The sequence below is a fragment of the Coffea arabica genome, chromosome 6e (assembly GCF_036785885.1).
Source record: "Coffea arabica cultivar ET-39 chromosome 6e, Coffea Arabica ET-39 HiFi, whole genome shotgun sequence".
Taxonomy (NCBI): domain Eukaryota; kingdom Viridiplantae; phylum Streptophyta; class Magnoliopsida; order Gentianales; family Rubiaceae; genus Coffea; species Coffea arabica.
The window spans coordinates 39,012,670-39,084,758 of NC_092321.1; the positions used below are offsets into that span (position 1 = coordinate 39,012,670).

The 72,089-nt window shown below is 39.1% G+C and overlaps 3 protein-coding genes across 3 annotated transcripts; all 3 read left to right on the forward strand.

Annotated features, from left to right (window-relative positions):
- The first annotated feature begins 39,012 nt into the window (after nt 1-39,012).
- Nucleotides 39,013-45,630, forward strand: LOC113696748 (uncharacterized). The gene is made up of 3 exons (XM_027216132.2): nt 39,013-41,327; nt 44,189-44,801; nt 45,577-45,630. Exons 1-3 carry the CDS (start codon nt 39,013-39,015, stop codon nt 45,628-45,630), a joined length of 2,982 nt encoding a protein of 993 aa, XP_027071933.2.
- Nucleotides 45,631-46,778: 1,148 nt separating this feature from the next.
- On the forward strand, nt 46,779-49,043 carry LOC113696747 (uncharacterized). Its single transcript, XM_027216131.2, has one exon. The coding sequence runs from the start codon at nt 46,779-46,781 to the stop codon at nt 49,041-49,043; it is 2,265 nt and encodes a 754-aa protein (XP_027071932.2).
- A 461-nt stretch (nt 49,044-49,504) lies between these two features.
- Nucleotides 49,505-52,579, forward strand: LOC113695505 (uncharacterized). The gene is made up of 10 exons (XM_027214631.2): nt 49,505-50,033; nt 50,173-50,399; nt 50,504-50,710; nt 50,815-50,904; nt 51,006-51,101; nt 51,179-51,484; nt 51,568-51,651; nt 51,757-51,855; nt 52,010-52,064; nt 52,329-52,579. Exons 1-9 carry the CDS (start codon nt 49,505-49,507, stop codon nt 52,061-52,063), a joined length of 1,692 nt encoding a protein of 563 aa, XP_027070432.2. The 3' UTR covers nt 52,064; nt 52,329-52,579.
- Nucleotides 52,580-72,089: the final 19,510 nt, after the last annotated feature.

The window sequence follows — 72,089 nt, forward strand, 5'->3', positions numbered from 1 at the left end:
TGAAAGTTGTAGTGCTCTGAAGTAGCTTTAAAATGCTTCTAAGAACACCTGATTCGGACTTGTGTACACTGAGTTAGGTCCGTTACAGCATAATGCGTTTAAACTGCCGGTGAATTGGTTTCTGGTTTGGTAATCGGAGATTTTGACTAAGTTACATTAGGAAATGGACTAAGTGACCTTCATGAATGTTGTAGTTTTGTGTCTTAGCTTCGAAAGGGCACAGGTTTCGTCTTAATCCGATAAGCGTAGCCTCGGATGTGTTATTACCGCATTTGTACGTCAAATCTGTCTTGTGCCACATTGAATTTCTGCACTTGTACTTGAGGCGATTCTTGTTGTTATAATATTGTGAGCCTATGGAACGGCTCTTGACATAAATTGCTTATTTGTATGATGTTGGGTTGTTGTTGAAGAAAAATAATGAAGCCTAAATGGCTGGAAGTTAGGTAAACACAAAGGGCATGCTGCCCGAATTTTTACTCGAGGTCTAGAAAACTATCTTTGCAACTTGAGTATGAGTTAAGAGTGATTACTGCTTGAACCATCTAGAGTACTTAAGTCTTCTTGTCCCAAGATATATAAATAAGGACTTGGCCGAACTTGTACCCCTTGAGAAATGAAATAATGATTGTTCAAAGTACGATTTCCTTGTACTTTCGACTCGCATGACCATTTCAAGTATAAATGTTACAAAGTTTTATCATTTAAAAAGTGAGCGAGTATTTCACGAGTATTCTCCAAGTGAATTTTCATTTCTTGATTCTTATTGAACGAAACGTCTAAGTTTCGAACTCTAATCATGTTTCAAAGTTCTCAAATTGAGTTTTATCGCAGATTTGGACTCCGAACTCGGAGTATAACCTGAAAGTGACCAGTAGCACTATATCTTTTGGGTGAGTGCTTTCAAATACCGAATTGAACTTGATACTTGAACTTGATACGTGACCAATCTGATTACATGTTATATACGTGAATTGTAAGGGCAAGAGTGTACTTTATCGCACTTGCCCTTACGTGATATACTTGTTTATTGTTGCAATTGACTTGATATACTTGATTATGATGTGCGCACTTCCTGGAATTCCAGAAACCCTGTGGCGAGTTACTCTAGTCGAGCCGGCAAGGGCTTGGTCGATTGGGTAACGAACCCTGGGTCTCTTGTATTGTCGAGTGGAGTGATATCTCCTCGACTAATCGGTATACTCGAGTATTACCACCCATGTTCTTGAGGATTTTGGGCCCAGCTGGGGGTTGAACGGTGGACGGAGAGTCGTTTAAGTGGTGTTCTACTGGATTGGTTACTTACTTGAAAGTTGACGGAGTGTCAACTACTACGGGATCAAGCTTCTGGTAATGTAATGGGAATTTGGCTCCTGAGAGTCATCCGTATCCTTATACTTTGGAGTAATTATTGTTTATTGGATTATTGTTTCTTTTGAAAAATTTTCTACATTCGTTCATTTTAAGATTGCTACTTGACGTGTTATTGCTCACCTTTATGAACTCTTCATGCTTGTTACTTTGCTATACCGAAAACTTGTACTTCTAAATAATGGTCAATTTGCTATTTGGAACCTCACTGGGCTTTTAGCTCATTCCACTCCATTTGTTTTCCTTTCAGGGGTACGAGTGACGCGTGAGACTTGTAAAAGACTAGCGTAGCCTTTTGTTTTGACTTTTGACTTTTTGGTCTTGTACTCGCGCTATTCCTCGAATGGAACATGTTGTACTTGGATTGTATACGTATTGAACTAGTTGGGTGTGTTGAGACTTTGTACCTCGATTTCTATTAATGTAAATTATAAGCTTGAATTGGGAATGTTATTTATGGTTCATGGATGTGTGTACGTGACTCGATTAAGATAGTGAGTGAGTCCTGGCGAGAGCTGGGCAGGCGGTCCGCCGAACCCTTTGGTACGCCTTAGGGGGAGGTGGGGTCGTCACAGATGGTATCAGAGCTCCTATTGAGCTCGTGCCGGGAGAGGGTTCTCGGACTGTGGGGATTGGCTTGTTAAGTGTGGAACAATTGTCTATTGTTGGAGACCTTAGTTAGTTATGCCAGGTAGGAATCTCTAATATGGATGATTTACTCTTGGGACCGGCCGGCTCGAGTTGTGAATTGTCTTATTGTGGATTCTTGTACTTGGGTATCATATAGTAAAGTGCGTTAGAATAAGGGTCTGTATCTTGATTGCACTTGAGGTGAGTTTTGATGGAAAGGTTAAAGCGTGGATGATTCTAACATGTAACCTTGTTATTGGACTGATCAAAGGGGTTTGCAATACTTGAACTGTCTGAGACAGACTAAAATGAGCTCATTTAGGACTTGAACTTGTTTTGGCGAGTGTGCTCTTATGTACATGTAATAGACCTGATTTGATTTTTACACATGAGTAATATGACCTATATGTGGATTTGAATTCGGCGACTGTTTGAGAATGTGAATTGCTGGGTATAGGCTAGTCGAGTGAGTTCTTATTTGTACCCGTGCTTCTTGAACTTGAAATAATTGAATCTACTTTTGAACTTATATGTTTGAACCCTGCTTTGACCTTGCTTTTGAACTTATTCGTATTTGTGTGGCTTTGCCTGTTGTGTTTCCAAGCACCCGGCAGGGGTAAAAATTTTCGACTTGAGGCTAAGCCATGTTTTAAAATTTTCAAATATCTGAGACTTTTCTTTCAACTTAGGGCTAGTTATGCGAATTGAGCCCTTTTTGCATGTTCTATTTGGTTATCTCTTAGTTTTTTTACTAAATGATAAGGTCATATATAAGGGATTGGAGTGATTTCTAGTACCTGACTGACTTTAAAGGACTCTTAGTACCCGTTGGAATTTCGAGGGCGAAATTCTTTTAAGGAGGGGAGATTGTAACATCCCGAATATTAGGAGGTTGTTTGTGAACAAAATATTAAAGTATATTTCTTCGGGTTTGATTTAAAACCTTATTTTGTTTTAAAAGACTAGAAACCCTAATGTTTTAATCAAAGACCCTAGTTTACTTGTGACTAAACGGTTTCTTAAATCTCTCATATTTTACTAGAGATCCTAATGTTAATTATTGAACTTGTAAATTCCTCACGTTTCCTTACAAAATTCCTTTTATTTGAAAATTATTATTTATTAAGGCCCTACTACCCAATTGTTCAACAATAAGTGCAGATGAACCTGGAAATAGGGTTTTACACTTCAGTTTCAAGATTTGAGCAAAATTAGGGTTTTTCGATTTTTCCGCCGGATGAATTTTCGGTACTGGCCAAGGATCAATTTGATGATTAAAAGTGACTTTTAAGTGAGAAATAATATGTGAGTAGTAGCCATGAGACAAGGTTAGTGAATGGAAAGAAAAAAAAAAAAACCTAGTACGTGAGTTTTTAAGAACGGCGCGAACCGGCGGGTCCCGCGCACTACCGTTTGAACGCACCACTGGACTACCACTTTCTTGCACCACAAGCTCATTGATATTTGAGCCAAAATATCTTCTTATATTCAGCTAAGAAGGACCGAAATTTGTGGCTAAGAAGCAAGGGGAAGAAAGAGAAAAATTAGTGGACAAGATTAGTCCAAGTGTTAGTAGAAATTTGTGGTCATAATTAACTCTAACCTTCTTACTTCTTATAAGACCAACACTTAGCTTCATTCCTCTTCATTTTGCTGCTGAAGAACCGTGAGTGAGAGAGAGGAAAAACAAGAGAGCAAACCTTCCATTTCATCTTCAAATCCAACAACTTAGTGAGAAAATAAACAAAGTAAACCGATTAAACTTGTTCTTGAGTGACTAAGTGTTGATTTGTGGTAAGTTTTTGAAGGAAGGAAGCTTGGACTACTCTTAGTGACCTCTACTCAAGGTAAGAGGATGATATCTCTCTAACTTTTTCTTTCAATCATAGTTAAAGTAAGCTTAGTAGCTTGATTGGTGGTAGATTCATGGATGCTAGCATGTGTAGTAGTTTTTCCCCAATTTAGTTGATGAACTAGGGTTTCTGATTTTCTGCTCAAGTTGATGTATGATGCATGAATGTTGTAATTAAAGTTATATAAGGTTGTTTAGTGGTGATTAGAACCAGAAATTTGAGGAAATTACACTTAGAGCTACAAATTCCAGATTTCTGGAAAATTTCCCAAGCATTCTGTCCGAAATTGTATCTACATGTTAGAGGCCGAATTGGCCTTTGGTCAAAGAAGGAAAGTTGTAGAGAATGGTATTTTATAGGTGCCTATAAAATTTCAGCTCAATCGGAGCGACGCAGAACGTGAAAAGTCCAAAATACCCTTACTGTTCTAAGTATTTCCCAGCAGTACGTTTCAGCAGTTGAGTCCAGTTTATCACGATTTTTGACCAGGATCCATTCTGATTTAGCTCTGGACCAAAACATGAAAGTTGTAGTGCTCTGAAGTAGCTTTAAAATGCTTCTAAGAACACCTGATTCGGACTTGTGTACACTGAGTTAGGTCCGTTACAGCATAATGCGTTTAAACTGCCGGTGAATTGGTTTCTGGTTTGGTAATCGGAGATTTTGACTAAGTTACATTAGGAAATGGACTAAGTGACCTTCATGAATGTTGTAGTTTTGTGTCTTAGCTTCGAAAGGGCACAGGTTTCGTCTTAATCCGATAAGCGTAGCCTCGGATGTGTTATTACCGCATTTGTACGTCAAATCTGTCTTGTGCCACATTGAATTTCTGCACTTGTACTTGAGGCGATTCTTGTTGTTATAATATTGTGAGCCTATGGAACGGCTCTTGACATAAATTGCTTATTTGTATGATGTTGGGTTGTTGTTGAAGAAAAATAATGAAGCCTAAATGGCTGGAAGTTAGGTAAACACAAAGGGCATGCTGCCCGAATTTTTACTCGAGGTCTAGAAAACTATCTTTGCAACTTGAGTATGAGTTAAGAGTGATTACTGCTTGAACCATCTAGAGTACTTAAGTCTTCTTGTCCCAAGATATATAAATAAGGACTTGGCCGAACTTGTACCCCTTGAGAAATGAAATAATGATTGTTCAAAGTACGATTTCCTTGTACTTTCGACTCGCATGACCATTTCAAGTATAAATGTTACAAAGTTTTATCATTTAAAAAGTGAGCGAGTATTTCACGAGTATTCTCCAAGTGAATTTTCATTTCTTGATTCTTATTGAACGAAACGTCTAAGTTTCGAACTCTAATCATGTTTCAAAGTTCTCAAATTGAGTTTTATCGCAGATTTGGACTCCGAACTCGGAGTATAACCTGAAAGTGACCAGTAGCACTATATCTTTTGGGTGAGTGCTTTCAAATACCGAATTGAACTTGATACTTGAACTTGATACGTGACCAATCTGATTACATGTTATATACGTGAATTGTAAGGGCAAGAGTGTACTTTATCGCACTTGCCCTTACGTGATATACTTGTTTATTGTTGCAATTGACTTGATATACTTGATTATGATGTGCGCACTTCCTGGAATTCCAGAAACCCTGTGGCGAGTTACTCTAGTCGAGCCGGCAAGGGCTTGGTCGATTGGGTAACGAACCCTGGGTCTCTTGTATTGTCGAGTGGAGTGATATCTCCTCGACTAATCGGTATACTCGAGTATTACCACCCATGTTCTTGAGGATTTTGGGCCCAGCTGGGGGTTGAACGGTGGACGGAGAGTCGTTTAAGTGGTGTTCTACTGGATTGGTTACTTACTTGAAAGTTGACGGAGTGTCAACTACTACGGGATCAAGCTTCTGGTAATGTAATGGGAATTTGGCTCCTGAGAGTCATCCGTATCCTTATACTTTGGAGTAATTATTGTTTATTGGATTATTGTTTCTTTTGAAAAATTTTCTACATTCGTTCATTTTAAGATTGCTACTTGACGTGTTATTGCTCACCTTTATGAACTCTTCATGCTTGTTACTTTGCTATACCGAAAACTTGTACTTCTAAATAATGGTCAATTTGCTATTTGGAACCTCACTGGGCTTTTAGCTCATTCCACTCCATTTGTTTTCCTTTCAGGGGTACGAGTGACGCGTGAGACTTGTAAAAGACTAGCGTAGCCTTTTGTTTTGACTTTTGACTTTTTGGTCTTGTACTCGCGCTATTCCTCGAATGGAACATGTTGTACTTGGATTGTATACGTATTGAACTAGTTGGGTGTGTTGAGACTTTGTACCTCGATTTCTATTAATGTAAATTATAAGCTTGAATTGGGAATGTTATTTATGGTTCATGGATGTGTGTACGTGACTCGATTAAGATAGTGAGTGAGTCCTGGCGAGAGCTGGGCAGGCGGTCCGCCGAACCCTTTGGTACGCCTTAGGGGGAGGTGGGGTCGTCACATAGTCACTAGCCGTGGGTCAGTCCCACTAGTGAGCATTTCATTTTGCATCGCCACTAGCCGTTGGGTCAGTCCCACTAGTGAGCATTTTGTTTTCATTGCCGCTAAACATGGGTCAGTCCCACTAGCTTGCATTTCATTTTCATTGCCACTAAACATGGGTCAGTCCCACTAGTGTACATACCGATTTAATTTCATGTTGGGGTCAGTCCCCTCGGGTCAGTCCCGATTTTAATTTCATGTTGGGGTCAGTCCCCTCGGGTTGGGGTCAGTCCCGATTTTAATTTCATGTTGGGGTCAGTCCCCTCGGGTTGGGGTCAGTCCCGATTTTAATTTCATGTTGGGGTCAGTCCCCTCGGGTCAGTCCCGCTTTTAAATTTCATGTCGGGGTCCCGATTTCAAATTCATGTTGGGGTCAGTCCCATCGGGTCAGTCCCGATTTTAAATTTTATGTTGGGGTCAGTCCCCTCGGGTCAGTCCCGATTTTAAATTTTATGTTGGGGTCAGTCTCCACGGGTCAGTCCCGATTTTAAATTTTATGTTGGGGTCAGTCCCGATTTTAAATTTTATGTTGGGGTCAGTCCCCTCGGGTCAGTCCCGATTTTAAATTCCTGTCTCGGGTCAGTCCCAATTTTAAATTTTGTCTCGGGTCAGTCCTCATTTCAAAAACGGCAGTCGTTCGGCCAATTTGCAGGTAAGTATTTGGTGTCTACTTCTTTGTCTCAAGTTTTTTTCAAAACTCAGACAAAGAGGGCAAACTGTAGACACCAAATTTTTAGGGTATTTTTGTTTACTATTATTTTTATTTTTTATTAATTTTATTTACTTTTAGTCTTTTACTTTTATTTTTAAGTCATTTTTATCATAGAATTTATTGAAAAAAAAGAAGAAAAATCATTCACAAAAAACATGCTTTATTTTCTTTTAGTTTGCTGTTATTTACTCAAAAGGAAAAAAAAGAAAAAAAAGAGAAAGGAAAAGAAGAAGAATGCGGAAATAGCAACATGCAAGAAACAAAAATGCAGTTTTGTCCAGTGGGTTTTCCGGTCATTTTTGCCCGACATTTTGCTCAATTAGATTGGCATAGTACAAGGCCATCCGACCCTTTATCCGGCAACTAAAAATTTTAGGAAGCAAAAGCCATCCAAGGGCTCCCGGATGATCACAGAAAAATGCAGAAAAGAGGGGACCGTAGATGCTAGGTTTGAGGGGTGGCTGATGTCTATATAAAGCCACGAAGCTGAAGGGGAGAACGGAGACGGTGGGGGGCCACTGAGTGACGGCTGAAAAGAAACCAGAGAGGTTAAGGAGGGCTGAGGGAGAGTGTGGGGTAGAATCTGGTGGGCGGCTGGTTGAGTTAGAAAAAATAGGGAGAGAGCTAGAAGGGGTTTTGGAGAGGATAGAAAGGAGCAGCTTTTGAGAAGAAAAAAAGCTCACGGGGGAAAATCTGGGCAAAAGGGAGAGAACCGAGAGATGGGCTTTGAGGGAGAAAGTATGAAGATAAGAATGTGAGCAAGAGGGAGCTTCGTGAGACTAGGTAGGGAAGAAAAGCCAGAAGAAACAAGAAACGACAGAAAGAGAGGAGGAGCAAGGGGCCAAGGCTGAGCGGAGGAATCTCACCACCACCCGCGGCTGTTCTTTGAAGAGAAATCACCGCTGAAATCCATCAGAAAATAACACTTGAAGAAGAACCTGCACACTTGCACTGAAAACTTAGGAATTGGCAGAAAAGCTTCATGCAGTTCTTATGTTTTCCTCCTCGCAACAGTCCACAAGAAACTGGTTTTAATCATTTTTTCTGCTAGCTAAATCTTGTGCCTAAATGATTTAACGACGAGGTTGCATGTTTTGATCCGAGGCTAAATGTTTTGGTGTGAACTTGATGTGAGTCGTGGCTCCAAAAAGTTGCAGCAGAAATGGTAAGAAGCCAAGTGTTTCAATTGGCCGAAAGTTTGGTTTGCTTAAAGTGCTTGATTCAGCTTGCTACTTAACTGGGATGGCATAACTTTGCCGCAAGTCTTGTTTTTTTGTGTTTGAATGAGTGGAAATGTGTTGAGTCACTTGCATGAATGTCATCTCAGTCGAGTGAGTAAAAATTGCAGAACCTTCTGTCGGTTGCAAAAGCCTATTCTTTGCATGAAACTTGCTTGAGATTCGACTAAGATTTGCCTTGTTAAGAAGTGTGTGTACCTGCTTTAATTAGAGTTAGTGCAAAGTTTCTGAATGGTCGAAGGTTATATGTATGAAGTTTGCGGCTGGAAATTGTAACTTTTGTTGCAGAGAGTTTCCATCAGAAATGCTTTGTTACCGAATGTTTCTCACGCCACTTTGCATGAATTTGCATGAACATGTGTCCAAAAATTGCACTTTGACCCTTTGGCTTCTAACTCATGCTGCTATGACCCAATCAATTGAATAATCTCCTCAATTTGGACCTTGGTAGTTTTAATTTTACAACTTCATTGCTTGTTTGCTTCAATTAATTACTATGCTTTGTTTCAATTGCACTTAAGTCATGACTTTAGGGGCTTTATGATCGAGTGACCTTTGTTTTCCACATTTCTTTTAATTTTTCTTAATTAAAGTGGTACCTTGACCTTTTTATTGTTTTGAAGCCATTTTTCCTTCATTTGATTACCATTGCGAGGGAGGTACACTCTATCCTCTATTTTTGACTTTATTTGACCCTACGTGTGTATATGTGTCTTATGTGTGCAATTGCATGACCTTAAATGTTTATTTCATTTTCACCTTATTCATTTCTTTAGTTGCTTAGTTTTTGCTTTAATTTTAGTTTAATTTTATCATTTGGGAGGCACTCGAATGCCAAAATTGTAATAGTTAGGGATTTAATTGTTTTATTCCTTCTTATTCCCCCTTTTAGATTGTAGTAGGCCTTCTCCCCTAAAAATGTAATAGTTAGGGCCTTAATTGCCTTGTGTGTTTTGCATGCTTAGGTGCTATGTGTTTAATCGCTTTCTTAGGTTTTGGCATCTAGATGCGCATGATTATGTGTTATGTGAATTACGTGCTCACATGTCTACTTGCTTTAATTATGCACATTACTTATATATGTGTGTATGATGGATGCAAATGCATGTAACCGTGGCTAGTCCAATGCTAGTCATGGTTGTCCCCTCGAGCTCTTGCAAGTCCAATGCTTGTGAGAGAGCGTAGATGTGGGCTAGTCCAACGCTAGCCCTTAGGAGCCCTTCGCGCGTTAGATCATGATTGTGTGATCACTTCATCTCATGCATATCTTTACTTTTAGGGCCTTTTTCACCATGTTGCATGACTTTTTCCTTATATATGTATACCCCGTCCCCCATATTTTCCCTTATATGTATATTACTCGCCCCCTTTGTATGATACATAACATTAGACTTGCATTTCATTTTAGATTTAGGATTAGGGTAGTGCATTTGCTTGATTAGATTAGAGAACCCTTTGGATATGGGATATGGACGAGTTTGGCTTTTCTAGCCTTAGCACGCTCGTATTCCCTCTATTAAAAGGGAAAATTGAGTCACGAACATTAGTCCCCCATACCCGACATGATGCATTCCTCTAAGACATGTATATTTCTATAATTATTTTATCCTTTTCCCTTTTTTAGAGCCTCATATTTTTGCATTATTCGTGACCTCTCCAAAGAGTCATTATTGGGCATCACAATTAATGTGATTGGCACCACTCAAGCTTTGAAGAGAAATTTTGCCCCCCGATGTCCCCCTAGATCTAGGTTTTGCATTCATATAGTGCATCCAAATGTGATAAATGCTTTGGTTAAAAATAAGAAAATCTTTGACTAAATCACGCAACTAGCCTTGGCTAGGTCGAAGGGGTGCCTTGGATTTTTATCCTTGCCTTCCCCTTCGTCAAACGTGACTCCCGAACCTTTTTCATTGGTTTACGTAGACTAGGAGTCGTTTAAAAGGGGTTTCTTTTCTATCGTTTGCCTTTAAAAAATTCATTTTTAGGTGACTTGGTACACCTTAACTCTATACCAAGTGGCGACTCCGATTTTTATTTCAAAACCCTTTTTAAACTGTATTTTGGGTCAAATCGTCGCGTTTTCAAGTCCCATTTAGACCCATATTTTTCTTCATTCTTTTTTTAATCAACAATTCATTTTCCATTCAAAAATTCACTCTTCAAACCATTTATTACTTTATTTTTCTTGTTAAAAAATGGGGCGCGACACTTGCGAGTCATTTATTGTCTTTGAGTTGCTTTATGTGACACCCCGAATATTGGGAGGTTGTTTGTAAAGAAGATACTGAAGTGTATTTCTTTGGATTTGATTTAAAACCTTATTTTGTTTTAAAAGACTAGAAACCCTAATTTTAATCACTGAAATTGTAAAACCCTCATGTTTTTCTTAAAAATTTCCTTTTATTTGGAAATTCATTATTTATTAAAGCCCTACTACCCAATCGTTTCACAATAAGTGCAAATAAACCTAAAAAGTAGGGTTTCACTTTTGGTTTCAAGATTGGAGCAAAATTAGGGTTTTCGCGATTTTTCGCCGGATGAATTTTCGGTACTGAGCAAGGATCAAATTTGGTGATTAAAAGTGACTTTTAAGTGAGAAATAATATGTGATTAGGAGCAATGATATAGAGTTGGTGAATAGGAAGTAAAAACCCTAGTACATGTGTTTTTAAGAAAAACGGTGCGAACCGATGGGTACCGTGCACTACCGATTGAACGCACCACTTGACCATCATTTTTTTATATACTTAATCTCTTTAATATTAGAGTCAAACATCAGCTATAAAGCTGAGCAAGCTGGCCGAATTTTGTGACCAAAAACAACAAGGAAAAGGAAAAAAATTAAGAACCAATCTTGAAGCAACAAGTGGTAGTCTTTCCTTGGTTGGTTGACTAATGAATTTACATCATATTTATCCCTAAAATCAACTCCAAAACTCTTCATTTCTGCACCATCACAGCCGAGAGAGAGAGAGAGAAAAGGGAGAGCAAGAAAAACAAGAAAAACAACCATTTCATCTTGAGTTTGATCAACCAAGTGAGAAAGAAAGGAAACTAGACCGATTACAGTGTTAGTTGGTGAGTGGGGAAGCTAGAGGAACTAAGAAATTTCAAAGGAAGTGGAGTATCACTCTTCCAAGCCTTGTCTTTGAGGTATAAAAATCTGATCATGATCCTTGTTCCTTTAAATTTTGGTTTAAGATGTTATTTAGATCATGTTTTAGCTTGATTACAAGATAAGCAAGTTGTTGTGATGATTCTTGGATGAGATATGCAAGCTAGGGTTTGATTAATTTCTGCATAACCTTGTTTTATATTTAGTATATGTTGTATATAAGAGTAGATAAGGGGCTTTGGTAGAATTGGAAGCAAGAAAATGGAAGGATTGACTTGAGAATTCAAAAATTCCAGATTTCTGGAATTTCAGGATTACATTCTGTCCGATTTTAATACTCATAGTTAGAGGCAAAATTAGGCTTGACCTAAAACATGAAAGTTGTATAGAATGGTATTTTATAGGTACCTACAAAATTTCAGCTCAATCGGAGCAACGTATCTCGTGAAAAGACCAAAATACCCTCACTGTTTTAAGGTTTTTCCCAGTAGTTCGTTTGGTCAGTTTATCCAGTTTATCACGTTTATTCACTAGGATCCGAACTGATTTAGCTTTTTTCCAAAAGATGAAAGTTTTAGTATTCTAACTTAGCTTTTAAACGCCTCCAAGAACACCTTAATCGGACCTTGGTAACCTGAGATATGACCATTCCAGTACAGAGCGGTTAAATAGCCGACTAGTTAGATTTTGGTTCTGTAAATTGAGGATTTGACTAGGTTTCATTGGAAACTGGACTAAGTGATCTTCATGAACATTGTAGCCCTGTGTCTTAGCTTTGAAATGGTATAATTTTCGCCTCAATCCGATAAGCGTAGCCTCAGATGTGTTATTTCCGTAACCACACGTCAAATCTGTCTTTTGCTAGATTGTATTTCCGCACTTGTTATTACTTTGATTCTTATTCTTATGATGTTATAAGCCTATGGAACGGCTATTGACTTGAATTTATGATATATATGACTTTGGGATTGGCTGAGGAAAAATAATGAAGCCTAAATGGCTGGAAAATTAGGTAAACACAAAGGGCATGCTGCCCAAATTTACGCTCGAGGACTATAAAAATACACTTGCGACTTGGGTCGAGTTGATATGAATAGTACTTGAACCATCTAGGGTACTTGAGTCTTCTTGTTTCGAGGTATATAAGTAAGGACTTGGCCGAACTTGTACCCTTGAGAAATGCAATCATGATTGCTCGAAGTATGTTTTCCTTGTACTTTCAACTCGCATGACAATTTCAAGTATAAATATTACAAAGTTTTACTGTTTAAAAAGGCGAGCAAGTGTTTCACGACTACTCTCCAAGTGAATTCCAATTTCTTGATTTTTATTGAATGAAACGTCTAAGTTTCGAATCTTAGTCATGTTTCAAAGTTCTCAAACTGAGTTTTATCGCAGATTTGGACTCCGAACCCGGAGTATAACCTGAAAGTGACCAGTAAAGGCACTATATCTTGTGGTGAGTGCTTTCAAATATCGAATTGCACTAGATACTTGAACTTGATACGTGACCAATATGAGTACATGTTATATACGTGAATTGATAGGGCAAGAGTGTACTTTATCGCACTTGCCCTTACGTGATATACTTGTTTATTGATTGCAATTGACTTGATATACTTGTTTATGAGGTGCGCACTTCCTGGAATTCCAGAAACCCTGTGGCGAGTTACTCTAGTCGAGCCGGCAAGGGCTTGGTCGATTGGGTAACGAACCCTGGGTCTCTTGTTTTGTCGAGCGGAGTGATATCTCCTCGACTAATCGGTATACTCGAGTATTACCACCCGTGTTTATTGAGGATTTTGGGCCCAGTAGGGGGTGTGAATGGTGGACGGAGAGTAGTGTAAGTGGTGCTCTACTGGATTGGTTCCTTTACTTGAAAGTTGACGGAGTGTCAACTATTACGTGATCAAGCTCCTGATGATGAAATAGGAAGTTGGCTCCTGAGAGCCATCCGTATCCTTATGCTTTGGAATGAATATTGTTTATTGGATTATTGTTTCTTCTGAAAACTTTTACACTCGCTCATTTTGAGATTGCTAATTGAAGTGGTATTGCTCACTTTTATGAACTCTTCATGCTCGTTACTTTGCTATATCGAAAACTTGTACTTATAAATAATGGTCAATTTGCTATTTCGAACCTCACTGGGCTTTTAGCTCATACCACGCTGTTTGTTTTCTTTACAGGGGGTACGAGCGAGGCGTGAGAGGTGTAAAGACTAGCGTAGTCTAGTTGTTTTTGACTTTTGACTTTTGACTTGTACTCGCGCTATTCCTTGAATAGAATGTTTTATATATTGAGGCTTTGTACCTTGATTTTCATCAATGTAAATTCTAAGCTTGAATTGCGATGTTATTTATGGTCCATGAATGAATGCACGTGATACGAGTGAGTGAGTCCTGGCGAGAGTTGGGCAGGCGGTCCGCCAAACCCTTTGGTACGCCTCAGGGGGAGGTGGGGTCGTCACACTTTACCATTGTGTTAGTGGTTGTGATACATGTTTGTTTAGTAGTTCTAGTAAGTTTTGGGGTTGTAATAAAGACATGCAAATGCAGCATGGAGTTCATTCATTTCCTACTTGTTATCAATTAGGTAAATGTAGTACTTATAAATCTTTCACTCATACTTATACCTCGTTCTTTGTCTTTGATCCAGGCATTGATTCGAGGCCAAATCATGTTCATAGGGGAGGGAATAATAGAGATATCAAAGCTATTCTTTAGCGAAGGGAGCATGTGCAATGGTTCGTATTCATGATCAAGTTGATTTGACAACATGCTTCTTGGATTGCATTTATCAAGACATTCCCCGAGTTACTCCTTTGTAAACAAGCACTCGATTTAAGGACAAATCATCTTTCAAGAGGAGGGGAATGATGAGAACATGAAGATCCGGATACCCTTCAAGCCCAAGGATATTCGTTTTACATGTCTTCACATTCTTATGATGGTTGATGGTGCAATCGGGCTCAAGAATTATTGAAGATCCGAACTCGTGTCATGTTTATTTCTTGTTTTTGTTTCTAGCAATAATTGTTAGTTAATTAGAGTTAGTCTTAAGTTATTTTTGAGTCATTAATAAGGGAATAAAGGCTAAGGTCATGTTGACCATATTTAAGTCAATTTGAGTTAATTTTCTATTCTAGTCGAGTTAGAGTTTTAGGAAAGTAGTTAACTGCTTCCAAATTTATTTAGGAAGTTGTGTCAAGTTTAGAAGCCGAGTCAAATAAAGAAACTTGTATTGTTTCCAACTTAGATTAGGTTTTTGAGTCTTGTAAGGCTATAAATAGCTAACCTTATGCAATGTTTTGGAGGTTAGACAATCATGAGATGAATAAAAATTAAGAGTTTTTCTCTTTCTTGTTCCTTTGAGAGCGTCCCTTGATACAAAGTGAGTTGTGTCTTCTTTGTTCAAGTTTGGCTTATCAATTCAAGACCACGTTGAATTGTGGCGTCACCAAACACATCTTTGTTCGCTATCTTGTTGAGTTGTGGGTCGCGATTAGATTCAAGGCTCACAATTTCATGGGTTAGAGGGGTCGAGATTGTTCCATCTTTGTATCCACAACCTGGTCGAGATAGATCTTTCCGAGGCCGATGCAATTCATTTCTTTGAGAGTGGGAGTTTGGAGAATTAAGTTCGCATCAACTTCTATAGCTGATTTACCGAATCGGGTTTTCATTATCTATCGCCTTTTTGGAGTTTTTGGAGTTCTTACTGGTATCCTTTTATTGGGTAGAATTGGCCACTTATTTTCCCAAAATTTCAAATGTAGTGGGTCATTTAACAGATGCTTGGTTTGGTTCTCCATCATCAATAAAAATTAAGTCTTAATCATTCAGCTACAAGGAAAATGTTATGAGACAATTCATGAACATGAAATTATAAGTAAACTTCAAATGTCAAATTAAAAAAGGCAAAAAAAGGTTTTTACAATATTGGCACGGCTTATACCAGACATAGATATGTCTGGAATATTTTTAAAGAATTCTTTAGGATCTAAAGCAATATCATCGAAAGGAGCAATCATTACGTTGGATTTCTTGCACTTCTAGTATTGGTTCGTGCTAGTAGACTGCTCATCTTCCTCATCAAAAGCGTCATTTCTCTTTTTTTTCATTCGAATTGCAAGACTCATGGTTAGTGGCCTTTACAATTATTGAAGGAAGATGAAATGAAGTACCCTTCAGAGATTCTTCATTACAAATTAGGATTTTAGCAGTATCAACCTTGTTGCTTGAGTTTTTTAAAACTTTCTCCTGACGTCTCACAGCCTTGGTGATTTTCTGGTTTGTTTTAAGATTATTGTCAACCTTGGAAGGATTATTCAGGTTTGCAAGTTCCTTTCCCTTGGATTTCTTCTACTCCAAATTTGATTGAACACTCTTAATCAAAGTGTCACGTCCTTTGAAGAGATAGCCATCATGCACTGTGGACCACCATGTTTGAAAATCTAGAGATGTATGCTTGTTAGCATTCAATGGACAGTTAGGAAAAAAGAACCTTTGACTCTGTCTTATTGCCAATAGCACAACACCAAAATATTCGACTTAAGTCATAATTTGTAGAATGGACATCTGCTCCAAGTTCTTGTGGGGTGTTTTGATAAAACCCGAATTATCGTGCAAACCTATATGGACTACATGGCTCAACAAGGAAATCCCCTTCAGCATGCAAGCCTAAGTAATTTGAGCAGGCGCTTACCAAATAACTCAATTCTGGGTTCGCTAACTTGTCGTCATCAACAAAAAATTCATTTTGATTCTTCACAAGAGAAGTTGATCCCCAAGTTAATCTGTCTCCTTGATGAATGAGGTTGCGAGCATTGTTTTCATCGAAATATCGTGCACCACCCTCTCTAGAATAATTGGTCATTGTTGATCCAAACATGGTATATAGAGTTGAATAATGGGTAGAGAAATAGCCCGCTAGCTAAGCACACACGCAGTGCACTGAAAAAGATGCACGAGCATATCTTGGGAAAGATAAATTTGAGATTTTATTGAGTCCACGGTAGCTACTCAACAAGACAAGGACCACAAGGCAAGTCTTACGTCTAGCGGCCATCATGCTAACCATTTTGAAAGTAGATGGCCTAATATAATGTAGGTCCTCATCTAGTAAACAAAGACACAGAGCCAATAAGATATAAATACTACAAGATAAGTCTCTTCTCGCAAGTGAGATTTGACTCCGATGGTATCAAATACGCCATTGTCTTAACTTGAAAATTTGCGTGGTTGTCCAATCTCTTCATCCGGGTTTTGGGTCGCTTGAGCACGAGATGCTCTCTTTATCCTTCTCTGCTTTATTTTTGAATACCTTGTTTTGCCTTTAAATTAGAAGTTAATCCTCTAGGCAGCTAAAATTCCATATTTGTTGGTTTCTCCATGTTAAAGATGGTGGATGACCGTGAACAAATACTCACAGTTTTGTGAAATATGCCTTAATTTCTTATCATTAACTCCAGTTGGCTCTTCTGGACATGGGATCACCTCTTCATAAATGCCTATAATAATTGGGAGTCCTCCTAATTTGCACAGATCCCAAAGTGAAAGAGACAATTCTCTAACGGACATATGCAAGGTATTAGTGTTTGTGTGGCAACCCCACTTCTCCTTAGGGCGAACCTTAGGGTCTCAGCGGGGCACCTGCCTAGCTCTCGCCAGGGCTCGATACAAGTCTAATTTGAATTTAAAGGTAAACAACCAGTAATAAAAGTCAATATAAAGAAAAGTCGCATTCTCATATAATCAACCAATTTCGTACATCACAAAGTTTCCAAAAGGTACATCAAATTTCCCCAAAATACAACCATCCAAAGTTGAATAAACCATTTACATCCAAATTCTAATCAAAAGGTAATCAAGTCAACTTCTCCAAAGTTGAATAAACCATTTACATCCAAATTCTAATCAAAAGGTAATCAAGTCAACTTCTCCAAAATCTTTCCATTTCGAGCTCCTGTTAAGGAAAACAAACTACGGGGCTGAGCTAACGCTCAGTAAGGCCAAGAAAAGCATGCAAACAAATAAGTTCAAGTAACAATAACACTTGTACAAGAAATATAGCTAGAAAGTTCATGTAATTCACAAATAACAGTAAAGCACAATTAATAAGGATACGGGAGCTCTCAGGAGCTAAATTCTCATCGCTTTGCCAAGGCTTGTTCCAATACCTCCACGTGGTAACACTCCGTCAACCGAGTAGGTAGCAAGTCCGTAGAAACCCTGCTTACTTCCTCCATCCCTCATTTCACCCTCTCAGATCCGTAACCAAACACTCACTGAAAGGACAATACTACTTGAGTATGCCAAGCAAGACCTAAAAAGATCAATTTTATAATTTTCTCATGGTTCACCAGGCTTCTCGACCAAGCCCATGCCGGCTCGAGTTGTGACGCCCCCACTTCTTCTTAAGGTGAACCAAAGGGTATCCGCGGGACGCCTGCCCAGTTATCGCCAGAACTCAGTACAATTCCAGTTTAAGCTTATTACCAATAATAACTAATAAGACAAGATGAAGTAAGAAAGAGAAGTCGCTTCCATACATAAATATTCAATCTTACATCACAAGTTCAAAATACATCCACTTTCCAAAATATACAACTTCCTAAAAGATGTCTAGACAAAACATTTCAAAATTCTAGCCGAAAGAGCCATCAAGTAGGCTTTTCCATAATCCCCTTCCAGTTCAGCTCCTGTTAAGGAAAATAAATCTAACGGGGTGACCGGATGCTCGTGAGGCCAAGAAAATATGTAAAACACATAGTTCAAGTAGCAACGCCATTTAAACAAGAATTAAAGCTATAACATACAAGCAATTCACAAATTTTCAATTAAACACATTCAATGAGGATACAGGATCTCTCAGGAGCTAAGTTCCACTTGCTTCGCCAAGCCACAATTGAATACCTTCCCGCGATGACACTCCGTCAACCGGGTCGGCATTTAAGTCCATAGAATTCCACTTAACATCAATTCCGTCCACCATACACCGCACCGGGCCCGAACATCAATAATAGGCACTACTATGCGAGTAGGCCAAGCAAGATCTCTCAATAGATCAAGCTTACAGTTGTCTCATGGTTCACCAAGCTCCTCGACCAAGCTCTTGCTGGCTCGAGTCGCACGGTCGGCCAATTGAGATTTGGGCGTTCCCACAGTTCAGTTATAAGTCGAGGAGATTCACTCCAACGACATGCAAGCAATTCAGTTACAAGCAGTTCAATTCAGTTGTTCAATCAGTTAAAAGAGAACGAGTGCGATAAAGCACACACTCGACTCAACAGTCATAAACCATTCAGTCCATAAGAAGCAATTCACATAATTGCAACAAATCATGCACTTGACACTCACCAATCAAAATAGGGAATAAGTGCTCAAACAACTTTTAGGTGTCCGCTTCGAGTACCTCTTGAATGTCCCCTTGAGCGCCTAAACAAATAATAATTGACTATTGTGAGGACTTGTAAAATTCCTTATATTTTTCTTAAAAATTTCCTTTTATTTGGAAATTATTACTTTATAATGGCCCTACTACCCAATCACCCCACAATAAGTGCAAATGAACATAGAATTAAGGGTTTTCCCTTTCCGTTTTCAAGTTAGCGCGAATTAGGGTTTTTACGCCTATCCGTAGTGTGACTATCCGGTACGGAGGGTGGATCAAATTTGGTGATTAAGAGTGAGTTTTAAATGATATTAAGTGTGTGATTAGAAGTTATAATAATAAGGTAGTGAATTATAAGTTAAAACCCTAGTATACGCGATTTAAGGAAAATCGGCTCGAACCGACGGGTATCGTTCACTACCAATTGAACATACCATTGGACTACCATTTTATCAAGTTAATCTCATTGTTATTAGAGCCTAAATATCAGCCCTAAATATGATCAAGGTGGCCAAAATTTTTGACTTCAAGAACCAAGAGAAAAGAAAAAAATTGAGATGGAAATTGGTGGTGACAAGTGGCATCAATCCATGCATCTTTGACCCAAATTAGGACCAAGCCTTATAACCTTCTTGGACTTCATTTTCCGTTCATTTTTCATTCCTCTTGGCTGAACCTAGGAGAGAAAAAAAGGGAGAAGAGAACTTCAATCCATCTTGGGGTTTTGCTTGATTGAGTGAGAAAACAAGAAAACTAAACCAAATAACTTGCAAATTGAGATCTTGGGAAGCTTAGGGAGCTAAATTTCACAAGGAAAGGTGAAGGATAACTCTTGCAAGCCCTTTTATTGAGGTATTATGACTGACCATCCTTTCCTTTTCCCTTACTCTTGTTTGAGTTATGTAGTAACATGAATTCATGCTTGGTAATACCTAATCTAAGTGATTTTGATGATTGTAGTGATGAATTGTGAGTTAGGGTTTTGAATGGTCACTCGTAATTCTTGTTGTTTAGATGGTATATGGTATATGTAGGATTGTATAGGAGGTAGTAGTAGTGATTTTAATCTAGAAATGTGAAGTTACACCTTGAATACCTTAAATTCCAGAATTGAAATTCTTCATTGCTCTGTTCTGGCCGGTTCTGTTTGACCCTGATGGAGGCTGAATTAGGCTTGGCACAAAACATGAAAGTTATAGAGAATGATGTTCTATAGCTTTCTGTAAAATGTCAACTCAATATGAGCACTGTATCATATAAAAAGGCAAAAATACCCCTGACTGCCATAGGTAGAGCTCTGTGGACAGTGTTGACATTTTACCAATCTGACCGCATCTGGTCACCCTGATCCGTACTGAATTAGCCTTTGGACAAAACACATAAGTTGTAGTGGTATGTCTTAGCTGTCTAACGGCTCTGAAACCGCCTCAATCGGACTTCGGTAGCCTGAGTTATTGTCATTTACGCATAGTGCGGTTAACTAGCCTGATTGTGAGATTCTGGTTCTGTAATTTGAAATTTTGACCTGGATACATTACGAACTGGACTGAGTGGTTTTCATCAAAGTTGTAGCCCGTTATCTTAGCTTCGAAATGGTATAAATTATACACCAATTCGATAAGCGTAGCTTCGTTTGTGTCCGATATGCTAAGCGACATCAAATCTGTCTTTTGTTTTATGACTTAAACTTCGTTTCCGGACATTTTCCTAGCTTGATTTTGTACTTGTACGACATTGAGCCTATGGAACGGCTATTGAAATGAGATTATTTTGTGTGTGATTTTGGGACTGATTGAGGAAAAGAATGAATCCATAGATGGCTGGATAATAGGTAAATACAAAGGGCGTGCTGCCCAAATTTACACTCGAGAGCTATGTAGATATACTTGCGACTCGACTAAGGCTTGAGAGTGAATACCACGTGAACCATGTAGGATATTTGCATCTTCTTTTTTCGAGGTATGTAAGTTAGAACTTGGCCGAACTTGTACCCTTGGAAAATGAAATAACAACTACTAAAAATACGTCTTCCTCGTTCTTTTGACTTAAATGGTATTGCCAAATATAATTGCTACAAAATTTCCCAGTTTGAAAAGCGAGCAAGTGTTTCACGAATATGCTCCAAACAAATTTCAATTACTTGATTCTTATTGAACGAAACGTGTAAGTTTCGACCCTTAGTCGTTTTTCCAAGTTCTTAAACAAAGTTTTATCGCAGATTTGGACTCCAAACCCGGAGTACAACCCAGACGTGATCACTAGAGGCACTACATTTTGGTGAGTGTTTCCAAATATCTGATTGAACTTGACATTTGTGTTTAATACTTGACCAATGTAATTACATGATATATAAGTGAATTGATAGGGCAAGAGTGTACTTTATCGCACTTGCCCTAATGTGATTTGTTCTTGTTCATCGATTGCAATTGACTTGCTATGTATGCATATGACTTGTATCTTGCCTGGAATTCCAGAAACCCTGTGGCTAGTTAGTCGAGTTGAACCGGCAAGGGCCTGGTCGATTAGATAACAAACCCTGGGTAGTTAGTGATGTCGAGTGGAGTGTTATCTCCTCGACTAATCGGTATACTCGAGTATTACCACCAGTGTTTATTGTGGAGTTCGGGCCCGGTAAGGGGTTTGGTCGGTAGACGGAGATTGGAGTTAAGTGGTGTTCTACTGGACTAGTTTCTTACTTGAAAGTTGACGGAGTGTCAACTACCAATCGATCAAGCTATGGTGGAGCCGATATATGAGCAACTGCACCCTTATATGTGAAATGCGGAAAATTTATTGTTTGGCCATATGAAGTGTTGTTACTCACTTCTTGACTTGTTTTGCTCGCTATTTCACTATTATGCTACTTTTACTTTATTTGATGGACAATTTGATATTTGAAACATCACTGAGTTTTAGCTCACTCCATTAGTTTTGTTTTCCTTACAGGGGTACGAGCGAGGCGTGAGACGTGTACAAACTAGCGTAGTCTAGTTATTTTGCATTTTGAAATTGTACTCACACTAGCAACCGTCTAGGGTTGTGTGTACTTGAATTGTAAATCCGTTAATGTATTTCGGCATGTATGAACCTTGTAATTGGATCTGAGTGCTGTTGTATATATATTAAGCTGAAGGGATTGTGTTCTTTATTTTTCTACGTTTGAAAGTTATTTTCGCGAGTTTTACATGAGTGAGTCCTAGCGAGAGTTGGGCAGGCGACTTGCTAAACCCTAAGGAACGCCCTAGGGGGAGGTGGGGTCGTCACAGGTGGTATCAGAGCCTAGGTTTAAATTGATCTGGGTAGATTGCATGATTTATACTAGTTATTCCTTGGTTATATGTGAGAACCCGAAAAAAATTTCTTAATTTCTACGCATTATTTTTCTTTCGTTGTACACGTTTTCTATATTTTCATTATTATATTTATTTTGGTGATATTTTTATAAGTAAAAATAGTTTTTAAAACATTTTTCTAGTATAAGTAAGCTCATGAGATATTTGAAGTGTATGGTGGACGTGGGACCCGCTAGTGCGTTAAGTGCGGTTAATTCGGCCAATTAGGTTAAGTTTTGCATAAAGGGATTTATTTACTAGGTGTTGAGAGATAATTAGAGGTTACTAGATGGATTAGTATTGGAGAGACAAAAGGATAGAGTTGCATTAAAAAGGGTGACAAGTGTCACCTTCCTATTCAACCATGACTTTGACTACTATTCATTAACTTTACTAAATATCTAATTTGGACCCAAAATCATCTTCATTCATCATCATCTTGGCCGAGCACCTTGGAGAGAAAAAGAAAGAAAACTTCCAACTTATTTATTCATTTCTTTCTTTAATCTTACTAACCAACCGTTAAAACTTTGATTTTCTCCATAAAAGTCACTTACTTAGGAAGATTGAAGGTAGTGGTGGAATGATTAGAGAAGGGAAAGGACTAAGCCATCAGCTTTCTTGAGATTTCAAGGTATCATGTCTAGCAATCCTTTCTTTGTCCTTAATAATGCTTAAGTAGTGACTTGTGTTAGTCATAGAGTTGGTTTTGTGCATGATTTTGTGACTTTTGGTGGAGATTGGTGAATTTTTATAATTATTCATGATTTTTCTGTTTTCATATATTTAATATTTTTTGGCCATGGATGATGGCTCAGAATGGACTGGAATGAAGCTTTGATGCGTCAATTGTAGCCAGTTGCGAAAAATTTCCGCTTTGTACCGAAATTTCCAGATTAGGGTTCCAATTTCCCTGTTCTGTTCGGTTTTATTTGAGCATGCTAGAGGCTGAATCAGGCTTAGGTTAAAACATTAAAGTTGTATAGAATGATGTTTTATAGTTGTCTACAAAATTTCAACTCAATCGGAGTAACGTATCCTGTGAAAAGACTGAAATACCCCTGCTGCCCTGTTTCTGTCCGAAACTGATAATCAGCTTCTGTAATTGATTAGTTTGACCAGGAATACTACTGAATTGGTTGTTGATATCTTCTTAAGAATTAAATATTTGTATCTTAGCTTTCAAATGGCTTTGGAATTACCTGAATTGGAGTTGTGTGTGCTGAGATATGATTGAATGAATCAGGACTGCTAGTTGGATTTCACAGTGAGCTTCGAAGTGGAAAATCTGGGGTTGTTTTGGTAACTTTGACCTAGTTAGGGTGAGAACTTGACTAAGTAGTCTTCATCAAAGTTATAACCCTCTATCTTAGCTTCGAAACAGTATAACTTGTACTTCAATCCAATAAGCGTAGCTTCGGTTATGTCCGATACGCTAAGTAGCGGTGAATCTACCTTTTTGGTTTCTTAGCTTAAAGTTCATTTCCGATCATTTTCCTAGCTCAATCTTGTACTCGAATGACTTTGAGCCTATTGAACGGCTGTTGTGATGAATTTATATTGTGTATGACTTTGGGATTGGTTGAAGAAAATAATAAAGCCATAAATGGTTGGAAAATAGGTAAATACAGAGGGCATGCTGCCCAAAATTTTAGGGCTACGAGATTCTTTCAAGTTGAGTTGATCTTGGTAAAAATGATGGGTTTTAGGAATTGTTTGTAACCTTAGGACCAACTGTTATCCTTTTGCTCAAAAGTCATATTTTATTCTTTTGTACTAGTACTTAACCTGGAAAGGTGTACGATATGTAGTCGAGTCTCATTTATGCATTCCATTTACTGGATTTGTGATTGTGGGAACCATAATTGTTTACCTTGGTTATTCTAGGATTTCTTGGTGATTAGAGCCCTACCTTGGTTGAAACTTTTGACGTATCCTTGCTTTAACTGGTGAGTGCACCACTCCCCTGAATTATTGCTAAACTGGTTTTTTGTACTTGCAAATGGCTAGTTGAATGTCTTTCCTGACTGTTTATCTTGTATGAGACGAGAGTGTACTTTATCACACTCGTTCTCTTACCTGTATTGAACGAACTGAAATCTATTTCTTGTACTTGTTATGTACTTGCACTTGTTATGAGATCGTTTGGAAGTGTGTCCAACGATTTTCCTATTAAACTTGAGCTCAACCTCATGGGGAGTTAATTAAATCGAGCTAGCAAGGGCTTGGTTGAAATAATTGACAATCCATGGGTACCTGTTCCTGGGGAATCTTTGGGTATTGAGACTCTTGATTCCGGTATACTCGAGTATTACCATTCCTGTTCCTGTTTGGCGTTCGGGCCCGGTAAGGGGTATGTTTGGTGAACGGGGTTTTGGCGTTAAAGTGGGGTTCTACTGGACTGGTTCCTTTATTTGAATGTTGACGGAGGGTCAACGGGGCTGGATCAAGTATAGCAACGGGGATTTGGCTCCTGAGAGTCACCTGTATCCTTTACATTGTGATGTTCATTCATTTCTCGTATTTGATGTGAATATGTGCCTCCAAAGTGCTTTCTCATGAATTCTACTGATTCTACTGTTTATACTGTTGGTACCTCATTGAGCTTTTAGCTCACCCCGTTCCGTTATCCTTGTTTTCCTTACAGGGAACCATCTTTTGGAACTGCAATGTTTTGAGAAATGAGTTGAGCTAGTTAGAAATTCTTTTGTTCTTTTGGTATAGCTCCTCGACAACTTGGAAACCCTAAATGTATCTTAATACAATATTTCCTTTCGGATTTGTAAACTTACTAATATGTATATTTAAAATGTTTCCTCGTGTTTATGTAACATATGTATTCAGGAATGTACATTCTTTCATGGCAAACAAAGTGTACTTGTACTTGGTTGGATCCTGTATGGCGGTGGCCCTTCCATTTCGTTTTGATTCTTATAGTTTTATTTCGGTTTTGATGGAAGTATGACTGAATCCCGGCGAGAGTTGGGCAAGCGGTCCGCCGAACCCTTTGGTTCGCCTTAGGGTAAGGTGGGGCTATCACATTATAGGATGGATATAATAGGTTAGGGTTTCATACTTGAGAATAGGCCTTTAGCCTCGATTTATATGTCTAACTTGCCTCTTCTTGTAATGTTACTTGTAATGTAGGCGATGGCGGGTACAGATGCTACTGGGGGTGCTGGGCCATCTCAGCCTGTACCTACTGATGAGATACACCTTGAGGGACCTGCATGTCGTGTACTGACCTACCAGGAGAGTCCCGATGGGCCCGTGTGTCGGTGGTCTCCGGAACGCAAGATCCAGCATTGCGACTGCTGGAAGACCTACTCCTATCCCGATAGGGTAGTGTTGGCCGTGGACGATGAGCGGAGATGATTGGGTAGCGCCAATCGTAGGTGCCAGACGGAGATCGAGCGTCTCCAGGTAGCCCTACGAGTACACAGTGCTAGGATTCGAGAGCTGGAGGCTTCGGTTCTGGAGGAGCAGTAGCAGACTGATGCCTTTAGAGAGCAGGCTCAAGCGACTACTGGTCACCTTGTACGGGTAGTCGGAGATGTCCGATACTGAACCGACCGTATTCTGACGAAGTGCGGGGCTCTAGTGGTTGGATGTGGCTCAAGACTTGGCCGAGGAGGGTCAAGTGCCTGCGATTCCTGGTGATCCCGAGGGGGATCCTGGGGAGGATCCCGAGGGGGATCCAGATGAGGAGTCTGCCGCACCTACGGAGTCGGTTGGGTTGGCATCTAACTAGACCCCTAGTTCAGGGTTTGAGAGATTTTTGTGAGGTAGTTAGGGACATAGTGGGATGACACGTCCCCTTTTGTTTTTTAATGTGACGTGTTAAGGTGAATGTAATTAGAGTTGTTTTGTTCTACGTCCCTTGGCTAGTATGAGCCTTTGACTTGACTAGTTGGCATGTATAGTACTTTTAACTTGCTATGTGACTTATTTTACTATGTATATAAAGGCCATGTTTAGTTTGAATGTGTTTTATGATCCCTGCTTTATGATTTGAAAATGTTTTATCTGAGCCATACCTTATTTTGTCTATTTATATTATTGGTTAGTCAAGGATCATGGAAGGTAGAAGGAATCAGGATCAGGGAGCTACCCGAGGGCGTGGCTCTAATCGTGGGCGAGGGAGTAGACAGGCCCAAGAACCAGTGCAAGAACCGAGAGGGGAAAGAAGTGGAACAGCTGAGCCGCAACCTGGACCCCGAGTGGAAGGGGGGGATCAGGTGACGACGGCAATTCAGCAAATGACTAATATCCTTGCTCGTTTAGTAGAGCAACCGGGTCAAGCCCCTGTGAACCAACCTAGGGATCCCGATATGGGGCAAGATAGGGCCCTAGAGAGATTTCAGAAGTTCTCTCCTCTTAAGTTACTGGGAGGACCGGACCCTGAGGGAGCGAAGAGATGGTTAGAGACTATGATCAATATATTCACCGCTCCAAATTATGCGGAGGATGGGCAAGTGCAATTTGCTGCTTTTCAGTTCGAAGGTCCGGCTAGAGTTTGGTGGAATGTGGTTAGAGCCAAGTGGGAGAGAGAGGGAACCGCATGGACCTGGTTGAACTTCGTGCGGGAGTTTAACGAAAAATACCTCCCACCTATCGTCCAGGAGAAGAGAGAGGACGATTTTATTAAACTCTGGCAGGGAACTTTGAGTGTATTTGAGTATGAGACCCAATTTACGAAATTATCCAAATTTGCTCCTGAATTGATAGCTACAGAGCAAAGGAAGGTAAGGACGTTTGTTCAAGGGCTCAATGTGGAAATACAGAAGGCCTTAGCAGCAGCCCAGATTAATACTTTTACTGAGGTTTTGGAAAAGGCCCAGAGGATAGACATTGCCAGGGCACAAGTGAGGAACTTTCACGCGAAATGAAAAGGGGCGCCCGGTAGAAGTCAAAGGCCGACACAGAGTGATCGAAGCACACCACCCCCTAAAGTCGGTCGTGGAGCTGGGGGTAAGAGGTTTACCGGTACTTCGAGGGGAGGTACGCCGAGGGGAAGTCAAGGTGGAAGAGGGCAGGGGAGAGGCAATCCACAGGAGGGCCAGACCTCCATTCTTAGAGTAACATGTGGATATTGTGGAAAATCAAACCATACTGAGGATAATTGCTGGAGAAAGGCCCGGAAGTGCCTAAGGTGTGGAAGCACGGAGCACCAGATCGCTAATTGCTCGCTAATCAGCGATGCTCAGTGGGCTGGCAAATCAAACCCGAAACCGACCAATGTAGGAGGGACCAGGTCAAGGGTACCAGTGAGGGTATATTCGTTGGACCAATAATCGGTACCTAAGCCAACGGAGGTAGTGGAAGGTACGATTCCTGTTTTCCATCGGTTAGCCAAAATTTTGATAGACCCTAGTGCCACTCATTCTTTTGTTAGCCCTACATTTATGCTTGGAATTGACATGAAAGTTGAAAGGCTACCTTATGACTTAGAAGTAAGAACACCTACGGGTAATCAAACTTTACTTATGAATGAGGTGTATAGAAATTGCGATATTTGGATTGGTGAGCAGAAATTAGTAGTCGACCTCATAAATCTAGCCATTAAGGGGTACGATGTTATTCTAACCATGGATTGGCTAGCTCATTATCATGCCCGGGTAGATTGTAGGTTAAAGGTGGTTGAGTTTTGCATACTAGGTGAGGCAACTTTAAAACTAGATGTGAGGGGTATGTTAGCCTCATCTGCGCTCATTTCGAGAATAAGTGCTAGGAAATTACTTAGTCATGGGGCACGTGGTTATTTAGCTTTTCTAGTTAACACCCCAGGAGAAAAGGTTAAGCTAAAGGACATGCCCGTGATTAGTAAGTATCCGGATGTATTTCCGGAGGAGTTGGGGTCATTGCCACCCGAAAGAGAAGTTGAGTTTATATTTTAAAGTAAAGGAAAGTTTGTTGCTAAAGTTACCCTGTAACCTTAAGAAAGATGAAAATTTAGAGCCTCTTCCTCCAAAATCACACCACCAACACCTAGAAATCCACCTTAGTTATCATTTCTATAGAGTAGTTTGCAAATTAGTTGGTTGAAACTCAAGATTCAAGTACAAATTTGAAAGAGAGTTGAAGGTCTCTCTTTGGGTTTTCTTCTCCATTTGTTCGGCTAAGCAAGATGAAAGATGAAAACAATTTGGTCAACTTTTTTATTTTGTCAAGGTGAAGAATGTGACACAAACTTTAATCTTGATAAAAGAAGAGTTAAAACTTGGCTACTATTCTTGCTAGCTCTCAAACCCATACACTATACGGTAAGTTTATTCCTTTGGAACGACAAACGAAAATCTTCACCTAACTTAAAGACTAAGTTATAGCAATAGACTCATGGGCAAGGATCCAATACTGCCCAACCACTCACTAATGGCTAACTGGACAAGGGATGTCATGAGATGCTATTCGACTAGGCAAATGCACTAATTTAAACTTATTGCGTACCCCTTCTGGAATCCCTTCATATTTCTTTTTCAAGTCTATGCTCTGGTGCAATAGTTCAATTTCTCCAAGTATTCTTGTGCCCATCATCATCCCCAGTGCTCAGTTAATCTCTTTTAGAACAATACTTCCCTTCGAATAATCTCTATTTTCTTGTGCAGATCAGTCAAATTTGTCATCTCGTTGATCCACTTAACTTGATGATAACTTGCCAGGCAAATCAAAGGAGTAGAATAAGTAACTAATTATAATTGGACATTCTAACCATATAACTTTTAAATTCATTCATTTCCAATCCAACCACGAGAGCTAAACGTAGCTATTCTCAGATGAGATAGACAAGAAAGTAGGGTACATTTAGAGCAATATCTCGAAACACTATGCCACTTATTCTTATCCGGAGATTTTAACACAAGGAGTATCCTTACCACTTATGAACATAATGAAATCCTAAAGCGTACTTTGTACGTTGAAAGTTCCACATCCTATCTCAAGCACTTGCATACAGGTATAGAACCCAAATTCTTTTCTCAAATCCCCATGTATAATTCCAAAACTCACGATTTCGCCACGATAGTGATCGAGTCAAGTCCATACTTTGACATTAGTGGATAGGTGCCAAGGAAGTATAGGAAAGAATATCACAAGAGGGGTACAAATATCCATATAGTTACAATCAAACCGCCTCACATTCGAAATAAACACTTATCAAGTCTTCACAGTCGCAGGAGAAGGAAATAGGTCTTCAGTGCAAATTTCTCAACGTACACTACAGTCTAGCCACCGTCTATAGAAACGCTAACAGACTATTTCTAGATTAGTCCATGATAACTTCCGAGATATATCCCCTCAATCAGTCCAACAACTAGGTCAAGTGTCAGAATCTTCCGCGCCTTGACTTTTGCCATTAAAACTTATCTCAAGTACCATCAAGATACAGACTCTTATTCTAGTGCTCTCCTCTTTTTAGTACTCAAGTACAAAAATCCACAATAAGATAATTCACAATTCGAGCCGGCCGGTCCCAAGAGTAAATCACCCATATTAGAGATTCTTACCCGACGTACATATCTATTTCTCCCAAGTATCCTGATAAAGGGTTTATGCTTATAACAGTCATGATTCATAGCTTACGCCCCAGAAGGGCACCTAGTCCTTACCACTAACCCACATAATCGGACAATAACACCACTTGACCCCAAGTTCACTCCGCGCAGGGGCCACTCGAAGTAGCAAAATATCTTCCATTCTTTCAAACCAGTTCTCGGCAACTTTGGGATCTGGCCCTTTAAGAAATTTTGGGGAAGCGAACTTTGGAACCGTTTCAGACCCTATCTTCACTTACTTCAAGGTTCCTTTACTAGTTACCCGGGACTTGACCTCGATGGTCAATCAAACGGGCCGGTAAACAGTAGATCGGTCATACAATTGATAGCTGTAGCCACCTAGTCTCCTTCTCCACATTCAGGTTCTTGGTTCTAATTGGCTACAGACCTTTATTCTTCCTCTTAGTCCTGGACTTACCTAGATCCACACCCATGGCCCCAGCCATATTGTCGTCTAGTCTCCATTATTACTCATTAGTTTAGGGCCCAAGTATTATAGCTATCAAGGTAAACAAATAGGGGTATAACAATATGTGCTTACTCATATTTAAAAGTCACATAAGAAATGGAATCGGAGTCACAATAAGCGAGTGAATTTAGAAAGCAGTTAAAGGCCAATGGCGAAATAAAGTCAACAGTCAACAGTTAATAGTCAAAAGTCAAAGCCAAAAGTCAACGGTCAAAAGTCAAAAATCCAAGTCAACAGTCAAAACATCGTACATAAGGGCTCTTAACAGTCATTTATAAGATAACAGGACCAAAGGTAACAAGTACAGGCCTCAAAAGTACAGATATAGAAGTACAGTCATATCAAACAAAACCTAGCACAAGTGTCAAAAGAAAACTGTACAACCACCGAGCCACAACCTCTCCTATCCTTTCTATGTGCAATAGTCAAAATCATCCAAAGTAGTAGCCTAGGAGTAGAGGCTTAATCCGTCGTAGGACTAGTTGACCCCCCCAGACTGGGCGGGTTCGTCTCTAATCTCGCCTCCTATGTAAGAAGTCTCATCACTCTCCTCTCCAAGGAATTCATCACAAATGTTCAAGATCGATTCAGCTCTAACCCTCGCTTTCCTGGCCCTCTTCACCATGCGCTCTTGCGCTTCTCCAAGTTGTGCACATAGGTCATCAACTCTTTCTTGGCCTTCAACCACATCGTACTCATGCTCCTTAATTCGATCGGCTTGCCTCTTATTAACTTCCTTTAGTTGGTTCACTTCGGCCTCAAGCCTAACATTATCCTTTGCAAGCTCCTTTCGCTCTTTTACCACAGCCAATACCACTTCATTAGGGTAGGCATAAGTATGGCGGCACTCGCAACGCCTATAGCGATTTGACAGGCTCCAATAAACTCTAGCACCTCCAGGCCGGATTTGATACTTAATCATGGGAAGTACTTCATGGGGCTGCTCATCAACTGGACTATCACTATGGCCACTATGTCGTCCATCCTACCCAAAAGTGTAGACAAACTTTAGTATTCTTAAGGGGAAAAATCAAATATAATCCTCAAGTCGGGAATTTCTAACTCGCCCAGGCCAGTTCAAACCTAGGCTCTGATACCAACTGTGACAGCCCCACCTCTCCCTAGGGTGAACCCTAGGGTATCAGCGGACTGCCTGCCCAACTCTCGCCAGGACTCAGTCATTCAAAGAACTAATATCATCAATAACACGGATAGAACATCTTCCAAAACAGGGAATTAAAACCCTAATTAAAACATAATCACTATTTCGACGTTCCAGCTTAGTATATGCATCATCACCTGTCAGCTTACTACTCCACGCTCAAAATTACATAACATAAGTCATACTTGAAAATTTAAGCTTACAAGTCTGCTTAAACAAAAGTTACAACCTTAAAACGCAAGTACGAGCAAAAGAAAGCTAGAAAGCTCTTGATCAAGTCTCTTCCCGATCTGCTAAGGAAAACAAAGGGAGTGGGGTGAGGTAATGCCCAGAGAGGTTCCAAATAAACAAGTAAACACATAGCCATACAAGGAAACAAAATAACCAAATAAACACCACACAGTAAAATAATAGTTTAATCACAGTTCAATTCAAGGATACAGGTGGCTTCCAAAAGCCAAATCCACTTGAGCTTGATCATTACCGGTTCCGTTGACACTCCGTCAACGTTTGCAATCACAGGATATAAAGTCCGTAGAACACCGCTTTCACCAGTCTCCGTCCACCAGTCAACCCCCCACCGGGCCCGCACTCCATAAACAGTAGTTTGGTAATACTCGAGTACACCGATTTCCAGTGTACAGTAAACAGTTCTCAAGGTTTATCAGCCTTCTCGACCAAGTGTGACAGCCCCACCTTCCCTTAAGGCGAACCAAAGGGGTTAGCGGACTGCCTGCCCAGCTCTCGCCAGGACTAACGTGACAACTTAACATGGTTTAAACGTTCCAGAACATACAAGCGCGCTTAGACAAGTCAAAATTTCAAACATAAAAAAAAAATGAAAACGGAGTCGGCCATGAATAGTTACCGACACATCAAAATCCAACCAAGCATCAATCAAACATATACATCGTGAAATTTAGCATTTACATACCAAAAGGGCATACCCAAGTTGTCCAACAAGTTTATACAAGTACGGTTTGCAAATTACAACTCAACGTTTTTGGTTGGATCCAAAATGCACTTAGAGTTTTCTCAAAAGGAGCTATTCAAAATTTCATTCACATAAGCTCAACTCGGCAACCAACATTCATGGACTTTCCAAAAGTATTCAAATTCCTGTAAGGAAAACAAAAGGAATAGAGTGAGCTTACGTCCAGTGAGATACTATCACTCAAGCAACCAAGTTCATATAAGCATAAGACTTTTCACCCCAATTCATTCAATAAAGAAGTAAACCAAGATCACACATTAATAAAATTGGTAAAAGGATACGGACGGCTCTCAAGAGCCCCTTTCCTCACTTGTATACTTGATCGGACTTCATTGACCCTCCGCCAATGTTTACAAGTAACCGACCGTAGACTCCACTTTACTTCCATTCCTTCCACCCAACATCCCCCTACCGGGCCCGAACTCCAAACAGTAGAAATTTGGTAATACTCGAGTATACCGGAATCAAGAGTCTCACTTCTACAAGATTCCATATAACAGTCCCCATGGCTCGTCAACTTTCACGACCAAGCCCTCGCTGGCTCGATTCAATCGACTACCAATGGGGTTGAGCTCAGTAGTAACAGTAAAAGCCGTTGGATCCTCGTCCAAACGACACCAAATCCAGTTTTCCATGTACATTTCAAGTACCACAGTGAAACAGTAGACAGTCGTGTATAATACAAAAGGGGGTGAGGGCGATCAAGTACACCCTCACTTTAATCAGTTTCAACAGTGCAAATAAGCATTCAAGGCATCCAGTTCAAATAAACAAAGCCACACAGTAACAAGCAAGTGAGTAGTACACTCACCAAGCAAGCAAGTGGAATTTCGTAAACTTCCGCCCAAAGAGCGTCTTTACTCACTGTCACGCCCTAAAATATTCAAATAAGCACAATAAGACTCGATTACAAGTCATAAACCAATTCCACATACTACCAAACTAGGGCTCCATAAGAATGTATAAGCACTAGAGTAAACCAGGGAAATCCGGAAATGGAATTAAGCTCTAAACCATAAAAACAGTTTTGACATCATTTTGCGGTTTTGGCACCATTGGCACTACGATTATCGGATGGAGGTGCAAGATACACCATTTCGAAGCTAACAGCTAGGGCTACAAGGTTGTAGAAGGTCCTCAGTCCAGTTTATAGTGAAACTAGGTCAAAAATTCAGTATACTAAACTAGAACCGCAAAAACAGGTGAACAAACCGCATTCTGGTTAACGAACCGTAATTCAGGCTACCTAAGTCCAAATCAAGTGATTCCAAAGCCATCCGAAAGCTAAGACACCAGGCTACATTTCTTAAGAAGACGTCAACAACCAAATCGGAAAAATGGAGCTTAAGTTCAGGTTCTAGGTTACCCTGTTTGGGGTTTTGAACGGTTCCGCGCAACGCAAACGCATGGTTCATTTCTATGGTTCTTATGCAAGGTTTCCAACCAAATTCATACCAACTAAACACACATATACTAACTTCTAAATGACCTACAAATGGTCCGAAGTTTTCCCTCTAAGCCACTACAAAATTGCCAAAACTAACCATGATCCTTAGACTAACTCCATTTGCATCACCAAACTTAATCCAACCACCTACTAACCAAACCCTAACTAACCAAACCTTAGCCAAGCTAAACCAACCTAAGGAAGCCTAGGGTTTCTTAACCCATAATCAGTTTTTACCACTCACTCACCATACCAATGAAACCAATCATCAAACACAACCACTACAAGTTCAATAACACAAGATTAGAGCTAACTAAAATGTTTAACAAGAAACCCTAATTCTTTCATCTCTTGACCGAAATTCCAGCAGCAATAACTCACTAAAATTAACCGTTAAACTACTCAATAAACACCACATAAACCATACAAATTCATAATTACAACAAAAACTTCACTTTCATGACTTCAAGATTAAAACCCCCAAAATTTAACTTTCAAAAGAGATAACTTACCTTCAAGTTGCAAGTTTCTTAGGTTAATCTTCCAAAACCAAGCTCCAAGTTGTTCCTCCAATATCCAAACTCAAGATTAATGAAAACAAATGCAAGAAACAAAAGCTTTTCTCTTCCTTTTTCTTTCTCTCAAATCCGGCCCTCTCTCTCTCTATTTCTTTCTTATTTTTGTTGTTTAATAGCTTAGTTTCTCTTGGATCTTCTAGATATAAGCTTAGTCATAAGCCTAGTCAAGACATGAGAAGATATTTTCTACTACACCAATCACATAAAAGCTTCCAATTTGCTCTCAAGCCCTTACACCTTCAACTTAGCTTTTGTTCCACTCTTGCCCTTAAACATTGGATAATCTTTCAATTAACTCCATAGGTTATAACTTAATCTAATCTAAAACACTTAATTACTTCACTAATCCCCCTCCTATATTAATCACCTATCCTTAAACATATTTTATCTCACATAAAAGCAATCAAATAACAACCTTTTTGTCAAGGGCAAAATTAGGGATTTAAACTTAGAAACTTTTCTAGTTTAGGATTTCCTAACTTTTAAACTCACTTAACCTATCTAAAATGGATCAAATCTTATACGTACCTGTACTAAAACACACACACTAGCATAACTATCTTTAATCACCACTCAAACTTATAAGAAATACAAAAACTAGGGTTTCAATCCTAACCCCAACTTAGGGTTTTCGAATTAGTCCCAAAACCTAATGTTACTGCACAAATAATGAATATAACCTAATATCAAACTTAAGAACGGACTGGGGCCTCACAGTTCCTCTCACACCAATTCACTTGGTAACCTCTAATTATCTCTTAACACCCGGTAAATTAAACCCAGTATCCAAAACTTAACCTAACTGGCCGAATTTGACCGAACTTTCCGCACTAGCGGGTCCCACGTCCGATATACGTTCTTAATTTCTCAAAATCTAACCGATACTAGAAAAATCTTCTAAAAACTATATTTACTCATAAAAATTATTTAGAAAATTTTCTAATAAAGAAAATGCATAAAAGGCGTGCAAATAATTAAAATAAGGCCTAGAAATAAGGAAATTTACGGGTTCTCACACCAAGCCCTTGCTAACTCGATACGACCGACTCACCTATGAGGTTGGGTACCCAGACAGTAACAGTAGTTGATGGAATGTCATCCAAGCAACTTAAGCACAGTCATGTATAGCAATATCTCATTTCATGTTAACGTATTCAGTAAGTGGAGCCTCAGTGGAAAACAAGGAAGGTCGAGTGCGATAAAGTACACACTCGCCTCGATTTTAAATAAAACAGTGTTTGGCTCAAACAATAGCAAATCAACGATTCCAAGTATGCAAGTATTCCACATAACAGGTAGCAGGTAGTGGAACACTCACCTGTCAAGCAAAAGTAGCAATCAGCATCAAACGTCTCAGTTACGATCACCTTCGTTGCCCAAACCTAGGTCAACGAGCGAAACCATTAACAATTGGATTCGTTCCTTACTAAAGTATAGGTTCATTAAGAGACCAAGTGAGTAGCCTAAGCTACTTAATCTATCATGCAAATGAGGTCCAAACCATGGAAAAGTTGATAAGAAAACAAGTTTGGTATGTACATGAAAGTTCGGCAAAAGAAGAGTTTCACCGAAGCTCAAAGGTTTCATTACGGTTAAACTGTCTTGCCCGACCAGCCTCGGGAAAACGGTCATTGCTCATTGGGGAAAAATCGGAATTAGGTTCTGTCAGTGGCATTGGAAACTAGGTTCACAAGGCTATATTTGTCTAGAAGAAACCATTTCCAAAATTCCAACGTAAGTGGTTCAAAATTAAGAAACCAAATGAAATTTCTGGACTATCTCGGGTGAACAGTACTGCACGGACAGCCAACTTTCAAGACTCGCCACGAATCTGATAGCATCATAGTACGTGACCACGTCTACAATGGCTCGAGTGATCAAGGGGGTGAGGATCGCATGCAAGCTCCAAGTGGATCCATTACTAGAGCTTGAGCAAAGAGACTTCGTGAGCAACTCAGTGTACTTATTCAGGCCATACACAAGTCCTTTGAAGGATTCGTACACTCAAGTGAAGGTGATCGCGGTCCGGTATTGAGCATTGAAGCTACACCTGAGTATTAGGGTCTTATCAAACCCTAGTTAGTGAGATTCGCAGTATAGTCATTTAATTCCACATTAGTTGATTAGATTGAATAATTGGCTAAGTGCATGTTGCACATAGAAATGCCAAGGGAAGATTACTTTTTATTCATCATTATTTGTTAAGGTGAGCTGCCTTGGAGGGAAAGCCCACATGAGGCCCGATCCATCGAGGGCCCATATTAGCACACCTTTAGTTCCTTTTCCTTACTAGTTTAGGGTTTACTTGTAGCCTATATAAGGCACCCCATTACTCCCACAAAGGTACACACTTTTATGATAAAAATATTGAGAGAGTTTTCTCCATAGCTTTCGAGCAAACCTTGAACAACTTAGAGTTATACTCTAGTGTTCTTGTTCGGCTTATCAATTCAAGAATCACACTTGAATTGTGGCGCCTTCTACACTTGCCTGAGGTTCACTAATTCGTTTGACTACGGGTTGAGATAGTATCAACAAGTTCGTAGTCACGGGGATTAGAGGGGTCGTAGGGTTTCCGCTGCCACCGTTTCTTGCATCCGACGTCAAATCCAACAAGTGATCTTGGGTCGCGAATCTCCTCACCAACGAGATTCGTATCAGCTGGCATCAGAGCTAGCTTGTTGGTAACATCGTTTTCCCTCTTTTCGTGCCTTAATTCGTATCTGTCTCGGTAGCTCAAAAAAAAAAAAAAATTTTTGCACGTTGCATTCTGGCCGTAAGTTTCCTTTGTTTTCGAGTCTGGTCATCATTGTTTGTTTTTGTCTTGTTGTCGTCTTCAATTTCTGGAATTTCTGGAAGTCAAGTGTGTTGTGTTTGGTTTGGTGGTGTGGATTCCAGCAGTCGCTAAAATCAAAAAAAAAAAAAAGAAACAAACCCACACCGCTAGTGTTCTTATTGTCTCTTCCGTATTGCTGTGTCCGTTGAACCTTGTGCAATCTGTGCCTTGTTATTGCCAATTACTGCTGAGTCTCGGGTGGATAAATCTGGTCATGTCTTGCTGATTGTTTTCTCCACCGCTTGGGACCAGCAAATTGAAGAATCAAGCGGTGCTAGTAACATCGAGTCATAGGAGTTCGGTCCGTGCCGCACTTGCTTTGGCAAGTCTGTCCGAATTGTCCCCTGATTGTTGTGCTTGTCCATTGCTTAGTTTTTTGTCTATTGCTTTTGTGATTAAGTCCCAAACCTAAGTCAAAAAAAAAAAAAAAACAAAGGGGGGGAAAGAAAAATTCTGGTCGGTGTTCCTTCCAAGTCCCAAACCTTGTCGAATTGTGGTTGGTTCTAAAGCTGTTCTTGGTCCGTGTCTTAGTTATTTATTTTCTAGGAGAATATTGGTACCTTGTTCTTGAATTTCGTAAGCAAAACTTCACGGTTTCTTGGAGCTCTTGAAGAGGTTCTTGATCCTTTGAAATCTGGAAATTTGCAGCAATATTCTTGAAGCTATTTGCTGGAAATTTTTGTGTTTGGTTTACAACTCTTGATTGTTAAAGGTTGGTCTATACCTGGTGCTGAACCTTGACCCGTTTGGGAACCAAAACCTAGCCTATCTGATTACCAAAAAAAAAAAAAAAAACACAGAAACCATCAAACGGGCCGCACTTAAACTCAGCCAGACCTGGGAAAATTCTGGGTAGCCTAGACCAGTGTTCATTCGAAGCTGCTGCTGTACAAAAAAAAAAAAAAACACAGCAAGCACATTCGAAACAAGAGTGCCTTGCATGCTTTTATTGAATTGGGAAACCGATTCGGCTGAACAACTAGAAAAAAAAAATAAAGAAACAGCCGCTACAAGGGTTCTACACCAACCAGCTTCTAAAACCGAAGGGACTACCAACGTCATCCTATATCCTAATTTATAGCCACCGCTTGCCCATACTTATCCCCAGTCTTGGTACCCTTTCCAAGCACTTGGGAAAGGATCCAGTCGGCTGAACTTCAAAAAAAAAAAAAAAAACCAAAAGGGACCGACAAGACCAAGTGGCCCTCCAACTCACTTGTCTTCTATTTGGTAGCCGGTCCTTCCCTGGAGTTACTCCTAAGGTGTGTCCACACCTCTGCAACAAAAAAGAAACCAGCACCTTGAGTCAGCTAGAACAAGAGTAAACATTCCACGAAAATCCAGCAAAGCAAAAGGACCAATTTCCTTGTCGGTTAGAGCATTGAGCATCGTTCGTAATTTTTTGTAGCTTTTGTGTCCATTCTTTTTCTCATTTTTACTCTTGAATATATTCTACCACTCCATTCCTAGTGTCCTAATTTTGTTTTCCAAGAAAATCTCTACTCTTACGAATCTCAAATTCTAGCGTGAACTTGATTTTTAAGCTAAATTTGAGCACTTGAGGAGTTCTACTTTCTTCAAGGTTTTGCAAGGGGCTGTGAGAAAATATTTTGGTAAGCTTATTAGAGTGATCTGAGTGACCATACACGAGTGTGAGTGTATACACTTAGGGAGTGAAGTGAAAAAAAAAACAAAAAACAAAAAAAAAATTACTTTTTCCCCTATTTCCTTTTCATTGCTATTAACCCTAGCAGGTACACTTGAGACTCCATGTCTAGTGGAAACGAAGGAGTATCCCGTCCCATGAACTTTGAACAGATGATGGAGCAAATGGAGAGGCGTTTCCAACGCATGCTAGAACCCATTCAAGATGAGTTGCTGCAACTCCGAGTGTCTGGAACACCAAAAACCTCTAAGTCCATGCGAAGGCGAAGGGACGTGGAGGAGTCGTCCGATGGTTCCAATAATGATGATGATGATGAGGAACCTCGAATTCGACCAAGGCAAAGGAACCAGACTGGACCTACCGATGTATTCAAGGGAATCAAGACGCAAATCCCTGAGTTCAAAGGACGGTCCGATCCCGAGGCCTTTCTCGAATGGTTATCCAAGATCGAAATGGTCTTTTCTTGCCAAAACTACACCGAGGTGCAGAAGGTGCAATTGGCCACCATGGAATTCACTGAGTACGCTGTGGTTTGGTGGGACCAAATCAAGAAGTCTAGAAGGAGGAATGGGCTACCTGAGCTCATTCCATGGCCCGAGCTTCGAGCCATGATGCGCACTCGCTTTGTACCTGGACATTACACTAGGGATTTGTACCACCGGTTACAAACCTTAGTCCAGGGCAACCGGAGTGTGGATGAGTACCACAAGGAGATGGAGATCCTGATGCTTAGAGCGGATGTACAGGAGGATCCTGAAGCCACCATGGCGAGATTCTTGAGCGGGTTACGACCCGATATTGCTGAACGAGTGGAACTTCAACATTATATGGAGTTGCATGAGCTTGTAGACAAGGCTATTAAGGTCGATCAAAGGCTCAAGAGGAGGGGTACCACTCGATCGAATTTCGGCAATACCACCTACTCTACCAACCGCCCATTCCAACCAAGGAATGATTCTCGGCCTTCACCAAATGCTCCTACACCAAAGCCGAGATTCGAGGGAGGTAAGGTGGGCAACCCTAGTATTAGTAAGCCGCCCTCTTCTACTCCAAAATTTGAGGAGCCTAGGGTACAAACTAGAGCTCGTGATACTCGATGCTTCAAATGCCAAGGTAGAGGCCATATTGCTAGTCAATGTCCCAATCAAAGGACTATGATTATGATGCAAAATGGTGAGATCGTAAGTGAGGACGAAGCCGAGTACGACGGCATACCACCTCTTGACGGAGGTAGTGATGGGGAATCGCCAAATGAAGAGGAGTTTAGTGCACCCGAGGGTCATTTTGGGACTACATTGGTTGCAAGGAGAGCATTAACTGCACGTGTTAAGGAGGACGAGCTTCAACGGGAGAACATTTTCTACACCAGGTGCTTCGTCAACCAAGCCCTTTGTAGTGTGATTATTGATAGTGGGAGCTGCACAAATGTTGCTAGTTCACTCATGGTGGACAACTTGAAGTTGCCTACAAGGGATCACCCGCGACCCTACAAACTCCAATGGCTCAACAACTCTGGGGAGGTTCGAGTAACTAAGCACGTTCTTATATCCTTCCAAATCCATAAATATTCTGATGAAGTATTATGTGATGTAGTTCCTATGCAGGCTAGTCATATTATACTAGGTAGGCCTTGGCAGTTTGACAGACAGGTGACTTTTGATGGTGTGACTAATAAGTATAGCTTCTTGTACAACAGTAAGAAAGTCACACTAGCTCCCCTTTCCCCAAAACAAGTGCATGAGGACCAATTGAAATTGCAACAAGAGTTTGAGAAATATAGTACAAAAAGGAAAGAAAATGAGAGAGCCGAGGCAAAAAAGGAGAGGAAAAAGGCTATAGATAGCTCGGCAAGCGAGGTAAAAATCGAGGGAAAACAAATGCTCCTGATAAAAGCCAAGAAAGTGAGGAAGTTAATGAGAGATGAGCAGCCACTTCTTATGCTTGTTAGCAAGGAAGTAGCTCTGAATGTGCATGAACTTGATACTGATATACCTCTCGAGGTTAAGTCTCTTTTACAGGAGTACGCTGATGTCTTCCCCGAGGACGTCCCAAGTGGATTGCCACCACTTAGGGGCATTGAACATCAAATTGACTTCATCCCTGGAGCTTCATTGCCAAATCGCCCAGCTTACAAGAGCAACCCGGAGGAGACTAAGGAGTTGCAAAGGCAAGTGGACGAGTTGCTAGACAAAGGATGGGCACGTGAGAGTTTAAGCCCGTGTGCTGTTCCAGTCATTCTGGTGCCCAAGCAAGATGGTACGTGGAGAATATGCACCGATTGTAGAGCCGTAAATGCCATCACGGTAAAGTATCGCCACCCTATACCTCGCTTAGATGACATGCTTGATGAGTTACATGGGGCTGTGTTCTTTACCAAAATTGATCTCAAAAGTGGGTACCATCAAATTAGGATTAAGGAGGGGGATGAATGGAAAACTGCCTTCAAGACTAAGTATGGATTGTATGAGTGGTTAGTAATGCCTTTTGTGACAGCCCCACCTTCCCTTAAGGCGAACCAAAGGGGTTAGCGGACTGCCTGCCCAGCTCTCGCCAGGACTAACGGTTCGGTATAGAGCGAGCTACGATCCGGAACTTACAAACGCGCGTAAACAAGTCAAAATGTCAAAATAAAAAAAATAAAACCGGAGTCGGCCATGAATAGTAACCGACCCGTCGAAACCTCAACCAAACATCAAGCAAATATTTACATGTTGAAATTTAGCAGATACAATCCAAAGCGGCATACCAAAGTGATTCAAAAGTGGATACAAGTACGGTTTGCCAAATCAAAAGAGAAACGGTCCCAAAAGTACATTTAGGGTTTCAATAAATGAGCTATACAAAAGGTATGTCCAACTAGCTCAATTCGGCAACCAATTATCAATTGCAGTCCAAAAGTATTTATTTTCCTGTAAGGAAAACAAAAGGAATAGGGTGAGCTAATTGCCCAGTGAGATAATACTACTCAAGCAACCAAGTTCATAGATACATCAAGCTTTTCAGTCCAATTCATCAAAGGTAAATAAAGACAAACATCAATAATGATGATAAAAGGATACGGGCGGCTCTCAAGAGCCCTTTTCCTCGTTTGCATTCTTGATCGGATCTCATTGACTCTCCGTCAATGTTTAAAAGTAACCAACCGTAGACTCCACTTTACTTCCATTCCTTCCACCCAACATACCCCTACCGGGCCCGAACTCCAAACACTTGCACTATGGTATTACTCGAGTATACCGGAATCGAGAGTCTCGCATACTACAAGATTCCATATAACTTTCCCCAAGGCTCATTAATTGTCACGACCAAGGCCTCGCCAGCTCGATTCAATCAACTACCAATGGGGTTGAGCTCAATGATAACAATCATGGTCGTTGGATACTCGTCCAAACGACACCAAGTCATGTACTTTTATTTCATGTAACATTCCAATAACATGAGAAATAAGTGAGAGTGATAAAGTACACCCTCACTTCAATCAATATCAATGGTACAATAAACATTTAACTCATCAAGTTCAAGTATCAAAGCCATATAGTAACACACAAGTGAGTAGTACACTCACCAAGCTCGAAAGTGATATTTCACGCACTTCCGTCAAAGGAACGTCGTGAACCACCGTCACGCCCTAAAACACGCAAACAAGAACAATGAGACTCGATAACGAGTCATAAACCAATGCCAAATATTCCCAAAATAGGGTTCCATAAGCACACACAAGCAATAGAGGAAACCAGAAAAATCCGGAAATGGAACTAGCTTTAACCCTGAAAAAAACAGTTTTTGACGTCATTTTGCGGTAATGGCACCAAAGGCACTACGATTATCGGATGAAGGTCTAAGACCCACCATTTCGAAGCTAAGAGATAGGGATACAATATTACAGAAGGTCACTCAACCCATTTTCGAGTGTAACCAGGTCAAAAATGCAATCTACTACACCAGAACCGAAAAAACAGATTCACAGAACGCATTCTAGTGCAAACATCATAAATCAGCCTACCTAAGTCCAAATCCAGAAATTCCAAAGCTATATGAAAGCTAAGAAACAGGGATACATTTAATCAGAAGACCTCAACAACCAATTCGGAAGCATTCCCAACCAAAATAACCCATTACAGAAGCAATTCTCAATTTCGGGTAAAACCAGGGCAGCAAGGGTAATTCCATCTTTCCTCAAGCTACGCTACTCCGATTGACCTGAAATTTTGTAGGAACCTCTAAAATATCATTCCCTACAACTTTCATGTTTTAACCCAAGGCCAATTCGGCCTCTAGCTATGAGATACAAAACCAGGCAGAAGGTAATTCAAAGAACCCTAACTTTCCAATTTTTCTTCCAAAACAGAAATTGCTTGCAATTTACCACTTTTTCCACCTTCTAGCTTCCTTAAATACCATTTCCAATCATCATACATAACCACATAATCATATTCATATGAAAACAGAAAAATCCCCAAAAATTATAAAACTTCATCACTTCAATCGAAATCAAGATATAATCCATAAAAGTGCATCTTATACTACCACCAATCATGATTTAAGCATCATTAGAGGGAGGAGAGGGGTCCTTCTCAACTTACCTTAGCAACACAAGAGAGAGAGCAACTTGTCACCTTAGCTTTCCAAACAACTCCACCAAACACCTCACAATCACTCACTTAAAGGTTTCTATGGAACAAAAGCAAGATTAAGTGGTTGATTAGTTGAATTTGAGCAAGATGGAGGCAAGGATTTGAAGAGTTTTCTTTCTTTCTTTCTTGGAGGAGAGGGCCGGCTATGAAGAGGAAATTTTGAGTGAATTTTTGGTCAATTTTGAGTTATTTTAACCAAATGGTAAAAGTGTGAATAGTAGTCAAAAAGTGCCACCAATGTCCAAGTGACGCTTGTCACTCTATTAATGCATCTCTATCCCTTTGTTCCCTCTCACATCAATCCACATAGCAACCTCTAATTATCTCACAACACCCGGTAATTTAAACCCAGTATCCATAACTTAACCTAGTTGGCCGAATTTTTCCGAACTTTTCGTCCTAGTGGGTCCCACGTCCGGTATACGCTCTTAATTTCTCAAAACCTATTCGATACTATAAAAATCACCTAAAACCTCTATTTACTCATACAAATTATCTAGAAATTTTCCTAATCAAGAAAATGCAGAAAACATGCCATTAATGATAATAAAACCTAGAAAATGGAAAAGTTACGGGTTCTCACACCTTTTGGGCTAACTAATGCACCTAGTACCTTCATGAGGTTAATGAATCATGTTCTGCGTCCATTCTTAGGAAAATTTGTGGTAGTTTACTTTGATGATATCTTAATTTATAGCAAGTCTTATGATGAGCATCTAGAGCATATTAGGGCTGTTATGGATGTACTTCAAAGAGAGAAGCTCTATGCCAATCTCAAGAAGTGCAATTTTTGCACTAACGAGCTTGTGTTCCTGGGGTTTGTTATAAGTGCGCAGGGAATGAAGGTGGATGATCAAAAGGTGCAAGCTATTCAAGAGTGGCCGACACCACGGTCCGTGGGTGATATTCGAAGCTTCCATGAACTTGCGGGTTTCTATAGGAGATTCGTGAGGGACTTTAGCACTATTGCTGCACCCTTGACCGAGTTGATCAAGAAGAATGAGAACTTCCATTGGGGAGATTCTCAAGAACAAGCCTTTCGCGCTTTAAAGCACAAACTCACACATGCACCTGTACTTGCTTTACCTGACTTTTCTAAGACATTTGAAATTGATTGTGATGCTTCAGGTATTGGAGTTGGAGCTGTGTTGAACCAAGGAGGAAGACCTATTGCCTACTTTAGTGAGAAACTCAATGGGGCTGCACTAAACTACTCAACTTATGATAAAGAGTTGTACGCCCTCATTCGAGCCACTACAAGAAAACGGGCTTTTTACAACGCTTTTGCTGTGGCACAAGGAGAAAGTGCGGTAAATAAGCGGCAAATTTCAATTTGTGCTGCAAATTTCACAACGGTTCCTAATTTTTACATAAAAATGACATAGTTTTAATAAAACCCATAAAAGATAGTTTCCTAGCACAATCCACATATCGATCCCTTGTAAAAAGGTATCGATAAGCCCCCAAAAGCAGGAAGGGGTTTATCTTTTACAAATCCGAAAAGGAAAAAACAAAACTACCTAGACCCGAATTCTTCCTCTCATCCAAAACCACTGCAGTATGCAACTCGGATAAGAGTTTGTCAATTTTTTCACCATCTCTGCTTCAAATATAGCAGAAATCAAAAGCTCTTACGCCATCACTATTACAGAGAAAAAGGTAAAAATTCTTCCATATGATTTTCGATTTCTATGTTTTTTTCCCTCGTATGTCTTTGTGACCTGCACTCTTCTCTGTTGCATATATATTAATAACCCTAGGATCTTAACTGAATTTCGGTTAATAAGATTTGGCACAAAGCCCTAATTTGATTGGGCAAAGTAATTGGTCTTCCGTTGATTCTGAATTTTGTCAACCACAGTTGTCGAAATTCCTACAGCTGAAAGCTCGAACAAATTGACCCAACCATTTGAGTCATTGACTTCAAAAATTAGGTCTCGCGGCAACTAGAAGAGGCTGCCCCACTACAGCCCCTGTTCGTTGATATTGGTGTGTTCATGTAAGTGTTTCTTGTAATTTAATGTAATGCGGATTATCATGAGATCGCTGCTTTTATTATTACCTGTGTTCTGTTTTGTGTGACAGTCAACAGATGCTACTGTATCTTTTCTTGTCTGCTCTGACTATGTAATGTCATAACGAATGTTTCTTCTATGGAATTTATCTGCAGTTAACCTAGATTGGATGAGAAAGACAAGGATATTACTCATCTGGAAATCACTTAACAATCAACCATAGATTTTACTCTTGGTTTCTGTACTAGTAAAATGCGTGCCATGGACTAGATTTGCACGCTTGACATGATTTTCCAAATAGGTTGGCACAGATGCTAGTGCATCTTTATCTGGTTTGCTCTGGAAGTAGAGCTTGCATGTAGCGTTTATGTAACGTCATAACAAAATTTCCTTCTATGGCATTTATCTGAAGTCAATCAAGGTTGGATGTGAAAGACAGAGGATGTTACTCTTCTGAAAATCACTGAACAATCAGCAGTAGTTTGTAATAGGCACTAACAGAGGAATGACTGTTATACTCTCAGGTTAGTGGGCTAGTAAAATGAGTGCCTTGGACTAGACTTGCATGCTTCATGACTGTGATTTTCCAAATGGTTGGGCACAGTTTATTGGTAAATTTTTATTGCAGCAGCAAACTATGTTTATCGGATGCACTTGAAGAACAAGATTGTGAGAAGAGGCCTAACCTCCTGAAGTGCATTCTCAAAGTCCTATAGAAAACCAAAACCACAAAAAGATATTATTCCTTTCATCCTTCAGGTTATTAAAGTTCCATTTTTAAACTGTACAAGGAGGCAGTGCAGCGAGATTTATGTATTCCTAGATAGGTTCTGTTCTTTAATTTTCTCTATGTGCTGTAAATTACCTTCACTGTTACGGGCCTCATATCCTCCTTTTTCAGCTTTGTGATTTCAAATCCCTGAGTAAGTGCCTCTCTCAGAGGGCCCATTGAAGCAGCCTTCACTAAGTTCTTCATGTAAGTGTTTCTTGCAATTAGCAATTTGTAAGACAATCTAGCTCCCCTGATTTATCTATGTTTCTTTTTCTTGCAAACAGAACACTGGTTTGCATATTGACATAAATTCACCACATTCTTTTGGCATTGAGAAGTTGGGTTAACTGTTAACATCGCATTCCACTATGAGCATAGCAAACTGGGATGCACATGCTGCACTTTATTTTTTATTTTTTTTGCATGTTAATAAATTTGCTATTTTTCAATTCTGTTTATAAGGTCTCTTTTCTTGCCTTCTCAATCTTGTTTCTTGTAGAATGGATGATAGGTCTTGGATCTTTATTGAAGACCGAGTCAATAATCCGTACTTTGAAAAGTGTCTGAGTGACTTCCTTAAATTTGCCTACAAAAAGAAGGAGGTTGGGAGTAGAATATATTGCCCATGTAGGCGATGTAAAAACTCAGAACGAAGAAAGGAAGAAACTGTGCGTGCACATGTAACAATGAAGGGGTTTTTGACCACTTATACAAATTGGATTTATCATGGTGAAGATCCACGGGACTTCAATCAAGAAAATATGAACAATGGAGTGTTTAGGCGCATTGAAAATGATGACATGAATGAATTGATACATGAAACACTTGGAAGAACACTTGAAGAGAATTCTAACATAAATTTAGAAGAACTTAGAGGAGCCTGTGATGAAGAGACTAATAAGTTTTTTAAGTTGCTGAAGCATGTCGAAACAGAGTTATACCTTGGATGTAAAAATTTTACTCTTCTATCATTTGTCATCAAGTTGTTGCATGTCAAGTCTCTTTGTCGATGGAGCAACAACTCAATGACAATATTACTGGAGCTTCTCAAGGAAGTTTTTCCTGAGAATGAATTATTTCCAAGCTCTTATCGTGATGCTTGGAAGATTGTTAAAGACTTGGGTCTTAGCTACCATAAAATTCATGCATGCCCCAATGATTGCTTGATTTATTGGAAGGAGACAGAACATGAAACCTTTTGCAGAAAGTGTGGAACTCCTAGGTATAAGCAAATTGTAACACAATCCGATGATTCAAGTGAACAAGCTAACAAAGTTCCAGCAAAGCTTGTTCGCTATTTTCCTTTGAAACCACGTCTCCAAAGGCTGTTCATGTCATCAAAGACTGCTTCATTAATGAGATGGCATGAAGAGGAGCGCATCAAGGATGGAAAATTGAGGCATCCGACAGACTCTTTAGCTTGGAAGCATTTTAATAACCGGCACCCAAGCTTTGCTAGTGATCCTCGCAATGTTCGTGTTGGATTTGCAGCGGATGGATTTAACCCATTCAAAGCAATGAACAATAAATACAGCACCTGGCCAGTGATTTTAGTGCCATATAATTTACCCTCATGGATGTGCATGAAGCAAACATCATTTATGTTGTGTTTGCTAATTGATGGGCCTAAAGCTCCAGGTAATGATATTCACATATATCTTCAACCAGTAATTGATGAATTGAATGAGTTTTGGGATCCAGGGGTGCCTACTTATGATGCAGCTAGTAAGCAAATGTTTTACTTACGTGCTGCACTACTTTGGACTATCAATGATTTTCCAGCTTATGGAAATCTATATGGTTGGAGTACCAAAGGGAAGTATGCATGCCCTTGTTGTAATAAAGATGTTCGAAGTCAATGGTTGATGCATAGCAAAAAACATTGCTATTTGGGTCATCGTCGATTTCTAGCTATTGATCATCCTTATCGTTTAAATCGAGCACAGTTTGATGGGACAATTGAAAAACATTCTAGACCTGTTCGATGGTTTGAGATTTTAGAACAACTAAGAGATTTTAGAAATGAATTTGGAAAGGATCAACCAGTTTCCTCAGCTAGGAAAAGGAAAAGGAGGACTAAAGATAATAATGACTCTGAACAAAGTCCCATATGTAGGTATAATTGGAAAAGATTGAATATATTCTTTCAGTTACCGTATTGGGTGGATAATTTGCTTCCACATAATCTGGATATAATGCATATTGAGAAGAATTTCTTGGAGAATCTCTTGTGGACACTGTTGGGGATGGGCAAGACAAATGATGACATTAATGCTCGATATGATCTAAAAGAAATGGGGATAAGAAAGGCACTTCACCCACAATCTAAGGGTGACAAAGTGTTTCTTCCACCTGCATGCTTCACAATGAGCAAAGATGAAAAAGAAATTTTTTGTAATGTGCTAAAAACTGTCAAGGTCCCTGATGGTTATGCATCAAACATTTCGAGGTGTGTGAATATTAAAGAACGACAAATCTCTGGGTTAAAGAGTCATGATTGTCACATATTAATGCAACAATTGTTATCCATTGCTGTGAGAAGAATATTGCCTAAGCATGTTTGCAGAATTATCATTGAGTTACGAGATATATTTAGGCAATTATACTCGAAAGTGCTTACTGTAGCAGATTGTGAAACTTTGGATTGCTTAAGTGCATTCTTCTCTGATGAGGATAATCTTGGGATTGACAATACGATTGATGATACAAGTGATGATGATGATTTTTTTGATAAAGCCCAACAAGGAGACAAGGCTGATGATTGACTCTAATTTTGGAATATAATCCTACCATTTTGTTATATGAAGTTTAGATATGCCAATATTAGATGAAGTTACTGATTAGTATGAAAAATATTAATTGTGGGATCATTTTCACTGCCTTGGATGTCAATTTATAATTCCTTATGTTCATATTAGTCTCCTTGATAACCTGCATTCTACTTCTTTTTTTAGCAGGTTGGTAATGCTGGATTTACCTTATGTTCAATTTATGATTCCTTATGTTCATATTAGCAAGTTGGTAATGTTGGTTTCATTGGGTTATAGTTCCTTAATATGTATATGTTCTTTGTGTTTGCAGATTTTAGAAACTTAAACTCCAAAAGTAAGATGATACAACACTCTCTTGCTGAATTGTGTGATTGGTTTCTGAAAAAAGCCAGTAAAATTAATCATCTTACTTAACTTTGCCTTCAAAAATCAGAAGCTGCTTTTATAGGTTTTCCATGGCACCAAGTAAGAAGGGGCCCCGCAAAGTTGTTGGGCCAATGTCCGGAGCGCATATTGAGTCCACTAATAGTTTGAACCCTGTTTCACAGTCAAGCTCTCAATCTTATCAGACTTGCCCCAATCATTATTCAAAGCCTCCAGCACATAAATTCATTGGGGCAATGCCTGGAATACACATAGACCCTACATCTAGCTCAAACTCTGTTTCTCGACCTAATTGTCAAGTGAAATCACATGACTCCAATTCAAATTCAAACTCAGCTTCTAGCTTTATTTCTTCTTCTCAGTTCAACTCTAAAGCCAATTCACATCAGTTGAACTCCAAGGCTGATTCTCAACTAAATTCCCATCCTAATTCACATATCGGTCAAGGCTTTCATTCTCAACCACTAGTAGACCATCGTGAGCAACCAAATTCCTTTGATAACAATGATTCTGAAGCTGGATCAGGTTCTTCATATGATTCAGAAGACATAGAGGATGTCTTTGATGGTACTTTTGATGATGATGATTCTAGTGAAGAAGGTCGGTTGGAAAAGAAAAGATTACCACAAATAGTTTTGAGTCTAGCATTCCTTATTATAAGCTTTGTATAATATTCATAAAAAAAATTATATGAATCACAATTTCTTCTTTTGTATGTGTATGTGTTTTTTGTACACAGGAGACAATAGTGGTAGAGGACTAGCCAGACGAAGTGCTGGTTGGGGTGGTGGAAAGAAATTGGAGTTAGTTTGGAATGCACGGGGCCAAGTAATTGGTCCTAATGCTACACAGTATATAAGTCAAGTAGGAATCTTAGTAAAGGATGGTAATAAATTACCACTCACGTACACAGATTGGAGGGCCATGCCTGAAGGATCTAAGGAGAGATTTTGGGAAGATATTAAGGTATTTTGACTCACTATCAAAGTTAGCAACATTTTTTTTCTTTTTATTTCATACAATCTTGTAGCTTGTGAATGTTTAAACTTTTGTTTTGTAATTTTTGATAGAGAAATACAAATATTGATGATACATGCAAGAAAGTACAAATGATAAGGGTCAGCAAATTGTGGAGAAATTGGAAATCAAAAGTCAAGAGCATGTATTTCACTCCTTATAGGAGGCACAGGTCATGGCTATTAGCACACTGTCCTGCAAGAGTTGAGGAGGATCAATGGCCTATTTTGGTTGATTATTGGAGCTCAGAAGATGTCAAGGCATGTATTTATTGTCACATCTCTTTTGCTTTTGAATTAAATTCTAGTGCTATTATGATTTTGATGTGTTGTTAACTACCTTTTTCTGTTTTGTACATAATTAGAAGCAAAGCAAGATTAATAGCAAGAATCGAAAAAAACAAAAGATGCCACATCGAACAGGGCGAAAAGATCATGTGAACCTCAGGGAAGAGGTATATTAAATTCTAATGCTTATGTTTCTAGCAATTTTTTCTGGAACATAGTCTTATTTAGAAATATTAACACTTTAGTTTGTACATTGAATATGTGGCAGCTTCGGATTAAAACTGGAAAAGAGCCTTCGAAACTAGACGTTTTTATTCATTCAAGACAAGGAAAACAAATGGATGAGTTGACTTCACAAACAATTGTAAGAATAGCTTTTAGTCACTTTTTATTGGTTTTACTTCATAAATAATTCTTTCTTCTGTCTGTTTTTCAATTTAGGCAACTATGAATGAGGAAATACAAAAACTGCCAGAGACATCCAGGGATGATAATTTTGTGAAAGATATACTCTATGAAAATATTCTTGGACCTGAAAAACCAGGTCGTCTTCGAACTTATGGGGTAGGTGCGACTCCAAAAGACGTGTATAGGATGTCAGATAACATGAATGCTGGACAAAAGAAAGCATTTGAGGATGCAGTGAATGAGAAAGTGGAAATCATACGTGGTGAACTACGAGAAGAAATGAATTCGAAATTGGCAGATTTTAAGGAGGAGTTGATTGCTCAATTTGAAGCAAGAATGGTTTGGGATAACTATTTGGTTAAATATTATAGTTTTTCTAATTTTTTTATTGCTTTAGTTACTATTGATCTTTGTTCCTCCAGAGGGCATCCACATGTAACTTGGCATCACTCCAAAGAAGAGAAATGAATGCAGCAAAACAATCTCAAATTTCGGACTCATTAGAGGTTGTATATTAATTCATACAATTCGATTTTGTGTTCAAACTCTCTGAAATATCAGCAGCTATGGCCTGATTTTCTTTTCTTCACACTTTGTTGATAATGTAACAGGTTGGTGATAGAATGAACAGGGAAGTTGGAACAAATGATGCTGAAATAAACAAGTGTGAAATGAATAAAAAAGTTTCTTCAATTGCTGATATTCTTGAGGTATAGTATGCGTACTTTGAGTTGGTCCTTCTATAGAAGACCAATTTTGCTGAGTTCCTTGTTGATATTGAATTGTGCATGACTTCCTTGTTGATGACTATTTGTGCGTGAGCTCCTTGTTGATATTTAATTGACTAGTCTTTTGTTATACCAGAACCATCATACAAAGAAGAAAAGGAGCAGGACTACTTGCAAACGACTTGCTTGAGGTACTGGAAAAGTTTCTGGAAATAACTCTATTCTGTCAAGTTTTCCATTGAGTATTTGTATGATTGGGAAGACGAGCTGTTTTTGTTAAGATTTAGCCAGCTATTTATGGGACATAATGTAGTAGATGTGGTTTTAATTTTCAGTATCTGTGAAAAGGTTGAATTACAAATTCCGTTTCAGTAACTATTGTTATATTAACGTTTTCTTCATGCTTAATGGGCTGGGGTTATATGAGCAGGGGACTAATAGAATACACTTTGCAGCCCTGGACTTGATGGTACATTGGAAGCATGCGGATTGGGAGATATGAAGATGTTTTTGAGAGATGTATGATGAAGTGCTGTACTTTTGAAGACAAGCACATTTTGGAATATATGAAACATCTTGTAATTGGAGCGAACAATATTAAATGATAAAGTTTGTAGAATTTGACTAAAACAATGTATGGTACTTTATTCTAGTGTATTGTGGAACTATATTTTGTTATAATATTCGATTTTAGGATATTTGAGCATGATAATTATTGTACCATGAAAAAATTGATTTCTGGTCTTTATATTGGTGACTTTTTTGCGACGCAAGTTTTTGTCGCATGACATTGTGGACATTTTGTAGCGCATTTTTTGTGCCGCAAGTAGAGTGGTGACACTCAAATTGGCGTCGCAAAGAGTGATGCAAATGCATGCGACATGTTGAAAAATTGTGTCGTTTTCTTTTGTAACGGCTACTTTTGTGACACAATTTAATTCCGTCGCATTTGTGCCGCAAAAAGGTTTTCGCGGCAGTTTTTGGACTTTTTGCAGCATATTTCTGGCGTCGTGAAAAGTCAATTTTCTTGTAGTGAGCACTACAAGTGTGGCAACACTACTTAAGGCCTAAGGAGTTCGTGATACACACCGATCATGAGTCCCTTAAGTACCTTAAGGCCCAGCACACCTTGAGCAAGAAGCATGCAAGATGGATTGCATTCGTGGAGTCCTTTCCGTACGTGATTAAATACAAGGCTGGTAAGTCTAATGTGGTTGCGGATGCACTCTCCCGAAGGTACTCTCTACTCACCTCCTTAGATGCTAAGTTGTTAGGGTTTGAGCTGATTAAAGAGCTCTATACCCAAGATAGTGACTTTGGTGAGCTTTACACTTCTTGCAAACACACTGGGCAAGGTAAGTTCTTCATTTCCGATGGATACTTGTTTTGTACCAATTGGCTTTGTGTCACGACCCCACCTCCCCCTAAGGCGAACCAGAGGGTTCGGCGGGCCGCCTGCCCAGCTCTCGTCGGGACTCAGTCGTTCACTAAAGTCCTCAATTGAATTTCAAGATATATATATCAAATATACATCAAAGGTTCCCAAACTTTACATATCAAAAGCGAAGCGTCCACGCTTCCACTGCGCCACTCTGATCCTTGATCACAATTATTATACAGGAGGAAGTCCAAAACTAGACTATTACACATCCAATCAATTCTAAACGTTCAATACAATCCCAATATGAATGATTACACAAAAGGAAATCCAAGTTCAATCCATACATGAGATAATCCATGAATAAACACTACAAGCCCTTCCTTCGCCTTGAGCCCTGTGGAGGGGAATAAAACATTTTGGGGTGAGCTAGAAGCTCAGCGAGTAACCAGTAAAATCAGTTATCAAATCAGTTTCACAATCGTTCATTTCAATAATGTCATTTCAATATGGAGTATCAATAATTTAAGAAACATTTACAATGGAAAGCGATAGTAACATTCATGAAAAGGATACGTTCGTTCTCCTGTCATTTCATTGCATTTTGGTTTCATTCGTGCATTCATTCACCCCGTCCTTGGCTTTTGGCCAGGCTCCACCAACCTACAAGGTAATACTCGAGTATACCGAAACGTTCACCCAAGTTCCTAGTCGCCCGACCGAGTCCGCTTCTGGCTCGAGACGACCGGTAACAATGGGCAATGGCCAGTTCAGCCCAAAAGGCTTACATTCATGCGCAAGTAGCATTTAATCATTAATCATTGAAAATTTCATATTTATTTAGGTCGAGTGCGATAAAGTACACACTCGCCTAGAAAACTCGTTTTAACAATCATTGAAAGCAAAATCAATAATAACAAGACACTGATATGCAAGCACGCATGATATGTAAGAAACAGTTCCAAAATTAACTTTGAAAACAGTTCAAAAGTAAATAATGCGGGAAAGCGGTTCAAAAGTAAATTGGGAAACAGTTCAAAAGTAAATAATGCAAGAAACGGTTCATAAATAATTTTAGAAATAGTTTGAGGTCACTCACCTCCACGGCTCTGAAACCATCCATCATATAGCATTGCCTTGCTCAAATCCAAGTCTTAGATCACAAACCCAATGCAACAAGTCCTTTCAAAGTTCGGACAACACTTCCCCTAAATTTGCTAACTTTTCCAGCCATCACGGCTTCATTATATTTCTCATTCAACCCAAAGGTACACACACAACAACAAGGTCATCCAATAGCCACCCAGCAAGCTCCAAGTAGTACTAGTACAAGTCAAGCTAGGGAAAAGTCCGGAAATGAAAGTTAAACGCAAAACCAGAAAAACAGTTTTGACGTCATTTTGCGGTAATGGCACAAAATGCTCTACGCTTATCGGATGAGGGTGTAAGACCCACCATCTCGAAGCTAAAATACAGGGCTACAACAATGTAGAAGGACACTCAGTCCAAATCCTAGCACAACTAGGTCAAACATGCAGAATACCAAACCAAAACCGAGATTGCAGGTTTACAAATCACACAATGCTGTAATTAGTCCAACTCAGTCTATACAGGTCCAAATGCATTGATTCCAAAGGCATATGATAGCTAGGACATCAAGATACATTTCATCAGAAGACCTCAACACCCAAATCCAAAACAATTCCAGTCAAAACAGACGATTACAAGCGCAGTTCGCACATTCTGATCAACCCAGAACAGCAACAGTAAAATCGACATATCTCATTCTACACTACTCCAATTACCCTGAAATTTTACAGGCACCCTTAAAACATCAATACCTACAACTTTCATGTTTTAAGAAAAGGCCAATTCGGCCTCTAACCATATGATCCAAAACCGGACAGAATTGGGGTTATGAAACCCTAACTTCCCCAAATTCCTTCCAAACCCAAAATTGGTTGCAATTACCAATCATTTACATCCACTAGAGTCATAACCCCTCATTACCAACCATCATAAATAACCACAACACCATGATCACATTAAACCAGAAAATTCCTCAAAAAACTAAAAACTTCACCAATTCATTCCAAACCAAGAAATAAACCACAATTCTCAACACTATAGCCACCATTAGGCACAAATTAAACATCATTAGGTGTAAGAGGAAGTGTAATCATCACTTACCTAGTAAACAAGAGAGAGGGAGTTGTAGAACACCTTAGCTTCCTTAAAAAACTTCACCAAACAACTTACTAGCACCTAATGGAAGACTTTTATGGAGTAGAAACTAGTTGATGCAATTGGTTTGGAAGATTGAGCTAAATGGAAGCTTGAAAATTGGAGAAATCTTCTTCCTTCTTGAGCTTATGAGAGTTGGCCACCAAGGAGTGAAAAATGGTGATTTTTAGTCAATTTTTGAGATATTTAACTTAAGGGTAAAAAGTCAAAAAGTCCAACCAATGAGAAAGTGCCACTTGGCACTCTGTTAAATGCATTTCTATCCTTTAAGTCTCTCTCACATCAATCAAATCTCCTCCTCTTCTTCTCTCTTAACACCCGATAAATTTCACTCAGTATCCGGAACTTAATCTTATTGGCCGAATTTTTCCGAACTTTCGCACTAGTGGGTCCCACGTCCGATATATATATTCTTAATTTCTCAAAAACTAACTGATACTAGAAAATCATTTTAAAACTATTTTTGCTCATAAACTTTATCTGGGGAATTTTTCTAATAAAGAAAATGTAGAAAATGCGGGCGTTTAAAAAAAATAAACCCTAGAAAATTAGAAAATTTCCGGGTTCTCAAACTCATTTTTTTTCGGGGCGTCACACTTTGCATCCCACATGGATCACTCCGAGAACTCTTGGTAAGGGAATCCCACTCAGGTGGACTTATGGGACACTTTGGGGTTGATAAGACTCTTGTCATGCTGCAGGAACACTTCTATTGGCCGCACATGAGGAGAGATGTTGCACGGGTGGTGGAACGGTGCTTAGCTTGTAAGAAAGCTAAATCCAAGGTACACCCATACGGCCTTTACACCCCATTACCTATTTCTAGTGCACCATGGGTAGATATTTCTATGGATTTTATACTTGGTTTGCCTAGATCCAAGTATGGCCATGACTCCATTTATGTGGTAGTGGATAGGTTCTCTAAAATGGCACACTTCATTGCTTGTCATAAAACGGATGATGCATCTCATATTGCTAACTTATTCTTTAAAGAGGTTGTGAGATTGCATGGCATTCCTAGGACCATTGTATCTGATAGAGATGTTAAATTTCTGAGCTACTTTTGGAAGACACTCTGGTCTAAGTTAGGCACCAAATTGCTATTCTCTACTGCTAGTCACCCCCAAACTGATGGCCAAACTGAGGTGGTGAACCGTACATTAGGTACTTTGTTGCGTGCCATCATCAAAAAGAACTTGAAATCATGGGAAAAGTGTTTACCTCATGCTGAGTTCGCTTATAATAGGGCTATCCATTCCACTACTGGTTTCTCTCCATTTGAATGTGTTTATGGCTTTAATCCGCTAACACCACTTGATCTAGTGCCATTACCTAGTAATGAGCGCGCACATTTGGATGGTAAGAAACGTGCAGAGTTTGTTAAGCACCTGCATGAGAAAGTCAGGGCTAACATTGAGAGGAGAACTGCTCAATATGTCAAGCAAGCTAACAAGGGTCGCCAAAAGTTGATCCTTGAACCTGGAGATTGGGTGTGGTTACACATGTGCAAGGAACGTTTTCCTGAACAAAGGAGAAACAAATTACAACCACGGGGTGATGGACCCTTTCAAGTGTTGGAGCGCATCAATGACAACGCCTACAAACTTGATCTTCCTGGTGAGTATGGCGTTAGTGCTACATTTAATGTTTCTGACTTAGCCCCTTTTGATGCAGATGATGCTTTTGATTTGAGGGCAAATCCTTCTCAAGAGGAGGGGAATGATAGCATCATAGTACGTGACCACGTCTACAATGGCTCGAGTGATCAAGGGGGTGAGGATCGCATGCAAGCTCCAAGTGGATCCATTACTAGAGCTCGAGCAAAGAGACTTCGTGAGCAACTCAGTGTACTTATTCAGGCCATACACAAGTCCTTTGAAGGATTTGTACACTCAAGTGAAGGTGATCGCGGTCCGGTATTGAGCATTGAAGCTACACCTGAGTATTAGGGTCTTATCAAACCCTAGTTAGTGAGATTCGCATTATAGTCATTTAATTCCACATTAGTTGATTAGATTGAATAATTGGCTAAGTGCATGTTGCACATAGAAATGCCAAGGGAAGATTACTTTTTAGTCATCATTATTTGTTAAGGTGAGCTGCCTTGGAGGGAAAGCCCACATGAGGCCCGATCCATCGAGGGCCCATATTAGCACACCTTTAGTTCCTTTTCCTTACTAGTTTAGGGTTTACTTGTAGCCTATATAAGGCACCCCATTACTCCCACAAAGGTACACACTTTTATGATAAAAATATTGAGAGAGTTTTCTCCATAGCTTTCGAGCAAACCTTGAACAACTTAGAGTTATACTCTAGTGTTCTTGTTCGGCTTATCAATTCAAGAATCACACTTGAATTGTGGCGCCTTCTACACTTGCCTGAGGTTCACTAATTCGTTTGACTACGGGTTGAGATAGTATCAACAAGTTCGTAGTCACGGGGATTAGAGGGGTCGTAGGGTTTCCGCTGCCACCGTTTCTTGCATCCGATGTCAAATCCAACAAGTGATCTTGGGTCGCGAATCTCCTCACCAACGAGATTCGTATCAGAATCGCTCGGGTCAAACCAGAAAATGAGCTTGGTACCATTTTAAAGCTCTAAGAATCTATTTTCAAATGCTACAAACGGTACTCAAATCCGATCACCGAGTAAAACGTTATGACCTTCACAAGACTGCTGGTCAGCAACTTTCTGGACCTAGTCCAGTTTTGCTCCTTGGCTTATAACTCAAAACTTATGCAATCAAATTGGCTAATTTTTTGTAGACAACCTCCACACACATAACCCAACATATCTCAGTCACATTTGTAGCCAAAGTATGCATGAAAATATCAAGAAAAAATAGGGAAGTAGTTATGGGAAATTTCGGCCTGCCCTCTTCAAAAATTTCTAACTTTCATCCTTCTTGATATTTTCACTCCTTGCACATAACAAGTGTTAGATCTAACCAAATAGGGGTTTAGATCATATTAATACCTCACAAACACACATGAACAAGGGTTAGACATTTCATCAAACACTTGGTATGCACACTAATAAACTTATCCACTACTTGTCAAATTCAAGGGATTAACCCCCTAATCTCAACCAAACAACTTGTATTTCATCATTTAAGCTTAAAGTAGATGATATAACATCATAAACCTTAATTCTAAAGATTACATACCTTACTTACAAGTTGATTGGGTCACCAAACAAACCACCACAATGGAAGCTTTAAACTTGAGATAACCTCAAAGATTGAAGGAAATTTCTCACAAACTCTAGCTCTTTCTCCTTTGGATTTTTGTTCTTGGTTTGCTAGGGTTCAAAGCAAGTATAAGGAGCTTACTCTAGCATCCCTTTTTATGTTAAGAAAGTCGGCCAAGCTTAGGAAATAAAAGAACCAAATTGGTTTTTAAAATGTCTTCTAATCTTTAGTCAAACAAGCCCATGGCTAGGGTTTTGCCACATGGCTCTTTTCTTAACCAAACCTTGCTTAATCTTTGACTAATGGTCTTCTTACCTTTCCAAATGCACCAATAATTATCTAACATCTCTAATCACTCACATAAAGTCTCTACCACTAAAACAAGAACACTTGGACAATTACAAGTGGTGAATTATTTACAACCTAGCTCAAGGCAATATTCTACTTCAAGTAAAATGAATTGAAATGAAATGCATGGAAATTATTATAACAACTAGAAAATAATTTGTAAGGGCAGATATTAAATAGGCTAAATCTTATATTAAGGCATGTAAATAAGAAAATTGTGTTTTAAAGTGAGGGTCAATATAAGGGATTTGTTGTAACACATTGTAAAATATAATGCTAGGGCATATAAAAGGTGGTTTAAATCTTGGTGCAAGGCATGTAGTTTTGGAAAATTGTATAAAAAAAATGAGGGTTCTCACATTAACACCAAGAATTTTGAAACAACAAGTCCCAATCAAGATTTAGACATTTACTAGCCAAAAGAGGGTTTCAAATCATTGAGTCAGTTTTGGATTTCGGCCACAACTCACTCAATTCAATTTGGAATTGAGCGTGGTCAGTGGCGTTGAAAACTAGATTCATAAAGCTACAATTTCTTAGAAGAAATCGTTTCCAAAATCTGTCCACAGCTAGCTCATATTTGAGCATCAATTTGCTACTCAAAACAGAGCTCCCAGTGTAGAAGCGAAACAGGACAGTCATGTTCAAATGATTGGTATGGACTACTCAGGTGGAACCAGAATGTGCATTTTATACCGTTGGAAAGCTGGGAATGTCTAGTTTCCAGTTCCACAAACGGAACTTGATTTCAACATCGGACCAAAAAGTTATAGCTGTTTGAAAAACACTGCCAGAGCAGTTACGGGAAAAATTCCAGTTTTGCTAGACTTCCGAAATCACAACATTTGGCCAACCAAATCACGAATTTTTTTGATGAAACTTCGTACACAACCTATGTTACACATATACATCAGAGACAAGTCATTAGAACCACCAAAAAATGCACTAAAGGTCACGGGAATGACAGGGGCAGAAATGGAAAAAATTCTCTCTTCACATCCTTTGAGTTTCCACCAACAACACAACATTATTCCACTAGATTAAGCACTAAACCAATATTAATAACATCATAACTCATCAAATCAGTCCATCCAACCATAGTGGGAGTTCATAGAGCCCACACATCAACTTTCCAACATAAATAAAGCTACCCACATGCATGCATGAGCTTATATGTGCAATAGAACTTCCATAAATCAAGATTTTCAAGGTTGATCATCACTTACTTTTGTTGGTGACTTCAAGCAAAAATTTTGGTCCAAAGATGCTCAAGAAAAGCCATGGAAATGAAGCTCTTTTGGTAACTTAAGATGATCACCAAATACTTAGCAAAGTGTGGTTAAATTTTGGTGTGATTTGGTGGAGATTTGATGAAGAAATGAAGAAGAAATTGGAAGAGCTTTGGGGTTTTTTTTCTTCTCCTTTGGCCGGCTGGAATGGAGTGAAGAGAGAGAGAGTTTTGATCAAAATGAAGCTTCCAAGAGAAGCTTTAATGTGTGCTCCAAAATTGAGCAAAAGTCAACTCTCCCTCGCGCGCGCACGCACGCGTTTTGTGCTCGATTCCTCTCGAGTTTGTTTCACTTGTGCACTAAACCTCTAATGCACTTGTATTCATACTATTATTATTCACTCTTAATGGTCTAGAAATAATGGTCTTAAGTCCCTCAATTAAATCGCGCGTGTGAAAACGCGTACCTCCGATTTGTGCGCGGTAAAGTGAAATCTCCAAGAAATTCTATAACGATAGTATCACTATGTGACGCCCCGAAAAGTATAAGTGTGAGAACCCGTACTTTTCCCATTTTCTAGGGTTTTATTTATTTAATGGCTTGTTTTCTGCGTTTTCTTTAGTAGGGAAATTTTCTAGATATTTTTAAGGAGCAGATATAGTTTTTGGATGATTTTTCTAGTATCAAATAGGTTTTGAGAAATTAAGAGTGTATACCGGATGTGGGACCCACTAGGGCGAAAAGTTCGGAAAAATTCGACCAATTAGGATAAGTTCCGGATACTGGGTGAAATTTATCAGGTGTTAAGAGATAATTAGAGGAGGTGAAGTGATTGATGTGAGAGGGAAAAAGAAGGATAGGAATGCATTAATGAAGTGACAAGTGTCACCTTAAGAGTGGTGGTCACTTATTTGACTTTTTGACCTTTCTTACCAATTGATTAAATATCTCAAAATTACCACAAAAATCACTTTTTTCTTCACCATTGTGGCCGGCCCTCTCTAGCTAAGAAGAAAGAAAAACTCTCCAAGATTATTGCTTCCATCTTGCTTGAGTGTAATCATCCAACCATTTGATCTTGTTTCTACTCCATAAAATCTCTCCATTTGGTACTAGAAAGTGATTTGGTGAAGTGTTTAAGGAAGCTAAGGTGTCCAACAACTCTCCCTCTCTTGTTTACTAGGTGAGTGGTGATTGAACTTCCTCCTACACTTAATGAAGCTTAAGTTGTGCTTAATGGTAGCTAAAGTGATGAATTTGTGGTTTATTTCTTGGTTTGAGAGGAATTGGTGAAGTTTTCAATTTATTGATGAATTTTCTAGTTTAATATGAATGTGATGTTGTGGCTATCTTTGATGATGGGAATTGATGTTTAAGGACTCTAGTAGGTGTCTATGATAGATAATTGTAATTAATTTTGGGTTTGGAAGGAATTTGAGAAAGTTAGGGTTTCACAACCCCCTTTTTGTCCGGTTTTGTATCATATGGTTAAAGGCCGAATTGGCCTTGGCTCAAAACATGAAAGTTGTAGGTATTGATGTTTTAAGGATACCTGTAAAATTTCAGGTCAATTGGAGTAGTGTAGAATGAGATAAGCCAAAATTACTATTGCTGTTCTGGGTTCATCAGGATGTTAGAACTGTGTCTGAAATGGGTTGTTTTGACTGGAATTTTTTGGATTTGGGTGTTGAGGTCTTCTGATGAAATGTAGCTTGATGTCCTAGATACCATATTCCTTTGGAATTTCTGCATTTGGACCTGTTTAGACTGAGTTGTACTGATTACAGCATAGTGTAATTTGTAAACCTGCATGTACGATTCTGGTTTGTTATTTGGCATATTTGACTTAGTTGTACTGGGATTTGGACTGAGTGACCTTCACATTGTTGTAGCCCTGGTTCTTAGCTTCGAAACGGTGGGTCTTGGACCTCCATCCGATACTCGTAGTACCTTTGGTGCCATTACCGTAAAAGGACGTCAAAACTGTTTTTCTGGTTTTGAGCTTAACTTTCATTTCCGGACTTTTCCCTAGCTTGACTTGTACTAGTACTACTTGGACCTTGCTGAATGGTTATTGGATGAACTTGTTGTTGTGTGTGTACCTTTGGGTTGGAATGAGGAAATAATGAAGCCGTGATGGCCGGAAAAGTTAGCAAATTCAGGGGAAGTGCTGTCCGAACTTTTAAAGGACTTGTTTGCATTGAGTTTGTGATCTAAGACTCGGATTTGAGCAAGGCAATAATATATAATGGATGGTTTCTGAGCCATGGAGGTGAGTGACCCTAAACTATTTCCAAAGTACTTGTGAAACGTTTCTTGCATTATTTACTTTTGAACTGTTTCCAAAGTTACTTCTGAACTGTTTCCAAAGTTACTTTTGAACTGTTTTCTTGCATATCATGCGTGCTTATATGAGAGCGTTCCTTGTTTGATATATTTCCTTGACTAATTGGCTTGTTATTATGGATTGATAATGTATTAAGTGCTTTCAATGATTGTTAAAACGAGTTTTCTGGGCGAGTTTGTACTTTATCGCACTCAACCTAAATAAATGTGAAATTTTCATGATTAATGATTAAATGCTACTTGCGCATGAACGTAAGCCTTTTGGGCTGAACTGTCCATTGCCCCTTGTTACCGGTCGTCTCGAGCCAGAAACGGACTCGGTCGGGCGATTAGGGACTTGGGTGAACGTTTGGTATACTCGAGTATTACCTTTGTAGGTTGGTGGAGGTTGGTGGAAAATGATGCAATTTCAAATGAGAAAAAAGAAAAGGAAATGACAGGAGAACGAACGTATCTTTTCATGAATGTTACTATCGCTTTCCATTGTACATGTTTCTTGAATTATTGATACTCCATATTTAATGTTTTGTAAATGTTGTAATTGTTTCTGGACTTATCATTTGATTTATGACATCATTGAAAAGAAATATTGTTAAACCGATTTGATTACTGATTTTCTGGTTACTCGCTGAGCTTCTAGCTCACCCCAAAAATATTTTATTCCCCTCCACAGGGCTCAAAGCGAAGGAAGGCTTGTAGTACTTGTGCGCGTGATTGGATGGCCTTTATGTTGTACAGTTTGGATTTGGAATCATTTTATGTATAGTTGGGAATTGTTTCCGCTTCACTTTTGACATGTAATTATTGGAGAATGTGATGTAATATTTGAGATTTATCTTGTAATCTGTTTGAGGAATGTAGTGAACGACTGAGTCCCGGCGAGAGCTGGGCAGGCGGCCCGCCGAACCCTCTGGTTCACCTTAGGGGGAGGTGGGGCTGTCACACACTAACTAATACTTGAATACTTAAGTATAAAAATACCTATTTTAAGACTAATGTACAAGTCTCCAATTTTTCCAAGGTTATTGTATTCTCGAATCGATTATTGACTCCAATCGCGTATTCATTATTTTCACTTAATGAGTGTAGACACCAAAATTTTATTTTTTTTATTATTATTTTATCTTATTAAGTTGATTTGGTTTTAATTTTTTGCTCATCTTATTTCTATTAAGAAAATTGTTTTCTTATTATTAATTAATTAAAAAAATGGAAAAAAAAGGAAAAAAACGCGCAAGTCTGTACAGAAGCAAATTTGCAGCTGGCCATTTTTCTTCCATTTTACTCTTTTCTGTTGCATTTTTCCTTTTTCCTCCAAGTACTCTCGGTACAAGTCCAGCTCATCACTCAAAGATTTCATTGATAAAAATCTAAGGGCTCCAAAATCTTGGAAGAAACCCATCTCTCATCAACACCATTGATATGAGGGTTTAGGGAGTTGAGTTTTGATATAAAAGGAAAAATGCAGCCAAGGTAGCTGGGGGATCTAGTGACGGCTGATGGAAAAAATGAGGTGACGGCTGAGAGAGGGTTTTGAGAGGAGAGCAGGTGGCGGCTAGGTTTTTTGGGTAGGAAAAGAGGGTTGAAGAGGGCAATGGGAGATTGAGAAGCTACGGGTTTTAAAGAGGAAAAAACCAGAAAACAAAAGAAGGAGCTGGCGGCGGAGAAAAGAAAAAAAGGAAACCAGAAACAAGAAAAGGTGGGATGGCGGCTGAGTAGAGGAAATTAGCTACGGAAAGGAACGGGAAAAGCAAGGAAAAAGACTAGGTCTTTGGGGGCTGAGGAAAACCAGAAAAAGAAGAAAGCTTCGGGCCAGGAGGGAATGAAACAAGAAGAGAGAACTGAAGGAGAAAGGGAGGAGCTTTGGGAGGAGGAAGATCTGGAAAGCGAAAAGGAAAAAAAAGAAAGAAGGAAAGGGAAGCCGAGAGGAAGTTACGGGCCAAAACAAGGAAAAGAGTGAGAGGTTGCGAGAGAGTGAAAGGTTGAGAGAGGGTGGCTGAGCAAGCAAGGGTTTCGGGCAGAGGAGAAAATAGCAGAAAGAGTGGCGGCCGAACAAGAAAGAAAAAGGAGAGTTTGAGGGAAGAAAAGACAGGCGGCTAAAAGGAGGGAAAGGAGAGAAAACGAGCAAAAGAAGGAGGAGAATTCTGCAGAATTTTTTGTCAAATCTGGCTGACGAATCAGCTTTCTTCCTGACTGATTTCTGACCTCTTTAGTCCATATTTCTGAGAGGTTTCTTTTCCTACACCTTCTTGGGATGTCTGGGAGCAATTTTTGTTCAGCAATTGCCGACTGAAAACATCCCCAACGCCGCTATATTGAAGCTCGAAGTTGCCGGTTCTCCACTGCTGAAAGTTCTGCGACGGAAGTCCTCGACTGCGATTCTTGAATCAACGTGACCTGATTTCCACGATCATTTTACTCCACCAGGATTCTGAGGTAACCATAGTTTCTTCCCTTGTCTCTTTGGCAAAGTTTTTCATGAGAATCCAAATCTATGGAACGTGAATCTTGGGCCATCTTTGCTGCTGATTTGGCTTCATGATTTTTATCATGTTTGGCTTCTTGATGTTTCCCTGGTTACTATTTTGTTTGTGTTTTTCCTTTTTTTTGCAATGTTGATGATGGGTTTTAGCAGTGAAAGGCATGGGTAGCCTGATTTTTGTTATTTTGGAAATGGGTTGCATGATCTGTGGTTTGGATAATGAAACCCACAAAGATTGCAGCAGTCTTACCGAATGTGTTTGTTTGGCCACAAGAAATCTTCCTTTTGCTTGAACTCTCGGCTTGACGGCCATTAGAATGTTTGATAATCCTCTTGCTTGGGTTTAGATTTCCTTGGGCTGAGCTTCGTGAATAAAATCTACTGCAATGAGCTTGAAAGCTATCGGCTTGTTGCAGCAGCTTTTCTTTTCTTTTTGACACTGAAGTTAGTTGCGTGATGAATGAGGTTTTGGTTTTGTTTGATTTTCTGGCTTGTTTGGCTGTTTGAGCATATATAACTCGTAGCAAGTGTGAAGTCGTAACAGGCTGCAACATGGCAAGCCCGTTCGTTGCAGCCATAGCATCCCTTGAATTTTTTTTGAAGCACCTTTGCTGCTTTTTTCTTAACTAGCTTCCCTCTTTACTATCTTGGAAATGTGTAAATGTATTTTGGTTAATGGTAGTAATGGATTGAGGTTGTTACCCCTGAGTTTTGGTTGGAGTCACTTTGCACGGATATGCTTCGGTTAAATGAAAAGTTGCATTGAAAAGAAACTAGCATTGAAGATGGAACTTCCGAACCATTTTTGCATGAAAGTTTCCAAGAATTTGCATCATTTCTTTCTATGTTTTTACTTGTTTGAATGTCAAAATTATGTGTTGCTTAATTCAAAGCTTGGACCTTGGTTTGAGAAAGTTTGATCAAAGTTGTGTTAGATTCTGAAATTTATGATCGAAGAAGAATTTGCAGCAGAACATTGTCGAAAGCATTATAGGTTGCTGAAACTCTGTTGCAGAATGTTTTCCCACGTTGCTTTGCATGAAGTTTGCATGATAATTTCTGAAAATGGCACTGTGCTCCCCTTAGCTTCTATCTATGTTACAAAGGCCCAATTATATTCTAATTTCTTGCAATTAGGTCCTAGAGTAAGTGCAATTTGAACCATTACTTGAGCTTTTCATTACTTATGGACCTCTGAGATTCCCAAAGTGTTCTAATTGGACTTGGAATGATTGGTTAATGCTTCCAATTGGGTCCTTATTTAGTGAATATGGACTGTTTTAGTCGTTTAAATGTTTTTAATGGTTCAATTTCATAGTTAATTGTGATGCCTTGACCTTTTCTTTTATTTTGGAGGGTGAATAAGTAATCTCACTTCATTAGGGCCTCAACTCATGGGAGGTACACCCTATCCCTTATTTCTTACTTTATTTGATCCTATGTGCCCTACGTGACTTTATGTGATTAATTGCATGCTTTTGAATATTTTTTATTTTACTTATTTTATTTAGTCATCTTATTTTTTTTAATTTAGTTTATTTATTTAAATTTAATTTGTAATTATTTGTGAAGGCAATGAAATGCCACAATTGTAATAGTTAGGTATTTATTTTAATTATTCATTTTCATTTCCCCCTTTAGATTGTAGTAGGCCCCCCTAATGTAATAGTTAGGCCTTATTTGCTTTGTTTTGTTTTGTGTGGTTTGCATGCTTACGTGCTATGTGTTACAGCTTTCCTAGGATCTAGCATCTAGATAAGCATGCTTATGTGCTACGTGCTATGTGAAAATATGTGCCTTGCATGTCTATTTACTTTTATTATTATATCTGATTATGAAGATGGAATGCACGTTACCGTGGCTAGTCCAATGCTAGTCATGGTCTTCCCCTCGAGCTCTCACAAGTCCAATGCTTGTGAGAGAGCGTTAGTAAAGGACTAGTCCAATGCTAGACCTAATAGGGCCGTCCCTCGCTAGTACATACTCGCATGCCTTCACTATATTTTCATGCATTTTTCTTAGTATTTTTTACGTTTTTGCATGATCCTTTACCCTTTTCCCACATTCAAACTATGATCTTTAGGATTTTGCATTTCACTCTAGTCATTAGGGTCATTTGCCTGATTAGGTTAGGGAGTTACACTTTTGGTAAGGGGGATGGACGAGTTTGACTACACATAGCCTTAGCACGCTCATTCTTTTTCTAACCAAAAGGAAAAGCAAAAGTCACGATTTAGGGTCTCCCCATACCCGTCTTACTTGCATTCCTCTAGGGTTCATGCATTTCATTTACTCACTATCACTTTGCACTCTCATTTCATATACTATTACTTTTTCCACATGTTCACTTCACATGACTCTTATCTTACACATTTTCACTCTACCACTAGCACTTTACATACTACCACTGAGCACACATGCACTTCACACTATCACTTTACATACCTCACCTTGCACCCCCATTTGCACACTCCCATTTACATACTATTATTATTTTTATTATTACTTTTTTCACTTCACACAAGCTCATGTTTTCACATTGCATATATTCATTCCATTCATTTTTTCGTCATTAGCATTACTCGTGACCTCTTGGAGGGCTTATCCTTGGCTATCACAACTCATGTGATTTAGTCCATTCGAGCCTCTAAGAGATATTTGTCCCTTTCGATTCCTCATTAGGTTTAGGATTGCATTCATATTAGTTACATCCAAATGTGATACATCTTTTGGTTAGAAATTAGGAAAATCATGACTAAATCATGCAACTAGCTTAGGCTAGGTTGAGAGGGTGCCTTAGACATTGTCTTTGCCTTCCCTCTCTTCAACTGTGACCCCCGAACCATTTTTTCTCTGATTTATCTTAGATTTTGGAGTCAATCTAAAAAGGTTTTCTTTTTACATTTTTAAATCCACATTTTTTTGGTGACTTGGTACACCCTAACTCGATACCAAGTGGCGACTCCTACATTTTATCAAAACCTTTTTAGATTACTATTTTGGGTCCAAACCGTCGCATTACAAGTCCCATTTAGGGCCATTTTCTTTTTAAATGAAAATTTTATTTTTCAAATAAAAAAGTTCACTTTTTAAACCATTTATTTTTCTTTTAAAAATTGGGGCGCGACAGCTTGGCGACTTCACTGGGGACTTCTTAAGTGGGTCCGAGCACTTGATTTAGTTATTCTTTTCCTTTTTTACCCTTTCCATGTGTCGCATTTGGATGTTTAGGGTTGCATTTTTTCTTTTTTAGAATTTTTTGCATTTCGCGTGTATCAACTCACTCCCTCACCCATTTGCGTACGATTGATTTGATGGATGGATGGTTTATTTATGTTATCCCGCGCTTTGCATTGCATTTGGATGGGGGGATATTACCCTAGAGCCTCGCGTTGGTTCTCGATCCCTCCCCTCCAAACGGAGCACTAGCATACGTGCATACGCTTTATTTTTTATCCCTCACTTATTTTTCTTTTAGTGGCTTGTCACGCCACTCTTCCCTATTAGGATTAGGCGACCCACTTAGACGTGTGATCGCGACACGACGTGTGCGTAGCATGGTCCGAGGGGTCACTCAATCTTCCATTTTAAGCTTTGGGTTGATAGCCTTCAGCTTTTAGTCGAAGATTGAGAATTTTTGATAGATTCACTCAGACATGTGGCCGTGACACAACGTGTGCGTAGCAGTGTCTGGGGAATCGCTCGAGCCACCGACAAAGAACCTTGGGATTGATGACCTTTGGTTTCCAAGTCTGAAGGCTCGGGGACCTGAAACCTATTGAGTTTAGATGCATTAGTGAGCCAATACCTCATGCATCCATGATAGTTTACCTAGGGTAGAATCTGCCTTACCTTATTAGGGACACTATTCACGAGGGGGGAGATCCCACCCCTCTTTTCCTTTTATTGCTTTATCTCTTTGTATTGCTTTGCTACAATGTGTTATGTGTATTTATCTGATTGAACTAACTTTTCTTGGTTTTGTCTTCATTACACTCATAAGCCCTAGAAAGTAAGAGTCCTGGTATGGTACTCTCTAGGAGCCTACCTTATTTGATGTGACACGTTTAAATTCAATGCTTCGCATTTGCAGCATGAATACATTTCATTTTAGGCTCATCCCGGCGTACAAAAAGGGGTTCCTTTAGGACACGTTTCATTTGTGTACTGTATATTTACTCGCTTTGATAAAATGGCATCATGCATAAACCCTAGAGAGGGAATGCCGCGTAGGGAATCCCATTGTAGGAATAAAGCCACCTCGTGTCTCGGATATTTAATCCAAGGAGATTTGCACGTCTATATTTCTTGTACCATCCAAAGGGGGTAGAGCACGAGGTAAAGTAGGATCAGATCTTTTCGAAGACGGCAAAACAATTTTTGCATATTAGAATATGAGTATCTAACAATCATCTTTTGGCCATTTTAACAAACTGGTAAAAATCCCTTGCGTAAAGGACATTAATTTGAAGAAATTTACAAATGGTCCCTCATTGTTGAGACGATAAACATATTGAGGCCAAATCTTGATTTTAGAAGACTCATAACTAATGCATCGCAATAATTTTTGAGTAAATCATCAATTTCATTCAATCCATTGGACCGTTTTATTCATCAATTTCATCCAATACATTTTTTCAATTTATTCACTTTTAGGACTATCTAAGTCAATTTTGAATAAATCATCATTTTCGTTTGACCAATTTACCCTTTTAGGGTGATACAACCAATTTTTGAATAAATCATCAATTTCATTCGACCAATTTACCCTTTTTAGGGTTATCTGATCAATTTTGAATAAATCATCATTTCCATTCAATTAATTGGACCAGTTATCTATTTTTAGGGTGATCTGATCAATTTTGAATAAATTATCAATTTCATCCTATTCATTTGACCCGCTTATTCCCTTTAGGGTTTAAGTGTAAGCTTCACTGAATAAATTAGTCGAGATATTGCAATCCTTTCAAGAGTAGACTCTTTTATACATCATTTTATGTGTTGATCAAAGCAAGCAATCCATTCGAACTTTGTCCTCATTTTTAGGACAAATGTCTCTTCTCACTCCAATTGGTCAAATTTTAAATCAGTTGATCGGATTCATCAGGTATTGTATAGTGCCTATACCAGAGGATTGCATTTTCATGCTAGGCCTACCCTTGGCATAAAAAGGGCTCCCCCATAGGACATGCATACCGATTTTACAATTTTGCTTACTAACTCTGGGTATTTTTTCTTTTTATTTTTCTCCTCCCCTGCATTTATAAAAGATGTCTCAATAAGGTGGAAATGTTTTTCTATATCTGATAACGACTTTTATCGAATAAATCTTAAAAATTACAATTATCACTTGATTCTTGGGCAGATCCTACAATTTGAAGAATCCATCTGGAAGCGCTAGGCTAAAGCATCTAAGAGACTTCATAATTGTTTGTCAAAGAGAAAATTTTGTTTATTTGATTTGTTCCAAAAGAAAAGGAGACAAAAAGTGTGTATATGTGGAGTTTTTTAGAGATTTTTCTTTTCTCATTTGTATTATAATTGAACAAGAAATTTTGTTTCAAACTTTTCCAGCAATAAAGTTTTTATTTAGACAATTATTTGTTTTGTATATATTCATGTACATTTCATTCTTTATTCTGCTCATTGGAGATTTCATGATGAATTTTAAGAAATAAGACTAAATTGAGATTTTTTCAACCTCTAACCTGAAAATTCACAAGTGTATGCTTTCTAAAATCCTTACGTACACTAGATTGGTGATCCGAGCTATACAATAAGAGTGCTCAGAATTAAAAGAGGTCACTCAAAAGACCCAATGCGATACCTTTTTCTCCTTCACTGTACAATTCATATTTTTGCCCACTTCTATTTACCCAAAAAAAAAATCAGTCACATTGATTGATAAATTACAAATTGGGGCAATCTTTGCTTGAAAAATGCCCACTGTGTCTAATCAGATTCAATGCACATCTAAGTGAAAGCAAAAATTTACATTATTCTTGTTTGTTCTGAAAATTTGGAATGATACTTCGAGTATTCGTTTCTCTATCTATACAGATTTTATCATTTGCTCTCCCATTTGAGCTTTTAAAAGAATAATTTTATTTCAAATAAGAGCCTTAATGATCACTACCCTACATTTGAAAAATTTTCAAATATCAAAAGGGAATGGATTCTTAATGAGCTATTCTTTACCTTGGTTGTCATGAGGCGTAAGAATGATACTTTGGCCATCGTATCTACAACCTAAACACTGTTTACCCCTTGCGTCCTCATTTGAGCTAAAATGGGTGGTTCTTTTCAAAGGCACTTATGATCGCACCCCACACTGGGGAAGGAGATTGGAGAATTTGAAAAAAGAGGAAAAATGCTAAAATTCAAGAAGAAGAGAGGGAATTGCAAATTAGGGAAATCCAATTCTATCTGGGATTCAATTTTAAAAAAAGAAAGAGAAAAGAAAAATGAAGAGTATTGTCCGGTGGATCACTTATGTTTCACAGATATTGATGAACAGGAGTCTTCCTCAATCAATTAATTCAGATACATGCAAGAAATTTCGCATTAATGAAAGTTTCCTTTCAGAGTTATTGTAAGGAACAGAATAAAAAGTCAGGCCCTCTTCTTTTCCAATCAAACATTCTATCCCTAGTTATCCCTTTTGAGCCTTCAGAACAAAATACTTCATTTGGCAACCACTGAGGATCGCAAACCCCACACTGGGGCAAGTTTGAGTTGTAAAGGAAAGAAAAGTTTCAAGAGATGAAAAGTGATAAAGTAACAAAAGAAAAAGAAAAATGAAAGAAAAGAGAACCTCGGTTAAGTATAAACTGGGGTAAACTTTGATAAGTTCAAAAGAATGGCAGAAGGCCAAAAAAAAAAGAGAGAGAAGAAAATGAAAGAAAAATAGCCTCAATTGAGAATAAACTGGGGCAAGTTTTGATTTAACCTTAAAAATAGGGTTGATGCAACAATGCGATCTCAGATCACTTAAACCAC

Coding starts and splice junctions, on each gene's coding strand:
- LOC113696748 (XM_027216132.2), top strand. CDS start 39,013: ATGGAGCAAATGGAGAGGCGTTTCCAACGCATGCTAGAACCCATTCAA. Junction 41,328..44,188: donor AAGTATGGATTGTATGAGTG/GTTAGTAATGCC, acceptor CTTAATTTATAG/CAAGTCTTATGATGAGCATC. Junction 44,802..45,576: donor TGGCACAAGGAGAAAGTGCG/GTAAATAAGCGG, acceptor TTTGTGTGACAG/TCAACAGATGCTACTGTATC.
- LOC113696747 (XM_027216131.2), top strand. CDS start 46,779: ATGGATGATAGGTCTTGGATCTTTATTGAAGACCGAGTCAATAATCCG.
- LOC113695505 (XM_027214631.2), top strand. CDS start 49,505: ATGGCACCAAGTAAGAAGGGGCCCCGCAAAGTTGTTGGGCCAATGTCC. Junction 50,034..50,172: donor TGATGATTCTAGTGAAGAAG/GTCGGTTGGAAA, acceptor TTTTGTACACAG/GAGACAATAGTGGTAGAGGA. Junction 51,485..51,567: donor CTCAATTTGAAGCAAGAATG/GTTTGGGATAAC, acceptor TTGTTCCTCCAG/AGGGCATCCACATGTAACTT.